We start from the raw sequence: 72,089 nt of genomic DNA on the forward strand, positions 1-72,089 counted from the left end.
TGCCTCCATGTTTCTCTCCCTTGCCTTTCTTTTCGCATACAATTCACATATCTACCTTTTCATAACTATTTTCCTTGCGTCAATATTTTCTTTTCCATTTTCTTCCTCTTTGCGTGAACATTATATTCCTAACTAAATGGCTTTCATATTTCTCCTCTGCCTTCATTTTTCTTTCCTTTGCCTTCCTTTCCGCATATAATTCTAAAGTAACCGTAACTATTATCCATGCACTAATATTTTTTTCTCATTTTTTCCCTTTCCATGAACATTGTATTTCAATTTAAACGGCTTTCATATTTCTCCTCTGCCTTCATTTTTCTTTCCTTTGCCATCATTTTCGCATACAGTTCTAATGTATTTGATTGTTCATGTAATATTTGTGCTCGTTTTCCACCGTAAATATTTTCTATTCACTAATATTCTTTTCCCATTTTCTTCCCTTTCCGTGACCATTGCATTTCTGTCTAAACGGCTTTCATTTTTCTCTATTCCTTTCATGTTTCTTTCCTTAATTCACATATCCACCTTTTCATTTCACAAAGAAGCTCGTTTTCCACCATAACTATTTTTCTTACGTTAATATTTTTTTTCCCATTTTCTTCCCTTTGAGTAAACGTTGTATTTCTATTTAACGACTTTCATTTTTCTCCCCTCCCTTCATGTTTCTTTCCTTTCCCTTCCTTTTCGATTATAATTCAAACATATTCACATTTCTATATATTATTTGAGCTCCTTTCCACCATATTTTCCTAGCATTCATATTTTTCCCATTTTCTTTCCCCTGTGAAATAATTTAATGCTTCCGTGTGCTTCATTAACTTCAAAGTATCGTTAAATATTTCACTTCTTTCCGCCACTGACTTATTCATCCACCGACAAGACTCTCCGCTTCTACTCACTTGTTTTATTCAGTTTTCCTCTTTTTTTCGCGTAAATATGAATGCGCGTTACTTGGCGAGGTGCGAGTTTTTTGTCTAGTAGAAAATTTGTCCTCCAGTGCCCGTAAGCTTCCTTTTATCCTCTCCCCCTCCTTAACGGATTAGTGTGTGAGAGAGCGCTTTACCTTCATCAAAAAAGAGGCCGAAGATGAGGAAATATATACCACATTCTCTCTCTCTCTCTCTCTCTCTCTCTCTCTCTCTCTCTCTCTCTCTCTCTCTCTCTTTCTTCTGAGGATATTGACACTGAACAAAGAACTCGCCTTGTGTCACCTACGCCTTGCTGAGCGTCTTAGGTTAATACTTAAGGAAAGGCTTTGATAATACTGAACTAAGAACTTTAATTACTAAGCTTACGTGAGGCGGGATAGGCTGGATAATACTCTCCCTGGGGGGCTACTGGGGGGGAGGGGAAACAATGCCACGCCCCCCTTTCCCCCTCCTACTCTCTCTCTCTCTCTCTCTCTCTCTCTCTCTCTCTCTCTCTCTCTCTCTCTCTCTCTCTCTCTCTCTCTCTCTCTATCTCTCTCTCTCCTCCCCTCCCTCCCCATTCAGTTTTCCTTCGCTCCCCTTCCTTTCCTCTTCCTCTCTTTTTCCTTTTCCTATTTACCTTTTATCACAACCTTCCTCCTCCCTTTCCTATCCTTCTCCTTTCCCTGCCTACCACCTATCACTCTTTTTCTCCTTCCTCTTCGTATCCCTTCCCATTCCCTTCCTACCTTCTATCACTCTCCTGTCTCCTCATTCCTTTCCCTACCTCAAATTGCTTCCCTTCCCCTTCCCTCTCTCCCTCCTTCACCCCCCTGATACTCCGCTTCCCTTTGTCCCCTTTCCTCCACCTCCCCTTCCTCTTTCTCCCCCTTCCTACCTCGTAACGCTCACCCTTCCCTTCCCCTTCCTAACCTATCCATCTGCCTTCCTACCTCCTATTCTTTCCTCTTAACGTTCCATCCTTCCCCGTTCCACCCCTTACACTGAGACACCTGAAGGCACCTGGGCATTGCGTGAGGCCTGCCAGGTATGAATACGAGTCACCGGCGGATACCTGACCCCGTACTGCGTGTCTACCTGGCGAAGATCTTATAACAGGTAAGGTTTTTTGTATGAGTTTCGTTTGGTGTCTCTTTTTTGTGTGGTTTGAAAGATGAAACGTGATGGAAGTTATAGGTGTTGGCTACGTCTTGATGGGGTTTGGGAAGTGGAAAGTAGTGTAGGGTGATGACGTAGTGCAAAAAATAAGGTGTAGTGTGAGTGTAAAGTGTTAAGTGTAGAGTGTATGGTGTAGCGTTTAAAATGTAGATAAAAAATGTAGTGTGAATGGAGAACTAAAAGTGTAGGATGTAGTTTAAAGTGTGAAGAGTTAAGTTTAAAATGGAGTGTAGTGTAATGTATAGTGTAAAGTGTGTTAAGTATAAGGTTTAATGTGTAGTGTATAGCGTAAGTGTGAAGTGTAGCGTGTAAAGTGTAGGGCGCAAAATGAAGTGAAAGAGGAAAAGCTTGTGTAAAATGTAGTGAAAAGTGTAAAGTGTTGTGTAGAGTGTAAGGTGTAGAATGTAAAGTGTTCAGTGTGTTAAGTGTTGTGTAGAGTGTAAGGTGTGGAATGTAAAGTGTTCAGTGTGTTAAGTGTTGTGTAGAGTGTAAGGTGTGGAATGTAAAGTGTTCAGTGTGTTAAGTGTTGTGTAAGGTGTGGAATGTAAAGTGTTCAGTGTGTTAAGTGTTGTGTAGAGTGTAAGGTGTAGAATGTAAAGTGTTCAGTGTGTTAAGTGTTGTGTAGAGTGTAAGGTGTAGAATGTAAAGTGTTCAGTGTGTAAAGTGTTGTGTAGAGTGTAAGGTGTAGAATGTAAAGTGTTCAGTGTGTAAAGTGCCGTGTAGGGTGTAAGGTGTAGAATGTAAAGTGTTCAGTGTGTAAAGTGTTGTGTAGAGTGTAAGGTGTAGAATGTAAAGTGTTCAGTGTGTTAAGTGTTAAGTGATGATGGTGGTAATATTGAGGGGGTGGGTAGATGGTGGTGATGAACGTCCAATCACCATTTGCTCTCCGTCATCATCATCATCACTACCTCCATCACCATCACCATTTTCTTTCTCTTCACCACCAACAGTACCTACACCCCCCCCCCCCCCAACAACAGTACCATCGCAATCACCATTATTAATACTGAGTGGGGGGGGGGAGGGATGGTGGTGGTGATGAACGTCCAATCACCATATACTCTCCGTCATCATCATCATCATCATCACTACCTCCATCACCATTTTCTTTCTCTGCATCACCAACAGTACCTACACCCCCCCCCCCACCCCAACAACAGTACCATCGCAATCACCATCATTCTTCCCTCCAGCACCGACAATAGCTGGAACACTATCACCACCATTAAAACGATCACCTTCACTATCTCTACCACCACCACCACCTCCATCACGGAACAGGCTAGACTACGCCCACGCCCCGAAGCAGGAGGAGGAGGAGTTTGTACGCAAGTTATGCAATATTACGAAGACTACACGCCAACACCCAGCTGCGGGGAAGAGGAAGGGAGAAGTTACGTAATATAACAGCTGGGTTCTCCCTGTCTTAAGATTGCTATAACAATAACAATAACAATAATAATAATAATAATAATAATAATAATAATAATAATAATAATAATAATAATAATAATAATAATAATAATAATATGAATAGTAGTTACCATGGTACAGTGACAAGACTTCCTCTTCCTCTCTCTCCTTCTTTTCTCCTCCTCCTCCTCCAGCTTCAAGATGAGAGACTGTTGCTCCTTTGATCAAGCGTCTTGTATTAGTCTTCACGCCCCCCCCCCCCCCCCTTCTCTCTCTTTCTCTCTTTTTTTTTTTTTTAATCAAGGGTATAGTACGAAGAGGAAGTGGGTTAGTGGTGAAGGTGCAGGTGGGTAATAGGAAAGACAGTAGGAGTGTACAGTTGTATGGTGTAGGTTCGTTAGTTGTTCTGGTGTAGTTATTCTCTGTCTGTCTGTCTGTCTGTCTGTCTGTCTGTCTGTCTGTCTGTCTGTCTGTCTGTCTGTCTGTCTGTCTGTCTGTCTCTCTCTCTGTCTCTCTCTCTCTCTCTCTCTCTCTCTCTCTCTCTCTCTCTCTCTCTCTCTCTCTCTCTCTCTCTCTCTCTCTCTCTTGCCTGGGGGGGAGAAGGGAAGGACAGGTAGGTGATCACATTTACCTGAACAATTAATCAGCGTGTGTATTCACCTGCTCATAACACCTGGGGAGTCATACCTGTGAGGCTTGATTGAACGTGGTCATTTGCCCGGAAGACAGGTGTGATAACGAGGCACGCAGGTAGTAGGAGGAGGAGGAGGTGGAGGAAGAGGAGGAGGAAGAGGTGGAGGAAGAGGAGGAGGAGGAGGAGGAAGAGAGAGGGGTGTGAGGAAATGAAGAGAGGAATAATTGGAGAAGGGAAGGAAAAGGACAAACAAGCTCATGAAATATGCAAAGCGAAATTAAAACAGAAAAATTATGAAAGATGAAAGTGATGATGCTGACGATGATAATAATAATGATTAAGATACTATTATTGTTGCTATTCTACTTATCATATATATAACCTCCTCACTATCATCTCCAACGCCGCAAAGGTTCACCACCACCACACCACCACCGCCAAACCTTCCATTTTCCCATGTTTACCCCCCGTGACCTTCCTCCTCTTTACTTTATTACTACTACTAAAAAATATAACATTGCGGGCCTCTCTCCTTACCCTCTCCCCCACCCTCCATCCCGCCCTTTCCCCGCCCACCGCTAAGCCGGGACTCAATCATCGACTTGCTAATATATACTCACGATTTTGGTTTTAGCAGGGAAGGCTTAATCCACGCAACCGATGATATGGTGAAGATTTTAATCCCCAGACACATATAAGTTGGGACATGTTTAGTTCTTGTAATGAGAGAGGATTAATACTGTTTTGGTATGTACTCGCTTCTCCTTTGTCTCCCTTTTTTCCTCTTTATTATCTTGGCAACAAACTCTTAAGCCACACGGCCGAGGATATAGTGAAGATTTGAATCCCCGGCCTCATATAAGTTGACTCATATAAGTTGGGACATGTGTAGTTCTTATGCTGCTTTGGTATAAGAACATAAGGAGTCTGCAAGAGGCCGGTTGGACTATACAAGGCAGCTCCTGTACTCTCAACCCCACCTTACCTCACTATCCAGGACTTCATCTAACCTCTTCTTGAATGTGTACTCGCTTTTCCCCACGCTTTTTCTCTCTCGCTCACCCTCTCTCCTAATTTTAGCAGCGAAGTCTTAATCCACCAAACCGATGATAAAGACAAGGTTTAATCTCTGGATACACAAGTTAGGATATTATTTAGTAGTAATGAGGAGACGGATGTTTTCTTTCTCTCTCCCTCTTTTCTAATTTCAGCAAAGGGAATGGTAGAAGTTTTAAATCCCCGGACACACAAGGTAAGATTTAATTAGTTCTTGTAATGAGAGAATTGCTGTTTGTGTTCATGCCTTTCCTCTCTCTCTACCTCTCATTATTTTAGCAGCGAAGTCTTTATCCACAGACGATGAATGGTAGAAGGGCTTTTTTTTTTAATCCCTAGGCACACAAGTTAAGATATATCTAGTCATTGTATTAAGAGGATTGGTATGTATGTCATTATGATATGTAGCTCGCTTATATATTTCCTCCCTCTTTCTCCCACTCATATTTTTAGAAGTCTTAATCCACACAGCAATAAAATGTAGAGGCCCTGGATATACAATTTAAGATACATTTAGTTTTTGTAATGAGTGGATTGCTTTTTGTGTGTGTGTCATTATGTGTACTCGCTTTGATCTTTCATCCCTCTCTTTCTTCTCACACAGTTTCAGCAGGGAGGCCTTAAGGGGATATTACACTGGGCATATTTTCCGTGGATCTTCAGTCAAACCACGATTTCCGCTAACGTGGTTCTCAATTGTTTGTTGTTATTGCTGCTAATGAAGATGGTGAGTAATACCGTCGTCCTTCAGTGAAATCTACCGTAGCTTTGGAAGATCGTGGACACGTCAGAAAACCACGCAAATATGAGAACCACGCCAGCGGAAATCGTGTTTAGACTGAAGATCCACGGAAAATTTGCCCAGTGTAATAGTCCCTTTACTCCACACAGTCAATGAATGGTGGACTATTTTAATCCCCTGATACACTTTGTTCTTGTAATGAGAGGACTACTATGTCCGCCATTATGATGTGTAGTCGCTTATCCCTTTCCTCCTCCTCCTCCTCCTCCCCCCTCTCCTATTTTTAGCAGCGCTTAATCCACGCAACGATAAAATGCAGAAGTTTTTAATCTCGAAAATACAAGTTAGAATATATATAGTTTTTAAAATGATTCGTGTTTGTGTTTATTATTATATTTGTGCTCTCTTATCCCCTTCCTCTCCCCTTATCATTAACATTCTCTCCCTCTCCCTCTTTCTCTCTAAGGAATAACAGGGGAATGAACATATTTTCACGGTATAAGGAAATAGACAGGGGGCTAAACATAAGATAAGGAAAAATGCGTCCACAATATGCTTCCCCTTCAAACAAAACAAATGGAAACGCTAAGGAATTAATGTTACAATGACCATGTATTCTCTTCCTTCCTTCTCTCTCCCTTACTTCCTTCCCTTTCCTCCCTTCTTCCCCAGGTGCACATAACAGGTGTAAAGGAAAGAGTAAATATCAAAGTGTTATTGTTAGGCCATTTTCCCGCCGCTTATTGCATCCGAAACACGGCGGGTCCAGGTATTGTACTCGACTTTCAATGCAACGTAAAGCCATTCAGTTAAGCGCGAAGAAGTAAAGGAAGGAAGAAATATTTGATAGTGATTAGTTGTGCTTTTAGAAGTGAATAGGAAGGAAAAATCGAGCACTAAGTATTTCAGCTTCATGGATCGAGAAGAAGCAGAGGAAGAAAATAATAGTTGATATGGTTAGTTGCGCTTTTAGAGGTGGATAAGAAAAGGCATTCAAGATACTTTTATTTTCATGGATGGAGAAGAAATGAAGGAATAAAAGTAAGGAGGGAAGAGTTGATGGATTATTTTCGGTTTTAGAAATGAATAAGAAAAGGAATGTAAGGGGATATTTTTAGTTTCATAGAAGAAAAGACACAAAGGAATAAGAAGAAACTGGAGTTGATACCGATTTTTTGTTGTTGTTTTAGAAGTGAATAAGAAAGAAAAACACGAATAGGAGTTTTTTTAATATCAAGCGTGAGAAAAGTTAAAGGCAAAGAAATAGAGAAAAGAAAAAATAGTTGATAGTTATTAGTTGTGCATTTAGAAGTGAATAAGAAAAAAAAACATGAATAGGATTTTTTTTAATATCAAGCGTGAGAAAAGTCAAACGCGAAGAAACAGAGCAAGGAAGAAATAGTTGATAGTGATTAGTTTTTCTTTTAGAAGTGAATAGGAAAGAAAAACTGAGCACAATATTTTTCTAGCATATCAAACGCTAGAAAAATGAAACGCGAAAGGGAAAGAGAAGACAGGATCAAAATAAAGTAAAAGAATAAATATCAAGAACTAATGGAAATTACGTTAAAAGCACTCTACACATTTTCTATCACGCGAGAAAAATCAAACAAAAAAGAAAACAATCAAAACAAGTTATAATAAAAACAAAGAAACATCGGAAATAACGTTAAAAGCACAATCATTTTCTATCCTTTCAAGCGTGTGAAAAAATAAAAGCGAAGAAAAAAAGAATCAAAATAAAGTAAAACAAAAAGAAATCCCAGCAATAAAAAGACAAGCAAAATAAAGAAAAATAAAAAGACGTCCCGGAATCACGTTAAAAGCACTATCGCTTTTTGTACCCTGCCAAAGGCGAGAAAAGTCAAAAGCGAAGAGAAAAAGCAGGAAAACAGGAACAAAATAAAGTAAGAAAAAATAATAATTCTGGAAATCACGTTGAGAACACATTTCCGGGGCGAGAATCACCACTGCGGAAATTAATCGCCGGATAATGAATTTCCTGAGCTTGTGTCCGGGGCAAAGTGCGTGTAAATACTACATACACACCACACATACATACATACAGAGAGAGAGAGAGAGAGAGAGAGAGAGAGAGAGAGAGAGAGAGAGAGAGAGAGAGAGAGAGAGAGAGAGAGAGAGAGAGAGAGAGAGAGAGAGAGAGAAACTCGTTGAAACAAGAATAAACATAAATCTATTCAAATGGAAACAAAGAACAGTTCGTGAAATACTGAACAGTTCTTTAATTAGTGTGTGTGTGTGTGTGTGTGTGTGAGAGAGAGAGAGAGAGAGAGAGAGAGAGAGAGAGAGAAAGCATACTGGCAGAAATAGAGAAGCAGACGAACACACACACACACACACACACACACACACACACACACATTAAGAGACGAACAGACAGACTAACACGGATAAATAGAGGAACAAACAGACTACAAGTGAAAAAGCATACACAGACAAAGACAGACACACAGGTACAGACAGACGAACAGACTGACGCAGATAAACAGACAGACTACCGATGAACAGATACACACGTAAACAGACTAACAAGTAGTCAAACAGATGAATAGACTGACAATAGAGACACAGACAACAGACAGACAAACAAACAAAAGGACAAGCCACAAACAGATACATACACAAACTAGATATTGAAGAAAAAAAATACAAACTAGATATTGAAGAAGAAAAAAAAAAATACAAGTGGCAGATATTACGATAAAACCATAATTACACCCGGTGACAAGACAATAAAAGACAGGTGATAACAAGCAATAATGGACAGGTAAGAACAGATTTTTTTTTTACGTCTACGCCTTTAGCGCAGGTAGGATTGCTTGAGGGGCCTGGATGGTAGTCGGCCCCAGCCCGTCATGGCGTAGGCAAGGGTTTATAGTGGCGCAATCTTCTCTTGGCCTATGCTACCCCCCGGAACTCTTTCTTGATTAACTTGGACGGTTTCCTCTTGAGTTAGGGTTGATGGGTGGTCTTCAGGACAGCGTGGGGATTCGAACTCGCGTCGTCCATCACGCGATGAATGTGGGCCCAGCACTCTACCACTCAGCCAGGTAAAAATAGAAAATAGAACAGGTAATAAAAAACAATAAAAAGGTGAGCAGAAAATTTAAAAAAAGTATAAATCAGAAAATAACACTGACAATAAAAAAAAAATAACATACAAAAACATACGAATAATAGCAGAATAAGAGAAGTGAAAATGAAACAATAAGACAATAAAAAAACAGAAAATAACAAAATAGAAATAACAGACAGGAACCAACAAGTAATAACAGACAGCAAACAGACAGGTAATAATAACAGACAAACACAGACAGGTAATAACGGACATCCAGGTGTTAACGAGGGGGGGAGGGGGAAGGAGGGGGGAGGAGGAGGGAGGGAGGGGGGGATTCACCGGAGCAGGGAGATGAAAGGGAGGTGGCGTAGGTGGTAAATTGATTGCTAATATGGCAGTCTGTTTGTCTCTCTCTGTGTCCCTCAATATCTGTCTGTCTGTCTGTGTGTGTCTGTTTGTGTGTGTCCTTCATCGTCTATTCGTCTATTTTCGTCCTGTTTTCAATTATTGGCTTCTCGCTTTTTTTTCCCTCTATATTATATTTCCCTCTATATCGGTGTCATTGTCTGTCTGTCTATTTACGTTTCTATCTCTTTTTGTGTCTATTTTCGTCCTATTTTCACTTAGCTGTTTTTTTTAAGTTTGTCTATTTTTATCATTCTGTTTTGTTTTTGTTTGTCCGTCTTCGACCCCATATTCTCTCTCTCTCTCTCTCTCTCTCTCTCTCTCTCTCTCTCTCTCTCTCTCTCTCTCTCTCTCTCTCTCTCTCTCTCTCTCTCTCTCTCTCTCTCTCTCTCTCTCTCTCTCTCTCTCGTGTTTCATCTCCTCAAACATTTCTCCTTTCCGTGTGTGTCCAGGTTTGATTTTCTTCCTCCATTTTTTTTGTTTGTTTGTTTTCTCGCTCTCCTTTGTGTCCTCCACCTTCCTATTTTTCCTTGTGTGTGTGTGTGTGTGTGTGTGTGTGTGTGTGTGTGTGTGTGTGTGTGTGTGTGTGTGTGTGTGTGTGTGTGTGTGTGTGTGTGCCCCCTTCGTCTTCTATGAATACTTGCTCAATAAAAACTTCAGAAAAGTCATCACAACCAACGTCACCCTCCTCCTTTTCCTCCTCCTCTGCCTCCTCCTCCTCCTCCTCCTCATAATCATCATTTTCCTGGTTCACCTTTACCTCGTCCTCCTTTTCCTCCTTCACATTCCCCTATTCCTCTGTTTTCATTTTATTTTTTTCATTTCTACATTTTTTTTCATATCTTTTTTATTATGTTCCCCACGATCACATTTTTCTACCCACTCGTCTGCTCCTCCTCCTCCTTTTCCTACGTCACCTTCACCTCGTCCTCTATTTCCTCTTTCTCTTCTCTTTCTCTTATTTCTATCATCGTTCTCACCTTTCCAGTATCAATAAAACAAATTTAAAAGAAGCTAAAAGCACAAGAAACGTGAATGAAAATAATAAATGGAATGCATGAAACGTTTTGATTAAGTAGAATAATCACTAACAGGGCAACACATACACACCAAACACACACAAACACACATATACACACACCCTCCCTCACTCTCATCCTCCTTCCATCCTCCCTCCCTTCCACACAATAGCAATACCCCAACATCCACCTCCTCTTCCACATCCTCTCTTACTAAACCTCCTCCTCCTCGGGGCAGCGGAAGATAGCAAGGCACACGCTAATCCAAAAGTTAAATTACGTTGACTCTGGCACTAACTAGGCTGCCTGAAGGGGCTGGGATGGCCGCCGTGCCCGCCTCGCCGAGAAAGAGGGAGAGAGGAAGAGAGAGAAAGAGACCCAACAAAACAAGCTAATAAGACGTATGGAATAAGAGGATGTGAAGGAAAAGAAAAAGGAGGAAGTGAAGGAAAAGGAAGAGAAGAAACAGGAAGGAAAAGAAGAAATGGTAGTGTTGGACGAAGGAGAGAAGGAGGGAGCAAGAGAGGATGTCGGAGGAGGTGGAGCAAAAGGAAGAATCAGAGGGAAGAGAAAAAGGGATGAGGAGGGAGAGAGAGAGAGAGTGAGAGAACCAACGGAAGGAAGAGGAGAAAGTGAGGGAATAGGGAGAATTAACAGTGTAGAAGAAATAAGAGAAGGGAGCAAGAAGATAACGAGAAAGGGAGCTGAAATAGGAGGAAGAATCAAAAGGAAGAGAAAGAAGGAAGAGGAGGGAGGGAGAGAGTGAGAGACCCAACAAAGAACAGGCTAAAAAAACGGAAGGAAGAGGAGAAAGTGAAGGAACAGGAAGAAATAGGCAGTGTAAAAAGGAGAGGAGGAGAGAGCAAGAGAACGAGGAAAAGGAGGTGGGGTAAGAGGAAGAATCAGAGGAAAAATGAAGAAGAGGAGGGCAAGGGAGATGAAAGGAATAAGAGGAACCAGTTAAAAGGAGGAGGAAGAGGAAGAGACGTGACGGGCGGAAGTGTAGGAAGAAATAAACGAGAGGCAAGTGAATAGAGGAAGACGACGAGAGAGAGAGAGAGAGAGAGAGAGAGAGAGAGAGAGAGAGAGAGAGAGAGAGAGAGAGAGAGAGAGAGAGAGAGAGAGAGAGAGAGAGAGTAGGGGTGATTGTGAAATATAAAACAGAATAACAGGAAGGATATGACCAGACGGGCGAAAGGAGACAAGAGAAAAGGATTAGGAATATCAGAGAGAGGAAGAGGAGTAACATGGAAGAGGGAGACGATACGAACACGGATAACCAGAAGGAAGGAAGGAAGAGGAACGAAAACAAATGAACGAAGAGGTAAATGGAAAGAAGAATGAAAGAAGAAAAAATAGGAACAGGTAAATAAGAATAAAAATGAAAAAAATATACACTAGTCTTTCAAAGCCCAAATTTATCACCAACTTATTTCAAGATCCTTCCCGAGTCCAATTATTATACACACCAATGCAGAGGAGGAGGAGGAGGAGGAGAAGGAGGCAAATTCTGAGAACCCAGCAGTATTCCCATTCCAGGTATTACGTTATGACTTGGACAGGTGTGCTAGGAAGGGCCAGGTGTAATGAGACTCGGGTGACAGGTGAAGAGGTGGTGGTGGTGATGATGATGAAGATGGTGGTGATGATGGTGATGTGTTTGTGTGTGCGTGTCTCTGTGTGTCTTAATATATGCATGAGCGAGGGACCTATTGGCAAACACTAATTAAGGTTGTAATCAGAAGTGACAGGTAACTAACTCAGGTGAATCGCCCCCCCCCCCTTCTCCCCCCTTTCCCCCTCCTCTCCCACCCTTTTAAAATCATTGCCTCCACATCATGTATCGAAGGAAGGAAATGAACAGAGAGAGAGAGAGAGAGAGAGAGAGAGAGAGAGAGAGAGAGAGAGAGAGAGAGAGAATTCCATTACCACTCATCTATTCTCAGAACCACATTCTTCTGCTCTTCTCCCTCCTTTCTTTCTTCCTTTCTTTCTCCCCGCCGTTCTTTTTATCGTATTTTTCGTCCCTTTCTCTACATCTTCATTCCAATTTCCTTTCTTTCGCTGCTAGTCTTATTTTTTCTTTGGCATCCTTTCACTCCTTTTCTCTCTTTTTTTTTTTTATCTCGATCTCCCTTTTAACTTTTTCCTTGCAAATCTTATCCATCTCTTTCTTCATTATTCCTCTGTCCATCCCTCCTTCTTCATCCTATTATTTATCCTTCCTCCCTTTCTAAATATTCTTCCCTCTCATTTCTCTAACGCTTCCTTCCTTCCCTTTACCTGTTCCTCTCTATCTCTTTACTTCATCTCTTCTTCACTGTCATCCCTTCATATATCACTATCTCTCTCTTTCTTATCCTATCTCTCCATTATTATCCTTCTCTCCCTTTCCCTTTTATTCATCCATTCCAATCCTATTCTCCTCTCCCTTACATTCTCCCCTCCATCATCCTCTTCCCTTCATCTATCGCTTCTCTCCCTTCCTCTTCATTCTCCTATCCCTCCATCCTTGTCCATCTTTCCCTTCCTCTCCATTCGTCCATCCCTTTCCTTCCTATTCTCCTTTCCCTTTCACTCTCCACTTCATCCTCCGCTTCCCTTCAGTCTCTCCTCCTCTTCAATACAGCTGTTCAGTCATCCAGGTAAGGCAATTAGCAAGCTCCTACCTGTCCACTCTGCAGGCTAATGAGGTGCACCTGACCCCCACCTTCGAGCTCTATTTGACCCAAGCATGACCTTCTGTGTGACCTTTTGACCTCTGTTGACCTTTGTTTTGTTGGGATTTGTCGTTAGGAATGTGAATAAGTGATTGCGTCATGACGAATGCTTAAACTACTTAAGCTCCTCCTCCTCCTACTACTACTACTGCTACTACTACTACCAATATTAATAATAATGTTTGTATACCAGCAGCGAATAGTTTTTAAAGGGGAGACATAAGCGGATTGCCTGCATGTCTCTTATTAACACCATCCCACATGCAAATTGAATAAACAAACCAACAAACAAACAAACAAATATTCGGTTCAACCACAAATAACCGGCACCATAATAGACTTTCAAATAAATAAATACACGAATAAACTAGATAAAACAAATAAAGCAACATATATACAAAAGGGGAGCGAGGTAAATAGGACAAATAAAATAACTATTCATAAAACATAGAAGCATACATAAATTCGTATTGCAGGACATCTCATTAAGTAATATACAACAATGAAATCATAACTAAACTGCGTCATCGCGACAGTGCTAAACTCAATTACTGTGATTTCTCTTCGGCGAGTTGCTAAAAATAAAAGTTTGTTTCGTCCTGACATTGTAATTTCGTAACTTTTGTAAACATGAATCTCGGGGCAATCGTGGCTGGGGGAGTGATTGTGGTAATGGGAGGGGAGGGGAGGAGGGACGGAAGGGAAGGAATGGGAGATGAAGGGAGGGGAAGGGAATGGAAAGGGGAGAATGGGAAGGGGGAGGATGAGAAGGGAAAGGAAGGGTAGGGATGTGAAGGTTGGGAGCTAAAGGGAAAGGAAAGGGAAGGCAAGATAATGGATATGGAATGGCAGGGCAGGAAAGAGAAAAGAAGGAGAGAAGGAAAACGAAGGGAAAGGAAGAGAGAGGAAGGGAAGGGAATGAGAGGGAAAGAAAAGATAGGTCGGAAGAGGAAAAGGAAAGGGGAAGGAAAGAAATGGGAAGGCAGGGCAGGAAAGCGAAAGGAAGAAGAGAGAAGGACAAGAACTGAAGGGAAGAAAAAGGGAGGGAGGAAGGGAAGAAAAGGAAAAGAAAAAAAAGGCAGATATGCAAAAGAAAGGGGAAACAGGAAGAAAATGAATGGCAAATGGGAATGGGAGTGTTAACGAGAGAGAGAGAGAGAGAGAGAGAGAGAGAGAGAGAGAGAGGGGTCAAATCGAAATCTAAGACGGCCTTCCCTTCCCTATTGTCTCCCAAGTTAGCGGGAAGTTGGCAGGAGCGAGGCGGGAGTGAGGCCCAAACAGGATTTCACGCAGGCATTCTCCCCCTCAATCAGCTGACCGTAGGAGGAAGGGATAGGAGGGAAGATGGACGAGGGGAAGATGGGCTTGAAGAGGTAAATGAAGGGATGCAAAGGGACTAAGAGAAGGGGCAAAGGGGCACTGATGGGCTACTTTCTAATGTTTTTTTTATGGTAAGGGTCAGTCTGCTCTGTATTCACTCTTTTCTCCAACCCTTCCTTCCTTCCTTTATCTATTCCCTCTCTATCTCTTTATTGCATCTCTTCTTCCTTCTCTCATCCCTTCACCTATCGCTTCTCTTCCTTTTTCTTTGTTATTATATTTCTCCATTCTTACATTTCTCCAAACCTTCCTTCCTATATCTATTCCTCTCTATCCCTTTATTTCATATCTTCTTCCTTCTCTCATCCCTTCACCTATCACTTCTCTTCCTTCCTCTTTGTTATCCTATTTCTCCATTCTTATCATTCTCTCCCTCTCCTTTTTATCCATCATAAAATGCATATGGCGTGAAGGAGACGGAAAGACGATACTTACCATTTGTTTATCTAAAAAGGCTGTAAGGCAAAGTAAAACAATATTCAAATCCAATAGTTCAAACATTGAAGTTTTTTTTGGCTCACAGCCCTCTAAGAGAAACAAATAAGAGGTATTGGATTTTCATCACCTTCACGCCAATGGACCAGATGAAACAGTGCTGCCCGCTGTTTCCACGGAGTTTGCTAAGTCCCCCATAGAAGGAAAGGAGTAACGAGGGATAAATGGGAGTGGATGTAAAAAGCATGAGGAACGGGAGAGAAGGAAGAATAGGGTCTAACATTAGCTTCAAAGATTACTGATGATGAAAACCTGTCATATTATATTTATTACTCTTATATGAATTATGACTAACAAAATTGTACCTGCTTTGGACGCAATAAATTAGAGCAAACCTGATTATATCTGCTGAGGACGCAATTTTCCATGTAATTTTCTGTACCTAGCTAAAGCCTACTACTGCCGGGGTAAAAAGTGTAACTCTGTCCTCATGATATAATGGTAAGTCGATATCCAGTGATCTATTTATCACCGTTCCGGATCTATGTATCATAAGTTGTTGGAAAATGTATAAAAAGTCTTATCTTTAGTTTGCAGGCTATTTGTGGATTCTACGTAGAATACCTATCTCAAAACGAGTTGACTATCGCAGTGGTATTTTTTACGAGTATGTAGCCTACTTAGTTAAAGAAAAAAATATTGTGCACACGTTTATTATTTCCTCAGTTCATTTATTTCCCTTAAATAAATTCACGTGTGACACTTAGTAACAGTAGCAATTAAAATAATATCCTTGAATAATGACCACAAATATAGGCTACTACATTTTTGCGTCAGCCGGCCGAGCGCAACTTCACAGAGTTGTGACGTTCATTTAACGATGTGGCGGACGTGACTTGCTCGTTCACGCCAAAATCTAATTATGCTTATACTTTGGTTCACCCGTTCCGGATTGAGTGTATCCGTGACCGTGAAGCAGTGTTGCGAAGGTCGCCCCCGGAGCTTACGTTTACTCATCACCAAATATAAGTCGGTTGTCACAAAGGTAATATTTTGGTATAAGTATAATACCCAAACCTGTTTCCATAATTATTGTAATCCATTAAAATCTCATCTCTTATGCCTCCTATTCGCCGAGTGTATAATGGTAGTAGGCTACGGTTATCATGATTTCGCAGTCCACCGTTTTATCATGTTGCTATTATTATGGTTCTAACACGACGACTGTTCTGCACCTTCAGCCTTTTAAGTGCTGTCTCGTGCATAGGATACTGAAGCAACGTAATAATCCAAATGCTGGGCCAGCACTCATATGGCTGAGGGGGCAGAACACTCACCGCGTTAGAATTATAACAATGATATAACATTGGACCAGGGAATCATAACCGTAGCCCACTACACTCAGCAACTAGCTAGGAGGAGAGGAAGAGATTTTAACGGCTAAACAACCATAGAAGCAAGTTTGGGTATTGCATAATTACTCACTAATTAAATGCCCACATAGGTACAGGGTCTGTTGTATACTAAGCAAGGTCAACATAGTGTTCCTGCCTCAGTGACCAAATATTACATCATCGTGACCCATGATATTAGGAAATGGTGGGCCGTACGCCATGACCTACTCGGCCTCTCGGATGGTCTGGACGGCCCCATGAATCAACACCAACTACTGTAGTGGGTAAAACTGGTAATCTTTCGAACCTGCATTGAAATAAGTAACTGTGCACACGTTCATTTACACGTTAATAATTTCCTCCTAACTGCTTTTATTCCCTTGCATTACATCTATGAATTAATAATAACAATAGCACCCTTGAATAATAAGCACACAGGTACTACTTTGTCGCGCGCGCAACACCCCGCCACGTGGTGTTCGAGTGACACGAGACGCTACTCGCTCGTTTCCGCGGTTTACCATTAGTGCGTCAGTGAACAAAGTGAGGTCCGTGAAGACCGTCACTGGAACTTAGTTTACTTACCAGCAAACATACGCCGGCGGTCATTAAGGTAATATTTCTTGGTATAAATAGTTAAAGGTATAAATTGATACTCATTTCTGACCACTCTTAGGCCTATAGTTACTTATACAGGAGCAGCGGTTTACTATTTTCTGTTTTTGCTCTCGAATTTTCTTTATACTGTTACGCCACCCCCTACCACACACCATCCACGGGCAGGCAGGTGGCGTGATCCTCACAACAGAACAGCCACACGGGCACCAGTCACTCACAGCGGCCCACACAGAACACCGAGGGGAGCAGGAACGGGGCAGGGCACAAAGGATACACGTTCAACACTAAGTTCTAGTTTAATGACAGGTTCCTCACACAGTACAGAGTACAGCAACTTTCAAGGGCACAGAACAGTTAATCAGGCACAGTACAGGGGCACAGCAGACACGCACACAAGGATGCACACAGCTCGCGAGCGGAGCACACAGCACTCTCTCCAGCCCAGACACCCGTCTTCACTACAACTCCTCAGCCACCCTTGCTCCCCCACTGCTCGACTCAGCACTTCCTGCCCGGCGGCCCGGCGGCCCCGGGCCCCCTCCTGTCTCTCTTGTCCCAACAAGTAGAGTTGCACCATGCTGAGCTAACATTGCCTCGTGCTACAATTTCATCACATTACACATACAAGCATTCACATACAGCACATTCGTAACACTATCTCCCCCTTCAGAAGGCAGTCGACCCGGCTGCCCCAACATTCAACAAACAAAACACATGAAATAAATCAAACTAATCAGTCCCCTGGGACATCACTAAAAATAAAGTCTCTTAACTATCCCGGCCGACGCCTCTCTCGCCGAGGGCGCCGCTGGGATGCGGGCGGCGGCAGGCAGGCGGTGGCACCCAGAGCGGCGTCATCGGCCCCAAGTCCTTGCTCAGGGTCGTCACTGACATCTGCCGCTTCGCCCGCACCGCCCATGTTCTCGTTCGCCCCTTGGTCGACCTCTGACACGTCCCCTTCGCCGCTGCTGGGGCTCACGTCCTTCTTGCGCCGGTCGTATGTCTCCTTCATTTCATGGCCTGGCCTGCCCACCTTGAGCTTGCCCCGTACGCGTCGGTGCACCTCAGCCAGGCTTTCCTGCAGTGCCGCTGCTAAGCCAGAGGTGACGGTGGGCAAGCTCACGTCGGGAGGCCGCCCCGTGGCCAAATCCACCGGTAGCCTGAGCTCCCGGCCGAACATTGAACACAGAAAAATACATGCAATGCACATAAATCAGTCTGTCCTCCACAGTCTCTTCTCGCGCCCCCAAGGGGCTCCGCCTGTCAGCCACGCCGTCGACCAGCCGTCAGTCCTCAGTGGGCTCTTCCACGCCATCCACTCCACGTGACGCTCGGGACAGCCGACACCGGCTCCTGGCCTCCACCCTCGGGGCAAGGTGCCCTCGCAAGGTGCCCCACGCAGCCATGCTCGAAAACCTCCTGGAAGCAAAGGGCACCATTCCGGTCACCCTCTCCAGCTCCCGTCCGAGGCCACCACGAGCCTTACTGGCCTGCGTCAGGTAGTCGAGGCCCAGCAAGCACGGCTCGTCTCGATCGGCGACGTCCATCGGCCGGCGCTCCACAGCGCTGCCTACGCCGATACGAGCCTCCACTGGCTCCTCCAGCAGCACACACTACCCCGGGTCAGGCCGCGCCGAGGACTCCTCAGCCCCCGGTGTCCACTGTCACGCGTCGTGGCTACAACCGCTAAGCCTCCCACGGGCAACACGCTGGTCGGGCGGCGGCAGCCTACTCAAGGCGGGGCCCGAGGGCGGGAGACGCCTGGAAGTCGACTCCCTTCTCCAGCCCGTCCGCGCTTCCCGCCCGCGCCGCGTCCCTGGACCTGGGACAGGTACTCAAGCGGTGGCCTGACTGGCCACAGTCCTTACAGCGCGGCTGGAGGGCGTCGGGGCTCAGCCGGTCGAGGGAACGCGTCCTTCGCTCCCCCAGGCACCGACTGCACCTATGCCCCCTCTTGCCACAGCCCCCGCAAGAGCCACGGAGACCCTCCGGGCTCGCCTTCATCGACGCTGCTTTCATCTTCACCTTCGCCATCCGGCCCCGGAGGTCATGGCAGGGCGGGGCGGCCGCCGCTAGGCCGCTGATCGTCGTCAATGCCCCGAACTCCAAGGCCTTCGTCAGCGCGTCATCGGTCCACGGCAGGGGGTGGGAGTCCTCGCCAGTCTCGTCCCTCAGCGCCCGGCAATCCGCACAGAAGCGCTGTGTGCCGTCCTTCTTCATATCCAGGACGACTGCTGAGGGCCACGGACAGTCTGTCCGCTCCATCACCCCCTGCGCCGCCAGCTCGTTGACGGCGCGCTGCAATTCCTCCCGCCTGGCCGGCACGACACGTCGGGGCGGGCTCCTGGTGGGCGCACCATTTCCCGTGCTGATGTTGTGATTCAACAACCCCGTGCAGCCCAGCAGGTCCAATCCACCCCCGCTGAACACGTCCGCACACCGAGCCAGGGTGTGGCGCACCTTCGTCTGCGCCTCCGTCAGGTGAGCGGCGCTCCGGTGCACCGAATCCTCCAGGAAGTCGGGCAGCGGCCTCACAGCGGCCGACTCCGCACTCCCCGACGCCTCCTCTTGTTGCTCCACCTCTACACAGGTGCCCAGCTTGGCACCAGCGGGTACTTTCCGAGCCTCGTCGGAGGAGTTAGCCACCAGCACCGTGACTGACTCCTCCCCCGCTCCTTCGAGACTCCCTCCGGCTGCCACACCACCAGGCAGCTGCAGGCCCTCCGTGGACTCCACCGTGCCTTCCGCTGGCATCGCGTCCGACCGGCAACACAGGACCCTGGCCTCCGTCCCCGGGGCAAGGTGCAGTCGCTCCGCCGCGACTACCTCTGCACAGCCGACCTTCGGGAGCAAAGGCGCCTGTCCGCGCAGCCTCTCCAGCTCCCGTCCAAGGTCGGCACAGGCCTCGCCCTGCGGCAGGTAGTCGAGGCCCAGCACGCACGGCTCGTCTCGATCGGCGACGTCCATCGGCCGGCGCTCCACAGCGCTGCCTACGCCGATACGAGCCTCCACTGGGCCCTCAGACTGCACGCAGTGCCCCGTGACGCCACGCAGCCTCTGTGGCGCGTCCTGGAGTCGCGTAGCGGCCAGCATGTCAGGCCGCCCCAAGGTCCTCTCGGCGCTCCCCACCAAGCGGCCGGGCCCGTCCACTGAGCCCCGTAGCGCTGTCGTCAGCAGCAGCGCCTTCTCATCCTCGCCCCAGCTCTGGGCAGCAGCTGGCATCTTGAACTGGGCCTCCCATGCCACCTTCCCGTCGTGCTCCGCTGGCTTACGCCTCCCTGAACGCCGGGAGGCTGAGGGGCTGCAGGGGGGAGAGGGCGGACCACGTGGGCTGCGAGTCGACCGGCATGGCGGAGAGGGAGGCTGTGAGAGGCAACGCGGCGGTGTTAATGGATCCGACTCCAGCCCCAGCTGGACCCAAGGGAGCGGCTCCGATGGCTCCCCAGCCTCCTGCAGCCTCCACCGGCTCCGCCACGATGCTACCAGGCTCCAGGGGTCCTTGCCAGGGGCCCCATGCAGAGCCCAGCCAGTCTGCCATCCCCGGCGCTTGCCGCCAGCACACGTGACGCTTCTTGTTCCTCTGCGCACCACGTTGCCACCTCTCGCTGCTGCCATGGGAGAGAGAGCGGACTACGTGACCTGCGAGCCGGCTGGCATGGAGGAGAGGGAGGGGGTGAGGGAGGCAACGAGGCGGGGGCTCCCCAACCTCCTGCGGCAGCTACTGGTTCCGCCACGACGCTACCAGGCTCCAGGAGTCCTTGCCAGGGGCCCCTGATAGGCCCAAGCAGGACCGCCGCCCCGGCGCTTCCTGCCAGAACTGAGCCTTCTTCCTCCGCGTGCGACGGTGCCACCTCTCGCAGCTGCCTCTCCGCCTCCCTCAGGCCTCGGACCTCGCCTTCCTGGGTCCGCACCTCCTCCAGCCGTTCACTCCTCGCGCTGTCGCAGCCCTGGTCGATGTACTGCTGGGTTTCCGCCTTCAGCGACGAGAAACAGCTCTGGAGGACCTCGGCAAGATGGCGGGCCTGCTTGTCTGCCCTCTCTTCTGCCCTCCGAGCCTGCTCGCGTGCCCTCTCGTCTGCCCTCTGTTCCAAATCCTGCCTCATACTGGCCAGCATGGCAGCGAACAATTCCATCTGGCCCGGCTTCACCTCACCCACGTCAGCCTCGGCCTTGCCCGTCTCCTCACCCTCACGGCGATCACTGGGGGACGCCATGACACTCGGCGCGCTTCACTGTTCACTTATCCCACTCCTTTGACACCAAATGTTACGCCACCCCCCCTACCACACACCATCCACGGGCAGGCAGGTGGCGTGATCCTCACAACAGAACAGCCACACGGGCACCAGTCACTCACAGCGGCCCACACAGAACACCGAGGGGAGCAGGAACGGGGCAGGGCACAAAGGATACACGTTCAACACTAAGTTCTAGTTTAATGACAGGTTCCTCACACAGTACAGAGTACAGCAACTTTCAAGGGCACAGAACAGTTAATCAGGCACAGTACAGGGGCACAGCAGACACGCACACAAGGATGCACACAGCTCGCGAGCGGAGCACACAGCACTCTCTCCAGCCCAGACACCCGTCTTCACTACAACTCCTCAGCCACCCTTGCTCCCCCACTGCTCGACTCAGCACTTCCTGCCCGGCGGCCCCCTCCTGTCTCTCTTGTCCCAACAAGTAGAGTTGCACCATGCTGAGCTAACATTGCCTCGTGCTACAATTTCATCACATTACACATACAAGCATTCACATACAGCACATTCGTAACAATACCATAAAAAAAAAAACATTACAAAAACCAAAGCAGACACACACCACCGGCTGTATAAGTAGGCTAGGGCAAAAAAGCTAAAATTGGTAGCCTACCATTAACCATTACTATTAACGCGCCGATATCTCTTTTTCTATTAATCAACTGCCTCAGTAACCAAATATTACATGAACACTAACCACGATATTAGGAATTGGTCTACTTGTCATCTTAGAGAGTCCATCCCTGCACACAGACCGATAATAGCATACCCAGACAACTAGATGCAATACGTACTTATTCACCTGTTGCTGTTAAGGTAGACAATAACCATTACCTCTTAACGACACTCCACCCCCTTCTCATTTTCTTACCCTTCACACCTGACGAGAGGCTTTTATGGCATAGATAATCCAGCCCTGCACATGCACACAAACAGACCGACAGTAACATGCACAGACAACGCGCAGTACATAGGCCTAATTTTCCACCAGTTTGTTACGAAAAAAAGAAACAATCTTTACCTAACGACTATCTTACCCTGCACAGCTGACGAGACATTCAACTTCGATAATTTCCAGCCCTGCACACACAAACAGTTCGACAATAACATACACAGACAACGCCCAGTACATTGGCTTAATCATCCACCTGTTAATGTTACGAAAAAGAGAAAAAAATAATTACCTAACGCCCTCCTCCCCTATTACCTTACCTTTATCTTGCTTTTCATGGCGAACTGTTTCTTTATTCTTAGGCTTCGTTATGGCTGTGAAAGTCCAAGTGATCAGCTGACTCCCTCTTCTATTTTCGGAGTTATTTCTGGCTATTTCGCGATACAGTCCAAACACTCAATACGACATCCCGCACACTCGGACATCAAACTTCAGCTGACTCTTTATATCTGCTAAGGCCGTGCTGTGATTGGTCCAAGACAGTGACTTCAAAATAGCGCCTTCTGATTGGACGAGTCATATTCTCACTGCCAGACTCGCCATTTCACGATTTTGCCGATAGACGCTATTTTTCATTATTAAGATTATGAGAGCTCTCTGTAATCGTTCAGTTCAGTAATTGTATAACCTGTGATATCGGTGTTAATTTATTGGTTTTCATTGTTACATTTTCATCTACTTTTAAAGACGATTATCGAAGCATTAGGTACGAGTTTGCAACCACAACGGCACCAGTCAGTAGCAAAACACGGTGCAAAGAAAACGACTCCTACCGCGGTGAGTTTAAATAAAGAAGCTTGTGGCTAAGAACGATGAATAGTACAATAAGATCTATCAGAATAAAAAGTTAACTCCGGAGTGCGACAAGTGTGAAATTAGGTAAATATGGAAACTACAGACCTCAACCCTCCCGCTTGTCATCTTATTTTCTTCCCTTTGAATCTCTTAGGACAAAGATATACACATAATGCTATGGAGGTAATAATACTCTCCAATATTACCTTCCTATATGCACCTGTTGGGAAGAGTAAACAATGTATGTGGAAGGTTGCAAAGCTCTCACCACACCCCTGTCACTATTTAACACCCATTTTCTTCCTATGTTTTTGGTATGATTATATATAGGCTATGTTTTGTATGTATCAGTGTCTATCCATCCATTCACACACACACACTCACACTCACCTTACTCTACCATTCATTCACCCCCTGCACTCTCATTCCTTACATTGTTGCATCAATAGTTTACTTTCCACGAGGTTGAGGTGTGTGTCTGTTAATTTTTTTTAAAGTTCTTGACTAATTAAGCAATGGCAGATTGGTATGCTAAAAAAAATGTTAAATAATAGCTTCCCGCTTCATAATCGTTCCCTTTGGCTAATTTTTAACATGTTTTGCACATATTTTTGCTCTCGAGCTGAATTTTCTTTTTAAGAGCAACATGTAATAACTGATACTGACTGACAATAATAAAAAAAAAAATTATGAGGCACCCGCACGGTTCACAATGTCACGATATGCATGTTATGAGCTAAAGGAATGAAGCTGTTGTCATAAGGAGCATAATAATTTTTGTCACTTGAGGGAATGGATCATAACTCTTTATCTTTTTTTCTTTCATCCATCATTTTCCAAAGAATCCAGGGCAGATCATGTTCCTTGGTAGTCTCCTTCACTTCTCTCTGTTCTTTCTACCACCATTTCCTTGGATTTCCTGTTGCATGTGTTTTAAAAGCATATGTTTCACAGCCCCAAGGAAGTAGTAAAATTGTATTATCAACAAATGAATTACATAGAAAATCAGACCACACAGACCCCATGGTCCAGACTAGGTGGTCTGTCCTTAAACCTAAGTGATTTTACATTAATCAGAATGAATGTTCCTGAATAAATTGTCATTGTTAGTATAATATCTGGGTATCGGCACTAGAATTAATGCTCATGTTTAGTTTTCTCTCCTCAGGTACTGTGGAATATAGGTTGTGATTTAACATCCAATGCAAGTGTTAAAGTGCGAAGAATTAGTGTGTCGTACTTGGAAATACGACAAAACCTCTGCCACCACCAGCGATTGTCTTCTCGCTCTGCTGCCGATACAACTATGGTAAGTACAACTACTAGCCTATATACATACCCTTTATATAGTAATCTTGTCCTACGTAGGCTACAACCGTTGAAAAAATTAACAAACGCCCATGGGTCAACTGAATAGAATTTGAATGAAATCTATAGACATGATCTTGTGTTGGTTAGTTGGGTACCAACGGGTAGACTACCCATTGGTACTCTCCTAACCAACACAACACCATGACTCTAGATTTTGCTCATATTCTATGGAATTGATCCATGGGTGTTTGATACCTTTTTTGTCGACTGTACCTACACTTTAGGTAGGTAGTAATTTATAGTCTACTTTGGTTAGCTGAATTATCTTTAATATTTCAGTGGTCATTTTTTGGCATGTTTTAAGGCGAGGCAAAATTTGGGGCGTATGCTATAGCTGTGTGTGGCCTTGTCGCCTATCTCCGTCACATTGTTCTAGGGGCGTGTGTTAGTTATCAAGATGGGATCATATGTGCACAGAACAATCAATATATGTAACTATAATTTTCTCTTTGTGAATTTTGTCATGGTTATTTATTTCATCTTTACAATTGCTGTGTTGAGCATAGCATTTGATTTTTTTTTTTTTTTGTATGTCAGTTTAACTAGTTTTATAGATTTATGTTACCAAATTTTCTCTCATTCTCTTTTCTTCTATGCACTTTTTATCATTCATCTTGGGCTTAAAATAGCACTGTACCGATACCAATATCTCACCAATACTGATACTGATGGTCACTATTGAAGCAATGCACTGGTACAACCTTTTCTTATAATATATAATTTTCTTCAGTTTTATATTAGTCTTCATATATTTATTTTTTGATTAGTCAAACTCCCTCAAGGGGGTGGCCACAGCTGCCCAACTGCCTTTTTTCTTCAGTCCATGTTTTTACTGACTCTTCAAGCTCCAGTTCTCTCCCCTAAAACATTTTTCCTGTCCATACACTCAGCCCTGTCATGCTTCAGTCCTCTCTTTCTCCCCCTCTCCCTCCATGTAAAACTTTTCAAAACTTATTCCATTTCACAGTGGGTTGTTCTCTTTCACCTGTGACAACCACTCATTCATATACTTCTTTTTTATTACTTCTTTACAAATCTCTTAGAGTTGTTGAATATTTTATGACTTGGGGAGTATACAACAAAGATTGATACTTTCCTGTGCCTGGCTAATCCTTCAGTTTCTTCTTACTTAAAACCTGTTTCTCTAAATAATCAAGAGGGATTAAAAATAAAACAAGCTTTGTATGGTGTTAAGACTAGTATTAGAGTTTCTTGTACACTTCGGTCCTTTTGTTTTGAAATTGAAGTTCAATATACAAAATATACAGAAAATGCACTCAATTTGACACCTTTCAAATAATAAGAAATGTGAATGAAGATCTATAGATCTATAGATATTGGAAATTATCATGATAAAAATATTATGCATACTGATGTACACTGAGGAATGTTACAGACTGAGATAGATATGGGTGGTACAGGTCAGGAATGTTCATTCATTAGCAGCAACACTAAGTAGAAAGCTGGGCAGTTGGGGAAGGGCAGAAACCAAAAACAATACATATGGTCCACTGGTAGTGTCTGCCTGCTGTTTGAGCCCCAGGCTTGGTCCCAATGGTGAATGGTGGAATGATGTGGATTTTAAGTGATACAAGTAAAGTCACTGCTAACTGTTTTTCAAGCTAAACAGCCAGTAAAAATTCCTTACTTTCTTGATTCTTTTGTCATGTTCTGACATACAGTATGCTTGTACAGTATTACATGGGATACAACAGAAAGTATTATTTTGTGCTTGCTTCTTGCAGAATGTATAGTAAACTGTATAAACAGGGAAAACCAAAGTTTATAAACTGTTTCTTGGTAATAAGATATTTTATGAATTGTGATCATACAATAGACCAGTGAAAATGGAAAATAATGGTGAATAAAAAGAACTAAAATATTCACATGTTCATCTCTTATAGATCTGTCAAAATCAAAGTTCCCTTCTTAGAAACAGAGCAAATGCAAAACAAATATGAAAATAACTAGCTGCTATGATAATAATAAAAAGCTGTCATAAAACTTCACACTATAGTAATAATCTCTGAGCACATATGGGAAGACAGTGTTTGGCTGAAGGCAGTGAGCCTGTCTGGGAGGAAGTCAAGTTGTATGAATCAATACGCATACCCTTGCCATGGCATTCATGAGTGACACACGGTTTGCTTTGTCATCTGACATAACTAAAGTAGCAGACACTCAACTCATTGATTACCTGGAATAATACTGCTCATACATGTATATTTTGCTTTTTAGTGTCAATATGCACTTTACATGCCACTTGGCATTTGAGGGTCATGATAGAAGGGAGAAGCGATGGAGTTACGTAAAGGGGAAGTTTTGCTGTTTTATCGGAAGTAACTTAGGTTTAACGGAAGAATCTTCACAGGTTTCAAATACAGAATCAGATATTCATAACTACAGTCCTCTTTGTATTTTCTTGTCATGGCACAGGTGGTAAAAATCCATAAAGGAAAGAGGATGAAAAAACACACAGTTGAAACTTAAAAATAATGTGTGACTAAGTGTTCTTGTTGGTTCCTTGATGCTATAAAGCCCTGGCGTTGGTATTGTTCCACACCTGATCAAGGCTAATAGCACACACACACTATCATTTTCATCATCACCATGATATCCTAATTCTTGTAGCCAGGATACATGTCTTTTGATGATAAACTGGCAAGACTGATGGAATACAGAAGTAATAGTATAAGGGCAACACTTGACCTTATTGCTACATTTAGGGCTTTCTCAGTGACCTTGTCTGAGTATTCACCATCACGGAAATGGGAGCTCATTGGTGACTTTATTATTTGGGGTCTTCTGATTCCCAATTTTGAACACAACCTGTAATGATCACTTGATTCCTTGCAGCAGGAAGGGTTGTCTCTAAATAAAAATCTGTCAAGGCGGGAATGGCTAGGAGCATGACAAATGCATGATGCAACTGGCCTTGACTTGATAGCATGGAGCAGGTACTTCTATGGCATTGCTCATTCCACTTACAACCCATCAGAAGACATCTGTTATTATCAATATTATCAAATAATCATATCATTGTCACCATAAAGAATATGGCTGTGTAGTGACAATTAGCTTGGGCTGACCACTATAGTCCATTCTTTTAGACTGGATCCCAAACTCCTAGACAGGTAGGTAAGGCTGCTGCTAATTGGCTGTTGGTGTGCAGGGTGTCTGATGTTCCTGTCGCCCAACACACACGTGTAGGTTCAGAAAATTTTGTTTTCTTCATTGGATTAAAGTGATTGTATAGCTCATTATGGTAAAAAAAATTAACTGATTATGGGGAGTATAATTCAGAAAAATAAGTTTTGTAAGAAGTGGTACTGTAGACCCTCCATTTGACATGAGATAGGTATCAAAGAAATTCACATTAAATAAAATTGGCACTAAAAGGAGGTGTTATTTCAATGAGACTTATCAATTTGAGACTGATGGAACTTTTTTTTGTTGTGAAGTAACCTCAAGGGATAGATTAAAGAGGTACAAAATAAGCCACTAGTGCTGTTCCTGCAAGCAGAAGACAGTAAATTAGCTTGTTCCTGTTTTTTTTAACTGACAGGCCTCACTGCTGCACAGTGTTTTTTATTATGCCCCAAATATAATTTGTGTTATACTGAGGGGAAATGTGTTATATGGAAAATGTGTCCTAAATTTAGGTCTTGCGCTATAAGGGAATTCTTAAGTAGAAATGTGCTAAATGAAGGGTCTACTGTATATCCAATAAATATTATTCCTTGGCTTATACCCACTGTAATTACTTTTGCCAATTTTGTGAAACAGATGAACTAAGTAAGAAATATGAATATTTTTTTAATCTTTGTGAGGGTGTTGGGTCACGGAGATGTCAGACACCCCCCAGCCTGCCAACAGCCAATCAGCAATGTCTTAACCAGCCAGGGCAGGAATCAATCCAACTTGAGTGAATGGACTATAGTACCCTTCAAGATAGCTTTCAGCTATAAGCACATTAGGGTCTGCATATAGGGAAAAATAATAGAAATACAATGGGACAAGGAGTACCAGCCTACTTTGTAACAGTGTATGCCACAAGAAAATTTGTTCAAAGTTTTGCCAAAACATGAAGAAAAGTGGTTATGAAAGTCTGTACTCTAACAATTATGCATATGCCATAAATTTGGCTCACTACTTTTAGGCATTGCCACAGTTTCTTTTAATACTTGTGGTATTGCTCTTATATGTGAAGGATTGGAAAGAAATGAAATGAAGCTACTCAGTCAAAATATGAAAGATGACTAGCAGTTACATTTTGAATTTTATTAGGAAATATTTCATCGTAATATAAAATATATGAAACATTATATAGAACCTCACCATTCCACTGTATCAAACATTTGCACCTCATTACTCCCAAAACCAAATATATACACAAAAAATCCTGAACACTAGCTGTATGGTGTTTTAAATGTACAATGTCACTTATAAATATCACAAAAATAGATATTGCAGTCACACACACACACACTCACAACAATGACGCTCACAAAGGGGAACTCGCACACGTACAAAATAACCGCTGAGGAAACCACGACAGACACAAACAATAAACAACAAGCATAGTAACAAGTTTATACACTAACCCACCTCCTTTCCTTCCCTCCCACTACCGGCTAAAGAGCTCGTGCTCCTCCCCGTCCGTGTCCGATAGCAGGGGAACCTTCTGGTGGGAGTCGGTGGGGGAGAGCGGGGCATGGGTGTGGTGCGAGGTCTTGGGGGGGTGGATGGCCTTCATCACCACGTGCAGAGTGATGCCGATGAGACACAGCATCAGACCCGCCTGTGTGTGGTGGGTTAGAATTAGATGCTGAGGAAGTTGTTAAGCTACATCTTAAAGGAGAAAATCATAAACTAATCAAATTGCATTAGAGGATATGTACGTGTTCTCTGTTCATTCAAGGGAAGTAAGTTTATGCAATGTGGCAGTCAACTACATTATTAGGAGTTGTTGGTTGCCCATTCATGTGTAGCTAATGACTAATAAAAGGTTCTTAGAATGCCTATTTTGAGACTATACATACATGTCTTGGGAGTGAGCTAATGATGGAATTAGGCACTTTTCCTAGGCACCTTAGCTATTCTATTGGTGCCTATTAATATCCATATTAATAAATTATGGAAAATTAAAAAGAAATTTTATTAGGGGATGTTTTACTTCCATCTGTCTCTTACTGAAAAAAAAAAAAAAAAAGAGCACAACACTGGAAATTAGGGAAGCCTATTAAAAATATTGCAACACTAACTGGTATGATTAAGGTGTGGTAGTAAGAAAACTTTAGAAAACAAAATAGAATATACATACGGAGTTCACTTCAGGCTGCCTTCAAATTTAAACTGTTGGATTGCCTTACTGTTACGCTTCTTAACTTTGACCATGCAGAAAGGAGTGTAGCAATGCTCTTACAATGGTGTCCACAACTTACTAAATTAATGTAGGACAGGTGTTCATTGTCGATATATACAGCCAAGGAGAGTGTCATGATCTCTTTGCCCACCCCAGCGATTGAGAAAGTGAGGGATGAGGTGAAGCAAACTACCAGGTACTCAGACACCTGTAACATGTTAATCACACGGTTAGACACTGAACCAAACACAGAGACATAGTGCTCAGCCTCTGGAATCAAGTATTAGTGAGTCATGGGGTTTCATTTGAGTTATTTGCATAAAACTACACATTTAAACATTTGAAAGCTGGGAGGTAACAAGAAGCAGGGTAAACAAGACAAAACTAGGAATAATGAAACTATGGTGCTCAGTTTCATTTTGGATTTTCTTATTTTGCAAAGAACACGACTGAAGCTCAGGTTTCATGGAAGAGGCGCTAAGCAATCACGAGCACGAAACCCCAAGGTCAGCTTTTGTCAGGTATGTTTGCTTACACTTCAAACTCTGCCCATTCCCATTAGTGGTGCTATATCATCCTTTCAGAGACAGTAACTGCAGAAGGATACTGCAGGTGTATTTGGTGACTAATTGGTGCCTGAAAAAGCTTGCCTAATGCAAATTAATAAAATAAAAGAAAAATCTTTAATTGGTGCCAGAGCTCTCAGAGAATCACCCTTTTTTGTTTATTTGGTGGTTTAAAGCCTCATTTTTTGGCCTCATCTTGCCTTATTGGGTGAATTTCCACATACTATTTTTTTTTATAGCATTCTGGCTTTTTTTCCTTGCAATCTGAGATTTATCTTTGTCATCACTGCCCCATTGCTTCTCCCAGCACTTGTAGAGGCATCTGACATTTTATCACACTTGGTAGACTTCAACGGACTAGACTGACAAGAGTGAGAGGTGGCGTGCATGCGACAGGACTCGATCACAACTGTTTGAAATTTTTTGTCAGCTGTTGCGTTATCAACATGATGACTAAATAGCTAAGAACTGGGATCATAATATATGATAGATTGATAAATTTATCCTGGGGAAATACACTGAGAACAGTTAAGAGATTAATATAAACATAACATCACATTTATAAAATAAAAAAGTAGCTTCGAGCAAGGCATTGTTACTACCAGTAACAGGGTTTATGTCCTCTCCTTTTCTTAGGTATTTTAGTTCTTTTCCCTCTTGTGTCCTGCAAGAGTGGTATTAGGCTTACAATCCTACACAGATGTCTGCTTTGTCTACCAGTGCTGCAAAGCCATGACTGTGTGACAAACTGTTGGGTGTAGTGTGCAATTCCCTCATGGTTTGATCATGGTCTGGACTTGCCAGGCAACATCCTCCTCATTTTGAGCTGGGAGCTATGTATCCTGTGGGTACAGCTGAGGCCTCACACACCACCAACTTCATCCTCCTTACTCAAGGGAGGGGACAGCAAATGCTCCGTTACAGTTGGATGATCTTTTGGCCTGAGTGAGGCCCAGGTTCGAGCATTTGTTTTGAGGTTGGAGCTACTTATTCACTGATCTATGGGTACAGCCCGGGCCTCACACACCACTGACCTCATCCTCTTTACTCAAGGAAGGGGACAGTAAATGACCTGTGTTAGTTGAAGGTGAGGCTCAGGTTTGAGCCTTTATTTTCTCTGTATTATAGAAAGTTCTTTGAAGTAATGGGAGGGGAGTGTGGGGGAGGGGAAGGAGAGGGTTAACAAGCGGAGCAAAAACTGTTGCAGAGCGCCATGACCTTTGTCTTGACCATGTTGGGGTGGGACAGGAAGTGTGTGTTTGTATGAGTGTGCATGTGTATATATGATTTCTTGAGATATGGAGGTCTGTGACCACTTACAATGTAGCTATTGGCAAGGATGGAATACGACTGATTAAGGGATCGAAAGCTGTAAAAATGGGATCTCAAGATATGTTAGTTCTTCACCATTACTTCCTGAAAAAAAATAAACAAAGTAAAAAAAAAAAAAAAATGTGTTCTTGAACACACCTCCATGAAGAAGGCCAGGACGGCGCCAAACATGACTCTGCTCCACATGTGCATGGCGTCCACTGAGTCTGTGAACCTGAAGCCGTACTCACTGGCTGCTATTGCAGTGCCTGCCAGGAGAAAGGAGACTTTTACACCACCAACACTCCATGGCTGACAAAGTATCAACGTTTTGAGGAGTAGTGCATACATTTAGTGTGACAATATTGCAGTGCCTGGCAGGAAAAACTGGGTAACTTTTACATCATCTGCATTACTTAGCTGGCAAAGAAGCAACATTTGTTACATGCTGTGTAACGAATGCATATAAAGAGATTTAATTTAATTTTTGTTGGCAAGGAGTTACAGTACAAAGAAATCAGGTAGTTGACAATAATCTGGTCAAGAAAGGTTATCTATCCAGAGCAAAGTATCATATCATATATATTAGCAGGTCAGAGTGCGGAGATAGACATACTGAAAGAAAATTGCTATCCACTTAACCTTTCACTAGTGCTGTGTCATTTCTGTTAGATACTACCAAAACAGTTAAGTGCCAACCCACCTTCCATGACCACAGCCAAAGGGAGCAGTGCTACTGTCATCCAGGGCTGAATGTGGTACACCATGTCGATGGGGTTGCTCAGGCCAAGCTCGGCCTTCTGCATCACCAGCTGGGAAAGTGTCCACCGCAGGCCACTGTAGAGGGAAGGATTTAATCATAGTATCTTGGTTGTTGTTGAAAATTATATGCAGCTGTTGGTATTATCCAAGTGCAAGGAAAGAGTCACTCTTGCACAGCTTTGAAAAGCCAAAATACACTGTACAAATGCCATTATGAATCAGAAGGGAAGGGTTATCTGAAATACCTCAGAGTGCAAAATTTCCAAACAAAAACTTACAATTAGAGAAACAAAGCTTATTAGTATTGGCCATCATACTCATAGAGGAACAGTGGCCATCCAGCACTAGTTCTATCATTATATTTATTTTGAATCCACTGCAGGACACCAAAATGATTTTAAGGACTACCACCACTAACAATGGTCCAGTCCTTCTAGAAGCTTCCTCCCCTTCCGGCTGTGCGTGTGGCTGGAAGGGGAGGAAGCTTCTAGAAGGACTGGACTACGTGACTCGGAGAGGGAGAGGGTGGAACAAGGGTGAGGTGGCTGACGCCAAGCCAAGAATTTGGCAGGGAAGCGGGCGTGTCTAGCCGTGCGGCGGGTCAGGGAGTATGTCTGGCGGAGAGTAGGGGTAACCCCAGGGAGGGGGAATGGGCCTCTGGCGTGAGAAAATTAACAGCCACTATGGGCCTCACTTAACACTTAACACTTAACTTTATAAAAATCTGGTACTACATAAGGAAGCATATATGATTTCTCCGAGTCAAGACATAAGGTAACTTTTTGTGATTTTGTTAGGTTAGGCTAAGTTTGGGGTATTTTCAAATATATGATGGCCAGCAAATTATGGTATAAATCAACAAAGAATAACCTCACTTTGTTGTATAGAAAGTCTCATTAGTAAGGAAGCATATATGAATTTTCTGAGTCTTGACCTATGGTAACTGTTTAGGATTTTGTTAAGTTAGGTTAAGCTTAGGGTATCTTCAAATTTTCTGAGTTAAGACCTACAGTAACTTTGTGGTTTCATTAGGTTAAGTTAAGGGTATTTTCAAACACATGATAGTCAGCACCTTATGGTATATATTAACAAAGAATGACCTCACTCTGTTGTATAGAAAGTCTCATTAGTAAGGAAGCTTATATGAATTTTCTGAGTCAAGACTTATAGTAACTGTTTGGGGTTTTGTTAGGTTTGGTTAGGTTAACCAGAGGGTGGCCTGTGCCTCAATTGGTGTCACTTAAACAATCCTGCCTGCTCCACCACTGGGCTAAGGGACAAGGAGGCAACAAAAACCTCAGCCTTAAAAAAAAAAGAAGCCTAAAGGCACCAGGCAAACTTATAAATTTTGCTCAATTCTCAATTTTTTTTTTCTCAATTCTCAGTTCCTGAAAATTCCCATGGAAAGTTTCCCAGTTCAAAATTCCCTGGAATTTTACAACCCTAGGTGCATGTATAATGGAATATTGACTGTCCCAAATTTTGTTTGAAAAATCTGAAATCCAGGAAATAAGTGTCTGTGAAAAATGAAGTACTATTGTATAATGTCTGCCATCATAAAAGTCACAGCTCATGCAATGACTGATGGCTATAGCAACCCTTACAAGTGTGTGTGTGTGTGTGTGTGTGTGTGTGTGTGTGTGTGTGTGTGTGTGTGTATCAGCACCAGGAAGGCGGCAAAAGGTTTACCTTAACAAAGAGGCTGTGATGACTAGGATAAAACCAAACAGGTTGAATTGTGTGTACTTGTAGGTGAAGAGAAAGAGTCCTCCTGCGATTAGCACCACCAGCACCACCACTGAGCAACTCTGAAAGGTTCACTGTTATTAGGTGCTGAGCCACACCAACAAATCATAAATGGAGATAATAGTTTTTCAAGTACTACAGTATATGCAGTGTAATGTATTATCACTTACCATTTCTTCTAGTTTGAAGATTATCGCAAACACCAAAATAAATAATAGTGCAGTGGATTTAGACATTGTGTACCTGAAAAGAGATATGAACTATAGTCACATAGACAGATACAGGCAAATTTATTTATGATGGATGGAAAACAATGATCATTCAATCACTGGAAAAGAAAGTGGGCCATCCTTTATAAACTTTGTGTGTGCTGAGAACACATAAAAAGAGATTGTAGAGCATGATCATGATGAAAAGACTAATCTTCATCAGTATAAATGCTGCTAAAAACAGAGCAATCAGCACAACATGTGATAACTCACAATGCCACTGTTATAAACTCCAAAGACCACTGAGAGAGGCCAATGTCAAGGCCTGCAGCAGCCCCTGGAGGCAACACCTTCCTCCAGTATACATCCCAGGCGAGCATGACCCTCGGCACGCCCGTCACCAGGGTGTAGATCGCCCGGCACAGCCCCGCCAACAAAAACTTCATAAATAGGTGCACGATGACTACTGTGAGTGGAAACTTGAAGTCCTGGAAGAGAGGGACACGGATGGAATTAGAATGTCCATCTATCTTACAGCATTTATGAGATATGGAAGTTATTAACACAGCCATATTTTATAGAAAAAGAAAAGTATTACGTGATGTTTTTGGTAGTGAAGGCTATGATGACACAATTACATATCATTGTTTTATGCCTTAAGAGACTGGCAGAGGGCAAAACAATAAAAAACTAAAAGGCCTGCAACATGGTGCTCCCAAAAAAAGAATACAGAAGATCTGAAAAGCCACTAAAAGCTGACAGCTTTCAGTTATTATTGAGTGGTTGGAGACATCCCACAAGCTGGCCTGATGACCACCTATCAACTGGACTCTAGTGAGACTCTCTCAAGTGAATCAAGTGGAGCTCTAGGGGGAAGCATCAGCTAAGTAAGAATGGCACCACTAAAAAATACTTGCCCATGTCACTAATAGGCAGGGGACAACCAACTGGCCTCATCAAGAAAGCCTTTCGGTGATTTGGCCATGTGTAAAAAAATAACAAAAAAATTGTAAGATAAGAAGAGCTGATGAGACAAAATACCTTTGACTACTTTGTTTAATAGTGCTGTGTTTAGGAGGTTGTTGTAAAATGGCTATAATTGTGATGGCAATTACCATTATAGTTATATATACAATAGGAGAAGAAAAAAAAAAACTAAATGCACACATAGAGGTTCTCACCTTAAATAACCTCTTTTGATAAAAAGTGAGACCAATGGAACATGCGTAGTAGGTAATGATGAGGGTGAAGGTTCGGATGCAGTGAACAATGATCTGGCCCAGCCGTCGGCCACCCCGCCTCCGGGAGCGGTGGTTCTCTGCTCCCTCCAGTCCTGTCATGCCGACAAGACCTGCCAAACATGATAACAGCATTACAATCATGTCACCACAGCCTATTTCTGTCAATATTTTCTTGAATGACTTTTTTACTGCCAAGTTTAAGAGGGTCAACTTTTTTACACACGGTGCCTCTATAGGGGGTTACTATTGCTACTACTTTTAAGGGGGCTGTTGAAAAATGAATGTAACTTGTAGTTTTGGTTGGGTTAGGTTGCTGATTTAGTTGTGATAGATTACTGACTTGGCAGTGTTGGGTAATTAACCCTTTCAATACGTGACGCAGACGTCGGCGTCACAGTATGGAAAGGGTTAAGAGGAAATGGAAGAGGATTAATCCTCTTCCAAACCTCTTAATCTTCTTCCATTTCCTCTTCTAAACCTCTTAAGAGGAAATGGAAGAGGATTAAGAGGTTTAGAAGAGGATTAATCCTCTTCCAAACCTCTTAATCTTCTTCCATTTCCTCTTCTAAACCTCTTAAGAGGAAATGGAAGAGGATTAAGAGGTTTAGAAGAGGATTAATCCTCTTCCATTTCCTCTTAACCCTTTCCATACTGAGGTGCTGATGTCTGCATCACCATATTGAAAGGGTTAATTTAGCAGCAATAGGTTATTATCCCTAGGTAGTTTATGTCATATGTTAGGCAAACTGGTTTGGTTAGTTTGGATATTGCTCAAAACACAAATATATACTAATAATAATATATATGGGCTTAATTAGTCAAAAACTATCCATAAACCAACAGAACACCATCTTAATGGATAGTTACGTAATCCTGTTAAGATAGTAATGATAATAGTTTGATTAACTTTAGGGCTCACAGTTAATGCTGGGATAAATTTGCTCAAGGGGTTTTGTAGCTGTTTTCCAGTGTTGTGTTCCTGGCTATCCCCCTGTTCCTAGCTACCCTCCCGTGAGCGGCGCATGCTCAAAAGCAAATGTAAACAACCAAAGACTTGTTGATAAACAGAGCTGTTCTCAGGCATCCCCCAACTTTGTTTGCTACCCCCCCCCACCCACCCTATTTCATGAACCAGACTCCTGATAATGCCCCCTAGCCCCCTCAAAAAATCTGCCAAAATTACGGGCCTGCATATGCACATAAAGACAGTTTATTTTGAAAATAGCAAGATGCCGTTTCCCGTAAACTTACCCCTGAATCAAGGTTAAGATTCGTTTTAGTACCGTTCCAGTATTTCATTACCTACCTTATGAAACATCACTAGCTCTTCATATATCTTTTCTACAAACGTTCAACAATCATGGAAATGCTTTCAAAACCCAATTCAAGGACTATTTATTGTTGAAAATAGGGGATAATATTCACGAAAGCGCAGCCTCCTCTGGCGGCGGCCGCGGAGGCGGTGCAGCCGGTGTTGTGAGAAATACCTCCTCACAGAAATAAGTTGCATATACATGCGGGGGGGTCCAGGGGGGGCACGCCCCTGGTTAGAAGGGGGGTCAAGGGGGGTGAAGCCCCCATGTTACCAGGTCGTAAAGTTCGGTTGGAGTAGTTTAAATATGCTCCCCCACCTAAACCCTCTGTGAGCTATTTTGCGGCTGCGGCGGCGACACCATCGCCGTGGCCACCGCCAGAGGAGGCTGCGCTTTCGTGAATATTATCCCCTATTTTCAACAAAAAATAGTCCTTGAATTGGATTTTGAAAGCGTTTCCATGATTGTTGAACATTTGCAGAAAAGATATATGAAGAGCTAGTGATGTTTCATATAAGGTAGATAATGAAATACTGGCATGGTACTAAAACAAATCTTAACCCTGAATCACTGCATGAAGGCTATTTATTGGCCCTTCACTTCACTTATTACTAAACAGAGCGCTGTACTGGATTCATGAATGTTTTTCCTATGAAAGAATAAAACAATATCCCCTCCCGTGCTTGAAAACATTGGGGGAACATAGCGATTCGCTTTGTGTTTGTAAACAAAGAGGGATAGCTAGGAATGGGGGAGGGCAGCCAGGAACACAATACCGGTGGTATCAACTATGTCCATGAGCAAAATCATCATAGTTTACAGAGAAGTGAGTAGTCAGCGTCTCTGAAATGGACCACTCCGGGCTGTCAAACAAATATCAAACGTGTCACCAGGCGGCCACCATGGCCGTGTGTCGGCGTATGTGTCAATGAATGTGGCCCAACACCCTGGCCAGGCGTGTGTCCGGGGCTACCACTTACTGAACATCAGCGTCTGGCGAGGGTATTTTCACTGTGGTGACGCTACATCGGCGGGCAGGGTTTAAAAGGCGAGTTTCCTGCTGCTGGCCTCCCTCCCTGACACGGGTTTGTTTACATCCGTCAGCCGCTCTCGCCCTGCTACTCACGGCTGGTTTTGTGCTACTTATTGGAACGAGCAACACGCGATTACCCTTTTCATTATGTCCCGTTTTGTACTGATCGACTTATAACACTGAAGAAAAAGATGAGGCAGTTGTAGATATATGTAGTGTGCCTGGCTAAATTTGGCTTGGTGCTTCATCTCGGGGCAAGCTACACGTGATTATCCTTTCGTTGATGTTCCGTTTGGTATTGATCTATATTGTACGCAGAACATTTGCTTATATTTGTTTTATACCTGTCTAAGTAAGGTTTGGTGTCCGAGAACTTGATAGGGTACTTTCTCCTTAGCGGATTAATGAAATGTAGCGGAGTCTGCTATATATCTTTCCCCTTCATTTGAGAATAGTCAGTGAATGATTTTAAAGTTTCGGCAGTGCATGCATGAATATCAATGCACTAAGTTGCCCTGGATATGTTCTGCAACTGCGAACGATAATGTGTGTTGCATTTCTCTTCGTTTTCCAATTTTTTTTTCCACTACGCATCACTCGGAAGCCCGCATGCCAGGCACTCCCGCACGCGTCTCCTTGCCACGAATTGTCCTTTATTCTCTCCATCATATTTTTACTTTTGTCACTGATGAAAGTATTTTTGTCGTCACTTTCATGATCACCACCACCACCATATGGTCATCATCATCATCATCATTATCATCGTCGTCGTCGTCATTACAATCAATACTACCACAAGACAAGTGATGTTAAGGAAATCGAACAAAGAAAGAGACTAATAAAGTAACTGGACTGAAGGAAACAAGACTATACGAAACTCAGTAACCAAACACAAAACAGCCAACGAATAAGCGGTACAAATCGACAAAGAAATCAAGGACAGCCACTTTATTTTTTTTTATTCCTCAGCCCTTAAGTAGGAGTGGTCCCAGGAGTTATACATATACGTAGCCTATACAAGCGACGCCACAGGTGTTTGGAGGCCGCCACACAATGATACGATAATTATAAACAACCAAACAATGGGATTCCCTATCGTCTTCCTCTCCTGTGCTATCTTACAATGTTCCCAATTGTACGAGAACTATTATATAGGATGACATGTGATTCCTAGGGTGTCAGTTGTGTTATTTCGGAAGTGTGTCTAAATTTGAGTGGTGTTGCTTTATGTTATTGTAGTGGGTGTTTTGTTATTGCGTTCTTCTCTTTATACTTCATCATCATTATCATCTTGTTTTTGTTCTTGTTCTTCTTGTTCCGTTTGCTCTTCTTCTTCTTCTTCTTCTTCATTCTTATAGTTCTGACGTTTGTAGGGTTACTCATTTGATAACCTTGATGGACTTGCCTTGTCTTATCTTACCTTACCTTACTATAACCATCATTATCTTACCTCTCTCTCTCTCTCTCTCTCTCTCTCTCTCTCTCTCTCTCTCTCTCTCTCTCTCTCTCTCTCTCTCTCTCTCTCTCTCTCTCTCTCTCTCTCTCACCAACCTGGGGTGTAGCGGAGGTAGGTGTATGGAGGTCGTAAGACTGAGAATCTTACTGATCTTTTCTGTTTGCTGCCACCTGAAATAATATGAAAAGGTGTATATAAATAGATGGATAGATAGGTAGATAGTTAAATGGATATATATATATATATATATATATATATATATATATATATATATATATATATATATATATATATATATATATATATATATATATATATATATATATATATATATATATATATATATATATATATATATATATATATATATATATATATATATATATATATATATATATATATATATATATATATATATATATATATATATATATATATATATATATATATATATATATATATATATATATATATATATATATATATATATATATATATATATATATATATATATATATATATATATAAAGACATCGGAACACTCGTTAATCCTTTACCAACACCTGAGCAATGACAGGTCACACACACACACACACACACACACACACACACACACACACACACACATTTTGTCAGGGTATTTTTTGTGCAATAAATATAACATTATTTGAACGGACAATTAAATAGCTTGCTTTAAGAGAGTAATTTATCACCAAGAAGTACCTTTCATTTTTGTTTTTACTAATTGTTTTACCTGCTAATATTTCACTGTGTGAGGGCGAACTTGGCAATAATCATCCCCTTATTATTTTTATTGTTGTTATTATTATTATTATTATTATTATTATTATTATTATTATTATTATTATTATTATTATTATTATTATTATTATTATTATTATTATTATTATTATTATTATTATTATTATTATTATTATTATTATTTTATTATTATTATTATTATTATTATTATTATTATTATTATTATTATTATTATTATTATTATTATTATTATTATTATTATTATTATTATTATTATTATTATTATTATTATTATTATTATTATTATTATTATTATTATTATTATTATTATTATTATTATTATTATTATTATTATTATTATTATTATTATTATTATTATTATTATTATTATTATTATTATTATTATTATCAGTATTAGTATTGGTATTGTTATTATTATAAGTATCGTTATTACTATAGTTGATATCGTTGTTATCATTATTACATATATATTATTGTTTGTATATCTTGCAGTAGTAGTAATAGTAGCTGCAGCAGTAATCGTTATCGTGGTCGTATCTGCGGTGCCAGTACTAGTGACGGGAGTAGTATAGTTGTAATGCAGCATCATTGTTTTTTGTTTATTTTGAAATTTAGTTTAGTTTCTGTCCGTGCGAGTGACAGTTACTGATATCGAGAAACACTTGCTCCAGGTGCTACCCCATCCGGCTTTCTTCCTTGTATATGTTTTATTTATAAGTCATCCCCCCCTTCCCCCCTCCCCCCCAAACACACCACCTGTGTCTTCCGCATCTCTGCAACATGTATCATCCACGATCTGTTCCATAACCTTCAACGAATCTATCCTGTTTACGCGGTGTTGACTATCTGCTCAGGTGTGGCGTGAACTTAAGACTTTCCTGCCACTCCCCCACTCACTCACCTCACTCACCCACTCCCTTCCGCTGTGACCACCACCACCATCACCTTCCAACACTTCACTCACACACCCTTCTTCCCTTTCAGTCCCTTCTACTCACACCCTTCCTCTTCTTCCCTTCCATCCCTTCCGCTCTTACCCTGCCAACAGGGATGGCCCGAAGGGAATGCAGTTGGGGGGGGGTAAGGTAAACTATGACCAACTCAGTCATTTTATGACCAACTCCAAACTGGCGAGCGAAGCGAGCCATTCAGCGGGGGGGTTTTTAAAACTCACCTTTTTTAGGGGCATTTTTAAGGCCTAAGTAGGGACATTTATGAGTCTCAGATGCTTTTCATTTGCATTTAAGAGTATAATAATTTTGGTCATGGGGGCGGCTGCTCTCCCAGGGTCATTAAGTCATTCTGCGTACCCTTGTCTAAAGTGTCATTTGTTGATATTGTTACTGTTGTGTTGCTGCCACTGCCAGTAATGGCTTATGGCTCAAGGGGTTTGTCGTTAGTGGAGCAGGTGAACTTGTGAAGTAACTTTGTAAGGCCAGTTTTGTCTGAACTTTGTCTTTGCTGGTAAGTGTTATGTTTGATCAACTAAGCAGGTACAAAGAAACTACACGTATGAACATGTGAACTTTATGGCAAGCTGCAAATATTTTCATTGTTACAGTATTTCTGGGAATACAAGTAAATAATTTAAGATGTACATGTACTCAACAAATGGCAGAGGACTGGTCTTGCCAGTCAGACCCCACCCCATGCAAGACTAAGACTTCATTTAAGAATTATAATGCTTGTAGAAACTGTACAAGCAAGGAAATAAATAAAAATAATGGCTCTCCGAATGGACCCTGATCTGATCCCTTCCCACTGTTCCCAGGGCTTCCCTCCTGGACCATCACTCTCTTAAATAAAAAGAAAAAAACCCTTAAACTTTTATTTGACCATCTGAGGTGACCTCAGATGGTCAAATAAAAGCAGTGGTGAGTGGTGAGCGTGTTGTGGTTACGTTCTCGGGGTGCCGAGTTCCAGCCCTACTACAGTCTACAGGCAAACCCTTATTCACTGCCGAGTGTCTTAAAGCTATCCACATGTCACCATCTACTCCACCTGGAGCACATAATGTGCATGGAAGGATTTGGAGGATCACCCAAACATAGCCAGCGCTAACCCCTGCAGGAGGCTGGTTCAAGAGTGATGATACTGAGCCAGTATACAGTTCCGAATAACGCAGTCGGGCCATCCATGCTCCCTGATCCCTCCCCGCCTGTGGCCATTCCTGCCAAAAAAAAAAAAAAAAAAAAAAAAAAACTCAAATTTTTGACCAACTCACTAGGACTTTTTGACCAACTCCGACCAAACATTGGGGGGGGGTGACCCACCCCCACCCCACCCCCGCTCGGGCCATCCCTGCCTGCCAACACGTGTCACCTCCGCCCTTTGTAAACTAAACTGCCCACGAATGTTTATATACACGAAGGCAAAACGGACATCCATGCAGTGTCGAAGGAGAGTGGAAGTGACTAACCTCTGTCGGCAGGTTGTGGCTCCATTACTCTGTCCTGTCAAGTTACCATCAAGCCACTGGTAGAGATAACACTGTTAGGGCACTGTCGATGTCATATAGGTTTAATTCAATTCATTTTACTGTCACGTCACGTCAGTCATGTCACTTATTTTACTTTCACCCCATGTCATTTTACTGTCGCTGTACTGTATTTTTACTGTCACGTCACTTAATTTATTTTACTGTCACTGTTCTATCATCATACTGTTACCTCAATTCATTCATTTTACTGCCACTGTATTGTAATTATACTGTCAATGTGCCTTCATTTTATTGTCACGCCACTAATATATCACTTTAAATTCATCTTCAGGTTACTATCACATTATTTATAAGACCCTGTTAAAGCTTCTCAAGACACGTCCAATAATTTCACTGTCACTGTTATCACTGGGGTCACTTTTACACTCATGCCAAGACAATGAAGGCACTGTTACGTTATCACGGGTCTGTTGGTAGGTCGCTGTCAAGGTTTGTATTAATTTCACTGTCAAGTTTGTCATTTCACTTCAAAATCATCATCGGGTCACTTTTACATTACTCTCATTCTACTTAATAGCGGTTTAAAGGTCACTTTTAAGGCATTCATTTAGATGTCATTGCTGGGCCAACAGTATCACAAGAAAGTCACTTATAGGTTAATACTTTATTCTCTTATTTTTTGTTACTGTTTTATACGCTCTTATACATCACTATCAAGCCACTGTTAGGCCACGGTCAGGCACCACTGTATAGGTCATGTCACTGGCTCGTCATTAAAATCACAACCAATTCAATGTTACATTATTTTCAGACCTTTGTTAAACTGATAGTTGGGTTTGTCACATCACCTTCGGATCACTGCTAACTCATCTTTGTCAGCTCACTTTTACCTGTCTTTCGAACCACCTTTACAGATTTCCTTTTCGTTCAAGTTCACCTTTAACGTCGAGTCACGGCCAGGTAAGCCAGGTAACTGTGCTCTCTTATCTAACGCCTGCCAGCGAAGAGCCTCCATACAGTTGTCACGTGGCTGGCGGAACACTTGGTATAGATCGTTATTGATCAGTGTGTGTGTGTGTGTGTGTGTGTGTGTGTGTGTGTGTGTGTGTGTGTGGCAACAGGTTCGCAGTTGTGATGGTTCATATTTGGGTTAACCTTCGACTTGAGCGTGTGTGTGTGTGTGTGTGTGTGTGTGTGTGTGTGTGTGTGTGTCTCAAGGCAAGTAACAGTCTCAAAAACAAAAACACAGAAAAAGACACTCAAGCAAACACAACCAATCCTCAAACACTCAAGCAAGTAAGGAAGCAAACAATAGCATCGTCTTAGGCGTTTAAACTTAGTAGCTATGGAAACGGGCCGGACACGCAGGCAAACAAAGGTAATGCAAGTCTAGGTATTCACGTGGCAGATGCACAGCAAGGACATGAAGTAAAAAAAAAATGATATCGGTTGAGAGAACAAAATGATGACTCAAGGTGTTAGTGAGGACATTTGTGTGTGTAATTGCGGTTAAATTTTCAAGTTTTTAAAGACCTCCCTCTCCCTCCCCTTCCTCCCCTCACCTACATTCAAGCTCAAACTACAACTCTCTTGATTACTTGATGAACAGGAACAGCTGACGCATGTATCAAGATATAATTTTGTACATTATATTATTATCTCATTACTTTACCTTTGGCCATGAACCTCACTGCTGCTCTTCGGAGAAACATGCGAGGGGTGGTGAGGCCGCTGCGGGTCCTGCCTCATACTTCACTCCTTAACACGTGTAAGCAGGCACAGTATAGTACAGGTAGTCACTCATTCACTCACTGCCAGAGAAGGTGTTTTAATTTCACACTCACGGAAGCACCAATTCAATGGAAACGGTTCACTGATAAACGAAACCCATTAACTTTTCCGATACTGGGCGTGAGAGAGAGAGAGAGAGAGAGAGAGAGAGAGAGAGAGAGAGAGAGAGAGAGAGAGAGAGAGAGAGAGAGAGAGAGAGAGAACTATTGCATTAAAAAGAAAATTCCTTCCGACCTTATCTCTTATCTTTGCACAAGTCGACACACTTTAGGAAAGGTTTGGCAAGCGAGGCAACACTTCCATACAGGCTGTGCAGGAGCAAGTCTGGTACTGGCGCCACCACCACTACCACCACCACCGCACCCAAACACACCACATGTCACTAAGAAAAAAAAAGAAGTAGGAAATAAGTGAACTGGTACACGCTGTCGTGTGTGTGTGTGTGTGTGTGTGTGTGTGTGTGTGTGTGTGTGTGTGTGTGTTTGTGTGTTGTTTGTTCAGTAACACCCCATCATCATTCTTAGTAGGTATGTTGTTCATCTCTACTGCCACTGCACACACACACACACACACACACACACACACACACACACACACACACACACACACACACACACACACACACACACACACACACACACACACACACACACACACACACACACACACACACACACACACACACACACACACACACACACACACACACACACACACACACACACACACACACACACACACACACACACACACACACACACACATTCACACACACACGCACAGGATATTCTGAGTCAGTTACTTTGGTTGTCGTATCAAGTTATTGTGCAACATTGTTCTCTCTCTCTCTCTCTCTCTCTCTCTCTCTCTCTCATGCCTACATTTGAGTGGCCTGAATCACTTTTTTCTTCCGCTTGTGACGTAATTAAGAATGTGGCACCATAATTAAGCAAACCTGTACATATGATTACTTTCTTCACTTGCGATCCCATTTCTTGAGTGAATGTAAATTGAGCATCATTATAAACTCATCGAAGAGTTACTCTTTTTGTGTCTTCCCTTTTGATGTATAGGTTATGGACGTAAGTGTTCGCTATGGGAAGGTGTTGAGTTCATTGAAATCGCAAAATAGAACATTCAGTCACTCAGTTCATGCGCCCAAGAGGGGGGGGGGGGGTGGAAGCGTCGCCTCGCCCACCATACAATACCGAACCCTGGGACCGTTCTGGACAAGTCTCCATGCACGCCCCCTTCCCACCCTAAATATCCCATGACAGGATCCATCGGCTTGCTTGAGCCACGGACTCTGTGGGCAGCCCTTTGGCCTCCTGTACTCGGGGTTGTCTTCCAGAAACAACCCGATGAGCAGGGTCGCCTTATGGATAGTGTGCCACATGTCCGTATAACCGGAGTTGGCATTCACGAACTATTACATAAGAACGTAAGGAGTCTGCAAGAGGCCGGTTGGCCTATACAAGGCAGCTCCTGTACACTCAACATCACCTTACCTCACCATCCATGGCTTTATCTAACCTATTCTTGAATGTATCTATGGTATTGGCACCCACAACACGGCTCCCAAGCCTGTTCCATTCGTCCACCACTCTATTGGTGAACCAATTCTTGCCTATGTCTTTGTTGAATCTGAATTTGTCTAACTTAAAACCATTGCCACGCGTCCTACCTGGCTCTTTCACTCTCAAAATTTTATTGACATCCCCTTTATAATAGGCCTCGGTTCAGTCTCTTGCAGGAATCGTCGGTTTGTTACAGTCATTCCAGGGATATCCCATGATCCTGCGTAGGCACTTATAACCAAAGGCATCAATCCGCCTCTTCAAGTCGCTATTCTATGCACGTCTCCCAGCCATAGAGGACGGGGAGCACAAGCGACTTGAAGACCCTGCTCGTGACTGAGCGAGTCTATAACACCGTGGGCCAAGTCGGTTCGCCGTACGGCTTCCTGACGAGACCCGCCGTTGTTCTGCACTACGCTACCAAGATATGTGAAATTTTCTAAGCTATCAATGTCCGCCATACTCATGAGCAGACTGCACTGTTTATACTTTCATGGTATTACAAAGAAGAATGCAAAGCTTGTAGTATGTTTTGGTAGAATTTATCGCGGCTGATTATGTGTGAGTGTTTTTTTTATTGATGCAGATGATTAGATATGATCATGGTGACCTTTTGAACTTCTGTGGCGGCATTTTCCCAGAAGCAGACAAACAAAGGGGAAGATAATACACGCATCACATTAATTCTCAAGCACGCCGGAAGCTGTGATGGTGATGGTGGTGATGAAGCATGAAGGACGTGACTCTCAACACCGCACCGCCCCGGCGCAACACCGTACATAACATAACACACACAACATAACATAGCACGGGGGAGAGAGGCGTGGTGTAGAGGTTAGCAACAAAGACTCGAATTTCAACGTTACTCTGTTCATCTTGCATTTCGTCATAACAGTAATAAGGAAACAGTGTAGCAGTTCAAGGAATACGTACCGACCGCCGTGTTGTTTCCATTTTTATCGGCTTTTACCGCGGGAAGAAACCTTATCACCCGTGCGAGAAGATAGACTCTAGGTCAAGGTTGGAGCATCTACATTCTTCAAAGCCCTCTCCGATTAACCACTTAAAAAAAACTGCTTTGAATCACTTCCTAAAACACTTCGGATCAATTCTGGAAGTATTCATAAAAAATAAAAAAAATGGCGGCCGTACCATAAATCAAACGCTTGACTGTCTAAGCTCTTCGGCCATTTTCTGCAACCATAAAACTCGAAGTTTTTTTTCCGGAAGGGAAGGGAAGGTGTTGGAAGGCGAAATCAACCCCTAGGAAGGGAAGGGGTCGGGGTCCACTTATTGTGCCCAACAGGAAGGGGAAGGTGGTGGAGAGATGTATGGTACGGCCGTCGCCGGTCTTCCTTCAAAGCATAGGCGTATTTTACCACACAGTCGGCATTTTTATTATTTGTTATCCATCATTCAGTCAGTACCATATAGCTGCCAGTGTTTTTTTTTTTAATCCATTTCCCTTGATTCAGATAGTTTTTATCGGAGTGTTCCCCGTAGTTGATAGGTTTGAGACATTCACCTTAGGATGTTCTCAAAATTATCTAGTGATACGTTATCCGGATGTATTTATATATGAGTGTCTAGTATCTACTCGGTGTTCTTTAAGTATTCGCTGTCTGAGTATCTGGGTGTCTAACCGAAGGCTTTTTAGAGGTGTTGAATAGAACGGCTCCAGGAGGGGAAAGTCAATGGCTTGCTTTTCCTCAGGTGTGGGCGCAGGTGCACACGTGAGCGATGGGAGCTGTGTATACGAAGAGCTTTCCGTGGGTGCAGCTGCGTCGGGACCGGGGTGGTTATTTTTTTCTGTGTGTATATGTGCTGTGATGATTTGCTAGTGTGTGTGTGTGTATGTGTGTGTGTGAATGCTGGGTCGGTATATTTTCTCTCTCTCTCTCTCTCTCTCTCTCTCTCTCTCTCTCTCTCTCTCTCTCTCTCTCTCTCTCTCTCTCTCTCTCTCTCTCTCAACGTGGTTACCGGTGACATGTTATCACTTACTCACGGTCTCGTCACTGATCTTCATTTTCGTTCTTTCCTTTCGTTCGTTTTGTGCTTCAGGAAAGTTCTTCTATTCTTCCCTCACCGTCACACGAGGATATTGTTTCACGTCATCCTTAGTCAAACACCAAAAATACAATCAGCACTGAACGAAAATAAACACGAAAGGAACGACACTAACAAACAGCTCACGGTATTATTTTTTTCTCGTTCATCATTACGCATTAACACACTTTCGAAGGGATATCTAGGTGTTTTTGGTAATAAATTCACTGTATTCATCGCCCATCGTTCACTCTCCTCTCACTTTTTTAACAATTCACGTGATTCACTGTTGCTATGTTCCTGTCGCACCTTGCTTGGCGCCATATGACCGTTGCAGCTGCGGCGCCATTAATACATAGCTCAATCAATCGATCAACCATTCAGTCTTTTCTTATGCAGCAAGGTAGGACAGTCCCGCCGCCTTCCCTTGAGCGGTGTGTGGGATTGAGTGCGATCCTTGAGGCTGTATGTGGCGGCGTGTGGAACTTGTTATGCTACGTTATCGCCGGAGTCTTATCTTTCTTTGTAGCGCGCACACACACACACACATACACACGAGAACTACTAGTCGTATTCTTATTTCTTTCTGGTCCTAAAAGAAACAAGAATATTACTTTCCGAATTTTGTTGCCTCTGTTTTATTTCGTGTTTTGGACTTGGTTAGGAATTATGTGATCTTACTCTTTAGTGAAACCAGAGTGGCGTGGCGTAGCGGCGGGGAGGAGGGAACCCGCCGGAGCTAACGCGTAAACGATCTCGCCAGTCTTGCTTCACTGTACTAGAATAATTTAACGTTAATGACCTTCGGAGCGCGTGAAGATTGATTGATTGATAGTTTATTGTTGCAAGCTAACAACAAAGGAGAAGGGAGGAGCATGCCATCCCAACCCCCGGGCAGTACAGAGTGTAAAATCGATAAAAGTTTCATCTTTGGACATAATATTATTTGTAATGTATCTGCATCCATTTTTTTTCTCTCATTAAGGAAGTATGTGGAAGTTTTATTTCACAAGTTTGCCTCTGTCGTTTAAACATTTCTTTATCGATATTTTTATAGAAGCGACTTTCATACGTAATCATTTTATTTTCATTAATCCCTTTCCTTTTCCCTTCCCTTTTTACTTACTTTACCTTACCTCTCCTTAGTTTACTTTACCTCACCTTACCTTACTTTACTTAACCATACCTTGCCTTACACTACCTTACCTTACCTCACCATAACATCCTTTATATCACCTTCCCTTCCCTTTCCCTCCGTTCCCTTCCCTTTCCTTCCTTCCCCTCCATTACTCTATCTTACCGTACCTTCCTATATCTCATCTTACCTTACCCTACCTTACGTTAACTTACCTTGACTAAAATTACTTTACATCATCTCACCTCACCTTACCTTACCTGACCTGACCCTACCTCACCTCACCTTCCCCCCACTTCCCCGCCACCGTGCCCTCACCGCAACACACGTCAGCAGCAACAAACAATGGAGATGCAGGTGTGTATCCCCCACAACACCTCGTACACACACACACACACACACACACACACACACACACACACACACACACACACACACTTGTGTGTGAGTGGTCTCAGTAATACCCAAAGATCGGTACCACGAACTCTGTGCTCTTCCGTAGGGGAACGGCTGGGTGTCTCGAGAGAGACCCGCAGCGGACCAAGAGGTGAATTACACACACGCAAACACACCACATGGGGATGCAAGCAACATACAAATGCTGATTTATATACTCCACAAGTGTTACCCTGACACACACACACACACACACACACACACACACACACACCCACACCCACCACATGGGGATGCAAGCTAAATACAAGTGCTGATATATACTCCACAAGTGTTACCCTGACACACACACACACACACACACACACACACACACACACACACACACACTGCTCCGGTAGCTCAATCGGCTACAGCGCCGCGCTGCAAGGTTGCACGGCCAAACAGGCTGCGGTTCGAGCCCCGCCCAGGCCGGATTCTTTCCGTTGACTAGGAGTGGTTAGTCCCCCCTTGAACAAGGGCAAGGAGACTATTACTATAGTCTCCATGAGCAAGGGGGATGGGGTGTGTGAGGTCCTGGCAGTACCCAGAGATCGACGATAAAGAGCATGCACTTGCTCGTGTCGGGAGGGTACCTGCTGGCGAAAGCGAGTCAAACTCGTGATCAGGCCGTGGTGAATTACACTTTGCTTCTCCAGTTCTTAGTAAATAAAATTAACGTGTATACAATTATAATTTAGAATAGACGTATTGTTTGCCCTTGTGAGTGTTTATCATAGTAATTATAAAAAGAGAAAGTGTCACATGAATGTTGTATCTTAATGTATTTCCTAACAGTTATGCGATAAGGAGGAACTGCGGCTTGCTTTCCGTTATGTTTTCACCTTTATTAACGCTTTTCGAGCTTATTATACCTTACGTGACTCACATTAAGGTAACCCGTTCAGCAGTACAACACGATCTTGGTTGGACTGCACGAACGTGTATGGAAAAGTAAAAATATTCCAGAGCGTACTGGTCGGAACTAAGCTTTGTGAATGACGTCTTTTATTGCGCGCTACAATGGACTTCAAGTGAGCGTCCAATGTTATCGTGGTCCGTTCTTCCGAAGCTGATTGAATGTAAATGGAGTGGAGTGGCTGAACGAGAGGAGTCTACGATTACTGCTGGTCGAGGAGGGAATCTGAGAAAACGGGCAAGACTTGAACTTTTAGAGGGATAACTTGATGCTTTTGTCGTAGTTGGCTTAAGAATTATTGGTCCACGGAAAGGCTATTTTAGATTGTGTCAAGGACTTTGCTGAAGAATTACCACCGCATACATTACTTCTAGACTTCTCTTTCTTTTCTTTAGTACACCCTCAAGTCCTTGGTTCCCTTTTTTCCTGTGAAGACTAGACGAGTGAAGGAATCCTGGTCGATATTCTTCACATATTCTTTTTTCGTTCGCTCTGTTTTTCTCTTGTTCAGTCTTTCTGTGGCAGCGGTGATTTTTTGTTTGTTTGAGTTGATGCCCTTTACCCTGATGGATAGTGTGGTTACCCTAAAGGCCTATATGATACGTTCACTTCTTGTGCCACAACAAAACAACAACAACAACAAAAAAACATATTACTATTACTACTAACTTTACAACAACAACTACTACTACTACTACTACTACTACTACTACTACTACTACTACTACTACTACTACTACTACTACTACTACTACTACTACTACTACTACTACTACTACTACTACTGTCACCGTTCTATCCAGCAATTGTTTTTTTAAGTATCAATAACATGTGCCAGAAATGCTCTACATGATGATTTATATAAAAGTCTTTTCTGAGAACAATCTACCAAGAACTGTTCAACGAGCCAGTTTTCAAGTGTGTAATAACTTTGACGGACAACAGTTTTGTTAGCTATTAAAATGGAAATATAGATATAAACCATTCATGGTTAAAATTATTCAGTGACAAAATTCCTCTTTGTTGCATATGCTTGCTTTTCATTATATATATTTTTTGTCCTTTACTGAGTTTATTTAATCGTGCGTATTCTCTTCCACAATCAGCCTGCTAGAAAACACACACACACACACACACACACACACACACACACACACACACACACACACACACACACACACACACACACACCTGTCATATTTTCGCTCTAGTCAACAAGATATAAAACAATAAATTTTCACCACATCCAAGACACAACTTTGATTAGCTTTTCTTGAGGAGGCCAATCAACCCCATCAGCTTCTTTCCTGCCACACCCAACGCGCCTCGACAAGAAACACGTCATATTTCTGATCAGTTTCACTACTACGCTGGTAAAAGAAATTGGGAAGAAAGAACAAAGGACGAGGACGAGGATGAGGAGAAGTAAAATAAAAATACGAAGAAAGTAAAGGAAATGGAGAATGGAAAAGAAAGAAAAAGCCGAAGAGAGAAGCGAAGCAGAAGTTGATAAGGGGGAGGAGGAGGAGGAGGAAGAAGATAAGGAGAAATTTAAAAAGATAAAGGAATAGAAGAAGAAAAAGAGGAGGAAGAGAATTATGAGACAAGAAATGGAGAAGAAGGTGAAGAATGAAGAAAGAGAAGAATAGGAGGAAGGATATTAAGAGACAGAAGAAAAGAGGTAGGAGAACGAAAAGAAGGAAGAAAAAAAAGGTAAAAAAGCAGGACGAAGAGGAAGACGAAGAGGATAATGAGGGAAAAGAGAAAAAGTAAGAGGAGGACGAAAAGAAGACAGTGAAGGAAGAAGAAGAAGAAGAGGATTATGAAGTAGAAGAGAAGAAAATGAAGACGAATAGAAGAAAGGAAAAGGAGAAGAGGAGAAAGAAAAGGGAGAGGAAGAGGAGGAGGAGAACAAAAAGAAGACAGAAAAGGAAGAAGAAAAGAGCATTATGAAGCAGAATAGAAGAAAGGAAAAAGAGAAGAGGAGAAAGAAAAGGGAGAGGAAGAGGAGGAGGAGAACAAAAAGAAGACAGAAAAGGAAGAAGAAAAGAACATTATGAAGCAGAAGAGAAGAAAGATGAGGAAGAATAGAAGAAAGGAAAAGGAGAAGCGGAGAATGAAACGGGAGAGGAAGAGGAGGAGGAGAACAGAAAGAAGACAGAAAAGGAAGAAGAAAAGAAAGATGAAGAAGAATAGAGGAAAGGAAAAGGAGAAGAGGAGGAGGAGGTAAAGGAGAAGAGGAGAAGGAAAAGGGAGAGGAAGAGGAGGAGGAGGACAAAAAGAAGACAGAAAAGGAAGAAGAAAAGAGCATTATGAAGCAGAAGAGAAGAAAGATGAGGAAGAATAGAAGAAAGGAAAAGGAGAAGAGGAGAAGGAAAAGGGAGAGGAAGAGGAGGAGGAGAACAAAAAGAAGACAGAAAAGGAAGAAGAAAAGAAAGATGAAGAAGAATAGAGGAAAGGAAAAGGAGAAGAGGAGGAGGAGGTAAAGGAGAAGAGGAGAAGAAAGAGGGAGAGGAAGAGGAGAAGGAGGACAAAAAGAAGACAGAAAAGGAAGAGGAGGAAGAGGATTATGAAGCAGAAGAAAAGAAAGATGAGGAAGAATAGAGGAAAGGTAAAGGAGAAGAGGAGGAAGAGGAAGAGGAAGAGGAGGAGGAGGAAGAGGAAGAGGAAGAGGAAGAGGAGGAGGAGGAGGAAGAGGAAGAGGAAGAGGAGGCGTCTCGTGTCCCCCTCACTCAGCGACCAACTTCACTCGGGTTTACCAATGCGGAAAATTCTGAATCCGGGTCCGGCCAGGCGAACGGACGGGCCGGGCGAGCGTTCCTTTAGCCCGGGTGATGGGGAACCGAAACTCTTATTTAAGGTCGGATTGAGGCCCCAAGTCGTCCCTCCGTCCGTTAATCAGGGTGTTCGTTTATCCGTATCCGTATTCGTTAGTTCGTTGGTCGTTGTTTCTATGCAGCACCAAGGATATGATACGATTTTTTTTTCTTCTTTTTCTCCTTCCTCTTTTTTTCTCCTGTTTTTTGTTCTTATTGTTCTTGTTTGTGTTCTTCTTGCTCTTGTTCTTCTTGTTCTTGTTCTTTTTCTTGTTCTTGTTCTTTTTCTTCTTATTTTTCCTGAGAGAGAGAGAGAGAGAGAGAGAGAGAGAGAGAGAGAGAGAGAGAGAGAGAGAGAGAGAATAAAGAGGGATGAGAGGGAAGGTTGTATATTCTGTTGTCTCTTTCTGGCCAATTGGAGAGGAATCAGATGCGAGGAGGAGTAGGAGGAGGAGGAGGTGGAGGAGGAGGAGGAGGGGGAAGCGAGGGGAATAGACTCACTGACGAGGAAATCAAATCATCAGGTTGAATATCAGAGAGAGAGAGAGAGAGAGAGAGAGAGAGAGAGAGAGAGAGAGAGAGAGAGAGAGATTATTATTATTATTATTATTATTATTATTATTATTACTATTAACTATACTTTTTATATTACGGACATAAACGAAATGCGAAATGAACTAAATACTGTATTAAACAATGATCCTGAAAATAAGCACTAAGAAAACAAGAACAACAACAACATCATCATCATCATCAGTAACAACAACAAATAAATTCAACACTTAACCACCGAAAAAAAAGCTTCCCTTAAAATCAACGTCAACGAATATGAAAGCGAACAAACACAGAAAACAAGAAAGCGTCAGGGAAGAAAAGGTGAAGTGTGGACGGGGAGTTTATACACGGACCTAACAAAGGGGATGGAGATGATACAAAACAAGGATGCTGTGTGAGTGTGTGTGTGTGTGTGTGTGTGTGTGTGGTGAGAGGAAGCTGTGTACACGTGACGAGATACAAAGAGGGAGAGAAAGTATAGAAAATGGTTAGAGAAGAAAAGAATGTAGGGTAGACTAAGGAAAGATGAGTGGGCGGGAAGGATGAAGGAGATAGAAACGAAGAAAGGAGGAAAAAAACGATGCAGAGAGAGAGAGAGAGAGAGAGAGAGAGAGAGAGAGAGAGAGAGAGAGAGAGAGAGAGAGGTGTAGGGAAAGGTCAAGAAAAGAAAACGCGAAGGGGAGGATAAAGGAAATAGAAACAAAGAAGGGAAGAATGTAGATAGCTGTAAAGAGGGAGATAAAACGTAAAGGAAGGATAGAGAAGGAATATGTGTAGGGTGGGACTAAGGGAGGATGGATAAAACAGGGGAATAAAGGAGTTTGTAACGAAGTAAGGAAGAATATATATAAAAAAAGATGCAAAGAGAGACAGAAGGTGAAAGGTTAGGAAGGAAAAAGTGAAAGGTGGAATAAGGAAGGATGGATAAGAGGGGAGACTACAGTAGACAGAAACGAAGAAAAGAAGAATATTAAAAGCTGCGAAGAAGGAGAAGGTGTAGGGAAAAGTTAGGGAAGGAAAAAGTGAAGGGCTGGCTAAGGAAGAATGGATGAGAGGGGAGAATAAAGAAGAAAGGAACGAAGCGGGGAAGGATAGACAGAATACATGAAAGAAAAATGGGAGCAGAAAAGAAGATAATAAAGTAACAAAAAAAGAGAAATGTATCTACTGTCAAAATTGATGAAAAGGAAAATGGAAAAAAGGGAGAGAAAAGGAGAAAGGAAAAAAGAGGAAGGAAGAAAGTGAAGGGAAAAAGGAGGAGGCAAGTAAACGAGGAAGAAGGAAATGGGGAATATATCAAACACACACACACACACACACACACACACACACACACACACACACACAGACACAGACACACACACAGAGAGAGAGAGAGAGAGAGAGAGAGAGAGAGAGAGAGAGAGAGAGAGAGAGAGAGAGAGAGAGAGAGAGAGAGAGAGAGAGAGAGAGAGAGAGAAGAAAAAAAGGTAAAACAAAAATCTTTCTTTCCACTCGTCTCGACCATTTTGAAATCTGTCAAGGGATGTTACAGGTTGGGGCGCCTCTTTCTTTTTCTTCTCCATTTTCTTTCTTTTTTATTTTTCTTTCTGGCTTCAGTCTCGTGATTGGAATGCAGGCGGTGTGTGTGTGTGTGTGTGTGTGTGTGTGTGTGTGTGTGTGTGTGTGTGTGTGTAAGGCGTTGTGACCCCTTTGCCGCGTCATAGAAGGATGGAAGAGGAGGAGAAGAGGGAGGAATGAGGAGGAGGAGAAGGAGGAGGAGGAGGAGGAGGAGGAGGAGGAAAAATAATGAGAGGACATAAACGATAAGGAATTGGAGATGATGAGGGTAATGATGGAGATAAAGAAGAGGAAGGGGAGATAAAAGGAAGGAAGAAAGAAGAGAAAGATGAATGCGATAATGATGACGGTGCTTGACTAAGAAAGAAAAAAAGAAAAAAAGAAAAGGCCTACAGTCATAATTTTCTCCCCTATAATAATATTCGTACAGAACCAACCCATATAATAATAATAATAATAATAATAATAATAATAATAATAATAATAATAACAACAATAATAATCACGCTGAATCACATATTTTCCTTTGCGCTTTCATTTCTTTTCTTTACTGTTTTCATTCTTTTGTGAATCAGAAGTAAAAAAGTAAAAAAAATAAAGTGATTTTGTCTTCCTTATTGTTGGCTTTGGTTAGTTGGAGGAGGAGGAAGAGGAGGAGGAGGAGGAGGAGGAGGAGCATAATATGGAAGGAAAGAGTGAGAGAAAAGATGGTTGTGTCGGAGAGAGAGAGAGAGAGAGAGAGAGAGAGAGAGAGAGAGAGAGAGAGAGAGAGAGAGAGAGAGAGAGAGAGAGAGAGAGAGAGAGAGAGAGAGAGAGAGAGTTGCTGGGTCACCTGTCCAAATCATCAACAAACACCACAAACTCTTCATCTTCCCCTCCCCCCCCCAACACACCCACCCACCCACCCACCCATCGTATCCTCCTCTCCTTCCCTTTCCATCTTAATAACACTACAAGCTTCTCTTCTCTTCCACTTCACTTCCTTTAGTTTCTCCTCCGTTCCTTTTCCCCCTCTTTTCCTCCCCCCCTCAAAAAAAAAGTAAGGAAGGTCATGTAACACTATTTTGTTTTATGCACTTCATGGTATATAAAAAAAACTCAGGTACGTGTTTTATAAGTTTTTTGTTATATCCACGTTTTTTTTCTTCCATGCGGTGAGGGTGTTTTAAGGGAGGACTGAGGCAAAGGGCGTCCAATGCACCTTAAACACACACACACACACACACACACACGCACACGCACGCACACACAAGTAGAGAGAGAGAAAAAAAATGAGGATAAAAAATGCTGACGAGGGATGACCCGGTGAGGACGAGGCCAAAAGTTTGTTGGACGAGAGAAGTTATTTCCCCACGCAGCGCCACACACACACACACACACACACACACACACACACACACACACACACACACACACACACACACACACACCTGCCCCCCTTCCCCCTTCCCCTCTCCCCCCTTGCCTACTTGCCCACTTGCCCACCCCACATATCCACATGCTGTCTTCCTCCTTTCTTTCCCCTTTTCCTTCTTGCATTCCTCTTTTCACTTCACTTCACTTACCCACCCTCCCCCCTAACCCCCTACCCACCTGCCCACCCCACCTATCTTCCCCATCTACCCACTCATATTCTCTTTTTCTCCTTTCTTTTCTGTTTCCCGCTTTCTTTACCTCTATTCTTTTCCTTACTCCATGTCACCCTCTTCCACCTCCCTCCTTCACCTCCCTTACTGACCCTTGTCCACTTACCTACTTGTCATCCCCACCTACCCACCTAAATGCTCCCTTCCTGTGTCTCTGTTCCTTCTTTTCTTCTCTCTTTCCTTTCCTCTTCCTTTTTCTCTTTTTCCTTCCTCCTTGCCACCCTCACCGCTCCCTCTTCCTGCCTCTATCTCCCTTCTTCCCTCTCTGCCTTTCACTCTCCCTTCCTCTCTTCTCTCTATGCTCCTCCCCCTTCCTCCTTTCTTTATCACCCACCCACCTATCACTTGTCACCTCCTTTTTCTCTCTCCCTCTTTCCCCTCTTCAGTTCTATCCCAGTGTTTTGTTCATTCTTTCTTTCCTCTCTGTCTCCCTCCTTTCCTCTCCTCCATTCCCCTCTTCGTACCTCGCACCTTTCGTCTCTCCTCTATTTCCCTCCTTTCCTTTCTTTATTTTTTTCGTCTCCTGAAGGGAAAAAAAAATGTAATGAAATGAATGAGGAAAGAAAGAAGGAAGCAAAAGACGAAAGTTTAAATTTATTGACAAAGTAGTTATGTCCGAAGAGGAAGGGAGAAAAGAAAAGAAGATAATTTGAAAGAAAGAAAAATGTAGATGTAGAAAAGAAAAAGGAAGGAAGAAAGAAAGGGGGACAGGCAGGACTGATGAAAGGATGGGTGTAAAGAAATAAAATAAAATAAAATAGGAGTAGTGCAATTTTTTCCACAGCAGTAGTAACGTGTCGTGCATGTTTTTGTTTGTTACCCAATTAATTTTTACTCTTTCTATATTACCTTTTCCTTTTTTCTTTCCCTTTTTTCTCTTCCATCCTTCCCTTTCATCCTTCATAGTTCCTTTCTTTCCACTCTCCCTTCTTCCTTCTTTCCTTCCTTCCTGCCTTCCTTCCCTATTATCCACCTTACCTTCCATCTTTTTGCCTCCCTCCTTCCTCTCTTCCTTCTTTGCTTCCTTCTCTCCCTCTTCTTTCTTCCATCAATCCATTCACTCACCTTTCTTCCTTCCCTTCATCTGTTCACCCACCCTCCTCCTTTCTTTTCTTATTTTCTCTTTCCTTCTTTCTTTCTTTTCTTCCTTCCTATCAACCAATCTCCCTTTCATCCATCCTCACCTACCCTCCCTCCTTCCCCCTTCACACCCTCACACCCATACTTTCACACCCACCACCACCTCCTCCTCTTCTTCACCCTATTTTTCCCCCGTGCCGCTCACAGCCCGGCGCGTACATGTGTGGACTCGTCGTTGGGTGCAGCGGCGTGGCAGGCAAGTGTCGGGGGAAAGTTGGCGCGAGGAGTTGGTTTAGGGGAAAACTTGGGGCCTTGAGCATGCTGGGATGGTGAAGGAGGGCGGTTAAGGGGAAGGGGAGGGGAGGGGAGGGGAGAGAAAGGGGAGAAAAGGTGTGAAATACGTTTTTGATTTGTGTGTGTGTGGGTTTGGGGTCTTGGGGGTGACAGAGAGAGAGAGAGAGAGAGAGAGAGAGAGAGAGAGAGAGAGAGAGAGAGAGAGAGAGAGAGAGAGAGAGAGAGAGAGAGAGAGAGAGAGAGAGAGAGAGACTAACCCACTTCCTCTTTGTACTATACCCTTGATTAAAGAAAAAAAAGAGAGAGAGAGAGAGAGAGAGAGAGAGAGAGAGAGAGAGAGAGAGAGAGAGAGAGAGAGAGAGAGAGAGAGAGATGATCTGTTATTGCGTAGGCTTAATCTCTGTGTTATCAAATAGAGCTTAACACCCCCTCCCTGTGCCCTCTCCTTCCCCTCCCATTTTCTTTCCCCTCTTTCTCCTTCCCCTTTTTTCGTTTCCACATTTCTTTCTACCTTCCTCTTCCACCCCACTCTGTTTTATTCCCTATCTGTTCCCCTTTTCTTCTCTTTTTTTGTCTATTCCCCTCTATCCTCTTTCCTCTTGGTGTTCTATCCTTCTGGCTCGTCCATCCCTATTCCTTTATCGCATTAGATCTATACGTTTCAACCTTTTCCTCTCTTCCAACGCTTCTCTTTCTTTTTTTTTTGCCCCTTTTCTGTCTCATTTTTTCTATTTTTTCTTTCCTTCCACCCATTTCCCCTTCCACTTTTTTTCCCCTTTCTGTTTATGTCGTTTCTCGTCCATTTTTATCCCTTTATATTTCTGTCTTTTTCTGTCCATTTTTATCCCATTTTCTGTCCATTTTTATTCCTTTATATTTCTGTTTTTTTCTGTCCATTTACTGTCTCCACCCTTACCAGAATCGCTTCGTTTCCACCCATTTCCCCTCACTTGTTTCCCTTCACTCCTTTTCCTCCTTCTCTATTGCTTTTTCCATCCTCCCCTTCCTCCTCCTCCTTTATTCCCCTCCCCATCTTCCCCCTTCCCATCATCATTTTCCCCCGCCCCTAAATTCCATACGTGGCCACAACTCAGAGTTTGAGTGCAATTTAGATTTCAATTTCGAACAAAATTAACAATTCTGTCCATTATGACACCAAAAGACGCTTAATTGGACATTTTGGGCGGGGTGACAGAGTGTTTGTGTGTGCCGAGGGGTGGGTGGGGGGAGGGGGTAGGAACGGGGGTGGGGGTAAGAATAGGTAGAGGGATGGGGAAGGTAAGGGTGGGAAGGTGATGATAGGTAGGGTAAGGTAGGGAGGGATGGGGGAGTGTTTGGTGGAGAGGGTAGTGAGAGTGATGGGGTAGGTAAGGATGGGATGGGGGAAATGATGGGGAGAGGAGAGTGGTGTGGAGTAAGGTAAGGAAGGGAGGGGAGAATATTGGTGAGAGTAAGGGAGGGGAAGGGAAGGGAGAATGGTATGAATGGAAGATAGCTAGGGAAGAAATGGTAGAATGGTGGGGAGAGGAGTGGTGGGAGGGAAGGGAGGGGAGAATGGTGGGGAATGGAAGATTGATAGCGAAGAAATGGTAGAATGATGGGGAGAGGAGTGACGGGGAAGATATGGAAGGGGGAATGGTGGGGAATGGAAGATTGCTAGCGAAGAAATGGTAGAATGGTGGGGAGAGGAGTGGTGGGAGGGAATAGTGGGGAGAATAGTGGGGAATGGAAGATTGATAGCGAAGAAATGGTAGAATGGTGGGGAGAGAAGTGGTGGGAGGGAATGGAGGGGATAATTGAAGGGGTGTGAAGGGGAGGATGTTAATATCTATGTCTTTTGGTGGTGATGGTAGGAGTAGTAGTAGTGGTAGTGGTAGTGGTGGTGGTGGTGGTTGAGGAAATAGCGTTAGTGGTAGTGGTAGTGGTGGTGGTGGTGGTAGCTGATGGTGACGGTGGTAGTGGTTAGTGGTGGTGGTGGTTGGGGAAATAGCGTTAGTGGTAGTGATGGTGGTGGTAGGAGCTGATGGTGACGGCGGTAGTGGTTAGTGGTGGTGGTGGTGGTTGAGGAAATAGCGTTAGTGGTAGTGATGGTGTTGCTGGCGGTGGTGAAATTGAGTTGAGTTATTGCCTTTCGTTTCATCCTCTTAATTAAAATACATTTCTACTTTAACTAACACTACCTAACCTAACACTACAACTACACTTTACTAACTTTTTATATTTTATTTTTATTTTTTACATCAAAGGATACGGCTCAAGGGCAACACAAAGGGTACACACACACACACACACACACACACAAAAAAAAAAAAAAAAAAAAAAAAAGCCCGCTACTCGCAGCTCCCAACTGTTTTATCACACTACCACACTAACTACACTAACCCAGCACTACAACATTTTTTTCCCCCTTTTCATGACCATTTCAACGCTCAGACTAAGACAAAAAAAAAAAAAAAGGAAAAACGAAGCGGCGTGTGGCACAGACAAAATAACACCAAAAAAGAAAGGATAAAGGAAAAAAATAAAATACAACAAAGTGCGGACAAAGACTAGACTAGCAGCAGACGAGAGAGAGAGAGAGAGAGAGAGAGAGAGAGAGAGAGAGAGAGAGAGAGAGAGAGAGAGAGAGAGAGAGAGAGAGAGAGAGAGAGAGAGAGAGAGAGAGAGAGAGAGAGAGAGAGATCGCTGACAGATAAAGGAAAGCAATCCGTGACACAGAAAGAGAAAGAGATCGAGGAACAAGACTGGAGAGAGACAGAGGGCGCTTCAACCTAACAATTTCTACGATTCAATGTGACATATATAAATCTCGGCTTCTCTCTCTCTCTCTCTCTCTCTCTCTCTCGTCATTTAAAGTGTAATATTTAGTTTTTTCGTAATTTTTTCGTTTTATTCTCCACAAAAAAATAACATTGCGAAGGTGACATAAATTTGAGGAAGTTGTATTTTTTAATCCATTCTCTTTTCATATCTTTTAGTCATCGTCTTGTATGTTGAAAGGTGAGAGGATGTTATAACGGGGAACTAAACAAAGGTTAATAGGAATTATTCTCTTTTTAATATTTGTCAGTAATCGTATTGTTGTAGTTTGTATATTAAAGGTGGAGAGAAAGTGTAATGGGAAAATAATTAAAAGTGGTGTTATGTATTATTCTCTCTTCTTGCATATCTTAGGTAGTGTATTGCTGTAGTTTGTATTTTAAGGGGAAGAAAATTCTAAAGGGGAAATCATCAAAGGGGATTCTGTCACCGTTGCTAGATTATCGTACTCAGAGCATAGTAATTACCGGTTTCTGACGCCTAACTATTGCCAAGAAACATCAGGAATTAACTATTTTAACGATAACTATAAGTGAATCTCCTTATTGGGGTCTACGAAACAGTTTTTGGGTCGGAAGTCGGTAAATATAAGTGGCTGAGTAAGACTTTTTTCTTCATATTTCAGTCATCGTCTTGCTGTAATTTGTATGTTTAAACTTTAAAGGATGAAAAAAGGTCTGATGGGGGACTATCATAGTGGTTACTAAGCATTATTTTTTTATACCTTACAGACATCGTATTTCTGTGATATACATGTTTTTAATTACAGGTGAAGTAAGAGTCTAATGCAGGGCTAACAAAGGTACTGCTATGCATTACGCTCTTTTTCAATACCGTACAGTTACAGAAATCGTAGTGCTGGAATTTGTATGATTAAAGTGAAAAAAATACATGCCGAGAGAGGGCAGTGCTGTACCTATCGCCCGCTCTATCTAAACGAAGCGATCTATACATAAGCACATTGTTGCTCCTTTGAAACTGCATTGTGCCACCGGGATATCACCTCTCCGGGGCAATATATTCCACTACTATTCCCTTTTATATAATATTTGCCAACACGGACAACGACGGTGGTGAAAGAGTTAATACCGTCAGTGGGAGGCGTGATTTCAAGCCGTGTTGCGTCCTTTGTGCTCCCTTTTAGATGCGTTGTGTCACCTTCAGCCCAAAGTCAGAGTATGGGAATAATAGTGAGATGATTTACAATGTGGTTTATATGTATTGTGTTGTGTCTCATTCCTATACCCTTATTGTGTGTGTGTGTGTGTGTGTGTGTGTGTGTGTGAGAGAGAGAGAGAGAGAGAGAGAGAGAGAGAGAGAGAGAGAGAGAGAGAGAGAGAGAGAGAGAGAGAGAGAGAGAGAGAGAGAGAGAGAGAGAGAGAGAGAGAGAGAGAGAGAGAGAGACCGACTCATTTTGATTTGTTTTCGCTTTTGGTTGTAAACAAAGGGAGAATCGTAATGAGATAGAAGTTAAAGCAGAGAAAGAGAGAGAGAGAGAGAGAGAGAGAGAGAGAGAGAGAGAGAGAGAGAGAGAGAGAGAGAGAGAGAGAGAGAGAAAGGTAAAATTAGGAAAGAATGTGAAACAACAAAGGGACAAGGAAACACTCTCGATTTCTCTGACACACACACACACACACACACACACACACACACACACACACACACACACACACACAAACACACACACAGACAGACACAGAGACACATACACCCCCCGACACACACACACACACACTCACTAAAAAAAAAAAAAAAAAAAAAAAAATAGCGAACAGACCGAAAAAAAAAAAAAAAATACACCTGCATAAACCCACAATCATACCTGTCTACCTTACTATACATACACACACCTGCTCACCTTTCTACACACCTGCTTCCACCGTCCCCCCTCCCCACCCCAACACTCAGGATTTGAATAGTCTTCACCGCGCTGGATGACTCTCGGCCCCGCTCATAACAAGGCAGCCGATACAAAAATAAGAGACAGCGCGCGAGAATCAGGTCCATAAAGTGAAGCCTCGTTCGGGGATTGTGTTACTTTCTTGCTTTGATTTGAAAACACATGACGCGCTGAACGGACTCAAGTGGGACTCCATACTCGGCTGTTTCTTTTTCTTTTCTTTTATTTGTTCCGTTTTTTTGGGGAGTGGGATGTTTTAATGTGCCTTTCTCTTTTCTTCTCTGTCTGTCTATCTATCTATCTACCTTGATTTCTGTATCTATCTATCTCATACTCGGCTGTTGCTTTTTTATATTATTTTATTTGTTCCGTTTTTTTTAGGGAGTGTGATGTTGTAATGTGCCTTTCTCTTTTCTTCTCTGTCTCTATCTATCTATCTACCTATCTCTCTGTATCTATCTATCTATCTATCTATCTAGTCTAATGTATATGTGTGTTTCTGGAAGCTGTCAAGTGTAACAACAGAGCGAAAATTCCGAAAAAAACGAAAAATATGGGTGCTGAATATATATAATTTTGGAAGTCACATGCTGTAAAATATAAGGAAAAAACGAAGTAAACGAACCCCTCCTCCCCCCCCCCCCCGGAAATATACGAACGCTGAACATATTTAATTTAAGGGAAGTCGGATACAAGTGACTGGCTTCTCCCTTGTTCTCCCTTGTATTCTCCCCTCTTTCATCTCCTCTTCCTCTGTGTGTCTGTTTCCTTCCCCTGTATTCCCCTTCCCATCCTCTCCTCTCCGCCTCCTCTTTCAGTATTCATCCTCCCTCGCATTTGTCCTTCCCCTTCATCGTTCCAATCCTTCCATCCGCTCACATAATCCTGCTTCTGTGACATTATTTTTGCTCTTTCCTATTCACTTGTTTATCTATTTGTCTATCTATCTATATCTTTATCTGTTTATCGGTTTATATCTACCTGCCTCTATCTCTTATTTCCTTTATCTATCTATCTATCCATCTCTCTATCTATCTATCTATCTTTCTATCTGTCTGTCTGTCTATCTATCTATCTATCTATTTATCTATATCTATCCTATCCTGGCAATCATTTCATCTTCATTTCATTATCTTTTCTTTCTACTTTGCTCCTTCTTTCGCTCCCTCCTTCGTTCCCCTCATCATTCTTTCCCTTCCTTGCTCCATTTATCCTTCCATCCTCTCTAGTCCTGCGCTGATCCTTCATATCGTCCCCTGAACCGGCTAAAGGAACGAAGAGGAGGAGGAGGGAGAAAGAGGAGAGAGGGAGAGAGAGAGAGAGAGGGGGAGAGATGCCTTTAGGTTAGGGGAGAGAGGGAAGGTTGAAAACTCTCTCCCCAATCTAACTTGGAAAATTTTCTCACCCTTAACAGGCCTGTCGAGACTCTGGGCCTTAAAACTTGGACCCTTTGCAGGAGGAGGAGGAGGAGGAGGAGGAGAAGGAGGAGGAGGAGGAGGAGGAGATGTAAGGAAGAAAGAGAGTAGGTCGTTTGATCCGCCTTCGTGAGCAAGTGGAGGAGACGTGTGTTCCCTCTCTGTCCTTCCCGCTAGTCGTCTTGTCCTTGAAGGAAGGATTTGTCGAGACGTGAGTTGTGGTGGTGGTGGTGGTAGTGGTGGTGGTGGTGGTGAAGGAGTGATGGTGGTGGTGGTGATATGATATTTGGACCTGGGCTGTCACTAAATCTATCTGTCTATTTCTCTTTCCTTCTTTCTTTCTTTTTTTTCTTTCTTTCTCTCTTTTCTCTCTCTCTCTCTCTCTCTCTCTCTCTCTCTCTCTCTCTCTCTCTCTCTCTCTCTCTCTCTCTCTCTCTCTCTCTCTCTCTCTCCATCACAAGTTGCTGTCAGAACATGCGGTCATATTTTTCTTGAGGGAAGTTTAGGTATATGTAAAGGAGGAGGAGGAGGAGGAGGAAGAGGAAAAGGAAGAGGAGAAAGAGGAATACGAGGAAGGTGAGGAAGAGGATGTATAGTAGATTCAAAGTAAAAAAAGAGAGCACCACCACCACCACTAACAACAAAAACAAAAACAATAACAAAACAACAACAAAAAGAAAAACAACATCCATTTCAAACACTTACAAAATAAACTTTACACAATTTTCTTTCTCACGCCCCTTCACCACCACCACCACCACCACCACCACCTACCGCCCCCTCCCCACCCCCCCGGCACGTCATTCCAGCCACGCGTCAGGCTCAGGTAATTTACCTTGACGTGGAAAATAATTATCATCAGAGGTGAATAGAATGTCAATTAAATCTGAGCTGTTCGAAGGGAAGGGAAATAGTGCAGGTGTGTGTGTTCGTGTGTGTGTGTGTGTGTGTGTGTGTGTGTGTGTGTAAGAGAGAGAGAGAGAGAGAGAGAGAGAGAGAGAGAGAGAGAGAGAGAGAGAGAGAGAGAGAGAGAGAGAGAGAGAGAGAGAGAGAGAGAGAGAGAGAGAGAGAGAGAGAGAGAGAGAGAGAGAGAGAGACTCATGTGTGTAATAAAATTGATAAGATAATAGATAAAAGTAGATGCCATATAAAAGACGAATAGAAATCAAGAAATGACAATGGTCAGGACACATGAGCAGGAGAGAACAACAGTCGGACAAAGGGTGACAGCCTGGGAAATGGCTGACGGGAAAAGCCGAGGCTGCGTTTCTTTATTCCTGGCTAAATTGTGTTCTTTCCTATCTCTAAGCTTCCTTGTTTGTTTATTTTAGTTTTGGTTTAGCATTAGGATTTTCTTCCTCAGCCTTGTCAGAGCATTTCTTCGTTTGGTTTTAAAGAAAATGACAAACCGTTCTGTTGTAACATTTGGTTTATTTTCAAGATTTTTCGTGAACTTGTATTGAAGTGAAAGTGTCCTCCTTCTGTGTGCTCTCAAACTATTGTGACCATTTTTCCTTCTCGTGACGCATCACACGTTGTACTTAATCACTTTTCTACAGTGTTAAAAAACTCACCTTTTGAAAACAAAACATTTGCTCAAATAAATGTTTGCATACATAATACCTTTTTAATATTCTGCTTGTCAAGAGCTATTTGCTACTCTGTTTGAATGGCTCTCTTGACACCAGCAAACAGCTAAATCATCATCTAATTACGACGTCTTTCCCTTTTTGGAAATATCATTTTTCCCGTAATGACAAGAACTGAAGGAATGGCGCGAAGTGCTTGGTCTCGTGAGAGAGAGAGAGAGAGAGAGAGAGAGAGAGAGAGAGAGAGAGAGAGAGAGAGAGAGAGAGAGAGAGAGAGAGAGAGAGAGAGAGAGAGAGAGAGAGAGAGAGAGAGACTCATAGCGTGTGTATTATTATAAAAATCTCTTAATCATGGCGCAATACATTATAATTACAGCAAATTGCACCTGATTACCGCCACATTACTTTTATCTGGTAACAGGAAAATAATCGCCATCGCGCGTCGGTAATGGCTTTGTTTGTTGGGGTTTGGTCTCCCTTCTTAATGACATAATTACGGGACTTTTCCTTCACTCCTGCCTCATCGTAAACAGCAACCAGTGATTATTGTAAGCTATATATTTGAGACTTTGCCATTGTTGTCGTTGTTGTTTAGTCTTGGCTTTCATTGAGAAGGGTTAGTTTTTACCTTATATTTTTCTCTATTTTGCTTTCACTTCACCTTTTATTTATTTTATTTTAATCAGTTACCTTCAATTTATTAACAGAAAAATAGCAATAATCTTAAGTTATGTTTTACAGTATTTTGCTCTAGTTTGGTGAGTGTCTAACATTTCCGTCGCCTCTTCATTTCCTTTAACTTCACTTTTATATGTTTTTTTTATCAAATTAAGCTCAGCACATAACTGAAAAAAAAAATAATTATGTTAATGTGTGTAATGTAATTAACTTTACATCATCATTTTGCTGTTATTTTTCTCAGTGTTTATAAAGTTGTTCCCCCTTGCCTCAGTAGGAATAATTAAAAAAGACAAATTTTTCTAACTTATAAACAAAATAATAAGCATTTTATGTTATATGGTAAACTATTTTGTTATTAATATATCTCACATCTCTCTGCCTTGAAAAAAAAAAAAAAACTAACCCAACCTGACTTAACCTAACCTAACATAATTTATTTTTCCTTGAATAAAAGAAAAAAAAACTAACCCAACCTAAAATAACTTACCCTGACAACAGTTTCTCCTTGTATTGAATAAGAAAAAAAGAAGCATCTAATCTCATACTACATAATTTCTTTTTGCTCAGGATAGAAAAAAAACTAATCTACTTCAAACTAAACCAAAAACCCCAAAATCGGTACCAACTCACCAAACCAAACCAAACTAAACCCACTAATACATTCTTCACCTCTAGTATCATAGCAACACTTTGATATCGTCACAGTACATCGATCCTTCCTCTCTTCCCAGAATAAGAACAATAGAGGTTTCATTAGCGTAAAAACACAAACAAACATATAAAACCATCCCCTCGAGCTTTGTCATGCATCGCTTCACTTTTTATTAACTTTTTCTCCGGTTTAAAGTTTCTCTCACATCGAAATGCAAATAACAGTCAGTTGCCCTTGACCTGAAGACTAACAGAATAAATAATACCTGAAGTTACGGATTCTATAGTGTTGTTCATTTTATATTTTTTCTCTATCTCGTTTTCCTTTACCTCCTCTCAGGATAAGTAAGAGGGTGAATTTTTCTCAGCGTAAAACTTAGAAAATCAACACCATTTCAAGTTTTATTTAGCACCGTTTGATGTGTTTTTTCCCGTATGAAGTCTGGAGAGAGAGAGAGAGAGAGAGAGAGAGAGAGAGAGAGAGAGAGAGAGAGAGAGAGAGAGAGAGAGAGAGAGAGAGAGAGAGAGAGAGAGAGAGAGAGAGAGAGAGAGAGAGAGAGAGAGAGAGAGAGAGAGAGAGAGAGAGAGAGAGAGAGAGAGAGAGAGAGAGAGAGAACCAGCCAGCCAACCCGACAGACAGACAGTTTCCCGTCACCTAAAACCATCTTCTCACGTTGCACCAAACATCGCGTTCCGGTTGTTTGTTACCCGCCTCAAGTTTCTCTCTCTCGGGATAAAAAAAATTAAAAAAACAGGAAGAAAGACAATATTCCTGAGCCTAAAAATAACGACAATTCTATTTTATTCTCTTTCATAGGAACATTGCTTAGCGGGCTTTTTTTTCTTTTAGTTTTTCCCCTTTAGGTGTTTCCTTTGCTGTAAAAAACAAACTCAAACAAAAAAACTGTAAAATAATCCATACCTCACGTTACGCTACACACCACTTTTTGTTGTTTTTGTGGTGGTTAGAAATAAGTTCCCATCATCCTTAAATAATCAGCGGGCTCTTTTTTTTCATCAGCGTTGTTTTTCATTCAGCGGGCTTTTTTTCATTATCATTTCCTTTTTTTTTTTTGCCCTTGAGCTGTTTCATTTGCTGTAAATAAAAAAAGTCTTTCCTTAACCTCAAAATCAACACAAAAAAATCACCTGGGACCGTATTACGACACACTACTCCTATCAATGTTTATTTTTCTTTAGTAACATCTTACCTTATTGTTTTCCTATATTTTCAGTTGTATCCTTCCATCGTTTATTTTATTTTTTTTGTTATTATTTTGTTATTATTGTCATTTTTTCCGGTATATCTTCCTCACATTGCCGCCTTTCCTTACTCTCAAAGTCAACACGAGAACAATCACCTCGGATCATATCACACACCACTTAGTTTTTCCTTTATAAAGTCTCCCTTGAGTGAATGAAAATAAATCAAAATAAGAAAACTAACCTAAGAACCTCAGATCATTTTACAAGCCACTCAGTATTTTTTTTTTCCGGTACAAAGTCTCTTCTTGAAATGAAATAAACAAAAATCTAAAAAAACAACAACACCAGAACAATCCCCTCACAACTACTACTCACAACTAATAATGTTTTTTCGGTACAAAGTCTCCGTCGTGAATAAAAATAAACAAAAGTCTTTCAAAGTCTATCATTATTTTTTTCCGTTGCAAAGTCCGTGAATGAAAAAAAGTAATAGTCTCAAATCTAACACTTAACAATCACCACAGATCACATTACCCATCACTACTATTACATATTTTTTTTCGGTATAAAGGAATAGAAAAAACACTGAAGTCAAAAGTTCCGCCCTCTCTCTTCCCTCTTCCGCCTGCCTCGCTCCCCCCCGCGTGCACGGTGAGGCGGGTCTGAGCGGCAGTGACCCGGCCACTCTATAAAAATATAACGAAAGAGGATCCGGCACAACAACAAAAGAGGATCCAGGTCCATCCGGGCTCCCTGTGGACTCGCCTGAAAACACTGATATTGTTTACTACGCCTCCTGCTCCTCCTCTTCTTTCTCCTCCTCCTCCTCGTCCTCCACTCTCTGCCCTTATGTCGGTCTTCTTCAGGTAACTTTTTGATGTTCTTGTCCTATTCCTGGTTCTCCTCCTCCTCTTCCGTATAGTCCTCCTCCTCCTCCTCCTCCTCCTTTTCTTCATCTTCGTTCTCCTCCTCGTCCTCCTCTCCCTGCCCTTATGTCGGTCTTCCTCAGGTAACTTTTTGATGTCCTCGTCCTATTTCTCGTTCTCCTCCTCTTCCTTATCCTCCTCGTCCTCGTCTTCCTCCTCTTGCTTCTCTGTCTGTCTTCAAGTGGTTGTTTGTGATGTATATTTTTGATTACTCCTCGTCCTCGTCTTCTTCCTCGTCCTTGTCCTCTTCTTCCTCGTCCTCCTCTCTCGTCCTTGCCTTCCTCCTTGTTCTTCTCGTTTTCGTCTTCGTCCTCTCCCAATTCCGCCTCGTCCTCCTCGTCCTCCTCTATGTCTGTCTTCCTGGAACTGTTTGTGGTGTGTAGCATTTCCTTGTTTACTCTCTGGCCTAAGGAGCGGAGTAGTAGTGCCTTGTTTACCGGCTGTTTGTGTTGGTTGGTTTCCCTCAGGTGGCAAACATTGGCGACACAACAGATTAACACGAACCTTCCAGTGTGAATTTTCTACTCTATTATTTTTTTAAGAGAATGGAAGCAGTGGAAGGGCAAAGAATATCATAAAACAAAAAAGCACAGAGAGACAGATACATTCTCGTACACACGGACACAGACACATACCACTCAATCCTTACCTGTTTGTTACTTCATTTATTTTTTATTTTTACGGTAAAGGTAGGAACTCAAGGGCCAAAAAATAAGATAAAAGAAACAAGTATAAAAAAAAAAAAATGAAAGACACAAAAAGGTAAATAAACAACAACAATAAAAAAAACATGAAATTCCTCAATAGAAACAAAAAGTAAACTAAACAAAACAACAAAACAACAACAACAAAAACAAGAAAGCCCGCCAAATTCCTTCATTCTTGCTTTCCATATTCTTCTTCGTTCTTTGTATAATAGTAAACGTGATGTAAGTTTAACGGCTATTCAATTCCAAGTAAAAAGAAGTATGTTATCGCTCGTTTTGTATCGGTTTCTTTTAACATGTGTCACGGAACCGCTCACCTTGGCACACTGTTTTCAAGGTGACGCTTATTAGTGGTAATGCTGGAGGAGGGAAGAGGCGGGGAGGCAAGGGATTAAAGGAAGAGGAGGTGGAAAGATAGGAGAGAAAGAGAGGAAAGAAGAAAAAAAGGTGTTGCTGGAAGGCGGGGAGGGAGGGAACTGAAGGGAGAGAAGGAAAAAAGATACGAGAGAAAAAGAGGAAGATGGAGAAAAAGGTATTGGAGGGGGAGAGGAAGGAGGAAAGGTACAAAAGATGGGAGAGTAAGGAGAAACGATGCTGTACAGAGGAGATAAGTAGGGTGAAGGTGTAGAGAGGAAAGGAAGGAGAACAGATGCTATGGAAGGGAGGAGAAGGAAGAAACGTATATTAAAGGGAAGAGAAAGGAGAAGAGATGCTGTACAGAGGAGATGCAGTAGAATAGAAGATGTAGAGAGGAAAAGGAGTAGAACAGATGCTATGGAAGGGAAGAAAGGGAAGAAACGTATTTTAAAGGGAAGAGAAATGAGAAAAAAATAATGCAGAGGGAAGATGAAGGAATAAAAAAGGGTAAGGATTAAGTAGAATAGAAGATGTGGAGAGGAAAGGAAAGAGAAAAGATGGTATTGAAGGGAGGAGAAGCAAGAAACGTATATTAGAGGGAACAGAAAGGAGAGAAAACGATGTAGGGGGAAGAGGAAAGAAAAAAAAAGGGTAGTGTAGAGGAAAGGGGAAGAAGGAAAAAAATTGTAGAAGAGATTGAAAGGAGGAAAAGAAGCCTAATGGGAGGGAGGTAAGAGGGAATGGAGGTACAGCAAAAGTCCGTCAACCTGTATGTTCAGTTAATCGTCCTTGCAGGGGCTCCGATTCCACTTTTTGGTGTGTTTCTCTTTCACGTTAAATGATGCCACAGGTGTTTTCTCTTGTGGTCTTTGTCATCATTATCGTTTTGTTTGTATTGTTGTTTATTCCTCTTGTTTTTTTTTTTTTTTGCTTTTTCTTCCTGGTATAAGTTTCTGTACTGCCTTATTGTTTTTCTGTTTTTTTTGTTCTTTTTCCTTTCCTTTTTTTCACATCCTCTTTTTATTTCTTCATTTATTTCATTTATTTCATCGTCATTTTCATCGTATTCCTCCTCCTCCATTTCCTTCTGCTCCTACTTCTGCACCTTCGTCTCCTGTATATGCTCCTCCTCTTCATTTCCTCCTCCTCCTCCTCCTCCTCCTCCTTCCAGCAGCCAGATTGAGGGTAACACAGCCGTTCTCAATCAACGCCCGGAAACACAAACAGATCGCGGTGTGTGTGTGTGTGTGTGTGTGTGTGTGTGTGTGTGTGTGTGTGTGTGTGTGTGTGTGTGTGTGTGTGTGTGTGTGTGTGTGTGTGTGTGTGTGTGTGTGTGTGTGTGTGTGTGTGTGTGTGTGTGTGTGTGTGTGTGTGTGTGTGTGTGTGTGTGTGTGTG

General features: G+C 42.5%; 1 protein-coding gene across 12 annotated transcripts; it reads right to left on the reverse strand.

Moving 5' to 3' along the window:
* Positions 1-25,541: 25,541 nt before the first annotated feature.
* On the reverse strand, positions 25,542-48,463 carry LOC126998054 (solute carrier family 35 member C2-like). Of its 12 annotated transcripts, none has more exons than XM_050859375.1 (11): positions 48,264-48,463; positions 47,957-48,071; positions 39,460-39,534; positions 35,503-35,672; positions 34,595-34,809; positions 34,283-34,355; positions 34,056-34,174; positions 32,308-32,441; positions 31,764-31,873; positions 29,807-29,935; positions 25,542-29,163 (listed from the first exon to the last, which is right to left on the reverse strand). In XM_050859375.1, the coding sequence occupies exons 2-11, from the start codon at positions 47,979-47,981 to the stop codon at positions 28,990-28,992; spliced, it is 1,224 nt and encodes a 407-aa protein (XP_050715332.1). In that variant the 5' UTR covers positions 47,982-48,071; positions 48,264-48,463; the 3' UTR covers positions 25,542-28,989. The 12 variants fall into 12 exon arrangements, with proteins under 12 accessions (XP_050715332.1, XP_050715331.1, XP_050715328.1 ...); XM_050859374.1 differs by adding an exon at positions 42,567-42,622 and having other exon boundaries at positions 47,957-48,463; XM_050859371.1 differs by adding an exon at positions 44,260-44,398 and having other exon boundaries at positions 47,957-48,463.
* Positions 48,464-72,089: the final 23,626 nt, after the last annotated feature.

Source organism: Eriocheir sinensis, chromosome 13, assembly GCF_024679095.1.
Source record: "Eriocheir sinensis breed Jianghai 21 chromosome 13, ASM2467909v1, whole genome shotgun sequence".
Taxonomy (NCBI): domain Eukaryota; kingdom Metazoa; phylum Arthropoda; class Malacostraca; order Decapoda; family Varunidae; genus Eriocheir; species Eriocheir sinensis.

Coding starts and splice junctions, on each gene's coding strand:
- LOC126998054 (XM_050859371.1), bottom strand. CDS start 44,299: ATGTTTCTCCGAAGAGCAGCAGTGAGGTTCATGGCCAAAG. Junction 35,673..39,459: donor CTACCTCCGCTACACCCCAG/GTTGGTGAGAGA, acceptor CATGTTTGGCAG/GTCTTGTCGGCATGACAGGA. Junction 34,356..34,594: donor GAGTTTATAACAGTGGCATT/GTGAGTTATCAC, acceptor ATCTCTTTTCAG/GTACACAATGTCTAAATCCA.